The sequence below is a fragment of the Dasypus novemcinctus genome, chromosome 9 (assembly GCF_030445035.2).
Source record: "Dasypus novemcinctus isolate mDasNov1 chromosome 9, mDasNov1.1.hap2, whole genome shotgun sequence".
Classification (NCBI taxonomy): Eukaryota; Metazoa; Chordata; class Mammalia; order Cingulata; family Dasypodidae; genus Dasypus; species Dasypus novemcinctus.
The window spans coordinates 48,344,062-48,416,150 of record NC_080681.1 but is presented as its reverse complement, the minus strand read 5'-3'; positions in this window follow the sequence as shown (position 1 = coordinate 48,416,150).

Sequence of the window (72,089 nt, the reverse complement as noted above, 5' to 3'; positions counted from 1 at the left end):
CAAACTGCTACACTATCCAATTAGATACTCTTAGAAATTACACTCCTAGTTTCTGCATGCTTTTCTCTTAAAGGCTGAAATGTGCACTAATTTCGGAGGATTATTCCTGGTGTGTTGAAGGCACTTGTCCCAGAAAAGAGTGCTTGGGGATGAGGGTCCCACAGGACAAGCATTAGCCAATGAGGGAGTTGATGGATGCCATCCTTTAAGGGCTCAGCTACCTTATGTCAACAGGGGCACTCTGCAATGTAATTTACACTCCAGAGCTCTCTGCACCTTGCTTAGTTTCTTGACCTTCCCTATCCTGCTTTCTTCACTCCCTTACTGGTTTCTTTTAAGGACTCTTGTATGCAAGTTCTCCACTCAATATCCTCTTCTGGGAACCTAGAATCATCTTCCAAACCTGCAGGACTACACCAGCAACTCAATTATAATTACAGCCATAATTCATAGGCAGATATTACCTGCTCACCATCCAGAGGATGTTCACTATACAATTATGCTTTTCATGAGTTCTAGGTGGGTGTTTCTCTTAATATGGCCTGAGAATCACCTGCATCAGAATCTCTTGGGATATTTATTAAAATGCAGGGTTTTCAGGCCCTGCCATATATCTACTGAGTCACTGGGGCTAAAACATGCATGTTGGCATCTTTAAGAAGGCCTCTCAGTGTTGCCTATCTACATAGGAATTTGGAAAACTTAATATAGGGCATGTATGAAAAATAGATTTTTTCCCCTGCTTCCAGATGGTTGGAGCTGCTATTTGTATCAGAGTCTAGCCTGGCTATAGTAGAGAAACTAGACAGATCTGATGTATCTGAAAGTATACACAACGTCTGCCAGGAATGAGTCAATTTCTTAGAGATAATATACTTATTTAAGATTCTCTTCTAGGCTGAGAAATCCAAGATCTAGAGAGGTTAAGAAATTTGCCCAATAGAGAAAGCTTTCTTTAGAGGAACAAAGGCCCAGGTATCCTAATTCCCAAACCCTAGTGCTCCTCTTATCCATGTTACCTCCTATGACTATTTGTATCAAATTAAAACATAATAATAAAAATCACAATATTTGTAATGACAGGTGAGTCACAGTTTTGCCTATGAATATTTCTGTACTTAAAACACATGCACATATAGACACACACTTAAATGAGAAAGGATGATTTGTTTCATGGATATTTCTAGAATTTTCCCTCCATTATGTTAAATCTGTCATATAAATGTAATTCTTAAGACCATAGAGACCATTGGCTAGACACAGAGGAGGTGAATATGCTGACATTGTTATTGGTATATCCCTTCGTCCAGAATATATTAAAAGGTTTAGTGGTTTAAATCAATTAAGCAGTAACAGTTTCAACATTATATTAAGCACACATTGGCTAACTAAATTGTTCACTGTTTAACCAGCTGATTTGTTTTAATGTGGACAGAATCTGAGTGTTTGTAATTGAAATGTGATCAGATATTCAATTGTATAAACACAAATGTTCTGGTGATTATCTGTTATTTTTTAATTCCAATGATTTGACCTCTCATTAACACACATAATCATGTGTTGAGTGTACAGTTTCAAATTATGTACATTCATTTATTTCATTTTTTAGTTTGATATAGAAATGGAAAAATCAAAACAAAACAAAAAAAAATTACATTTAATTCCTTGATGGTTTTGCAAAACTTTTTTTTTAATTTTTTAAAAGATTTATTTATTTATTTAATTTCCCCCCCTCCCCTGGTTGTCCGTTCTTGGTGTCTATTTGCTGCGTCTTGTTTCTTTGTCCGCTTCTGTTGTCGTCAGCGGCTCAGCGGCACGGGAAGTGTGGGCGGCGCCATTCCTGGGCAGGCTGCTCTTTCTTTTCACGCTGGGCGGCTCTCCTTACGGGGCGCACTCCTTGCGCGTGGGGCTCCCCCACGCGGGGGACACCCCTGCGTGGCAGGGCACTCCTTGCGCGCATCAGCGCTGCGCATGGCCAGCTCCACACGGGTCAAGGAGGCCCGGGGTTTAAACCGGGGACCTCCCATATGGTAGACGGACGCCCTAACCACTGGGCCAAAGTCCGTTTCCCTTGCAAAACTTTTGTAAGACTTACGTGGAAGAAGTGAATTGGTTGAAATTTTGTTTTATCATTACAATATATATATATATAATTTTGCTTAATCCAAAGTTAACATTTTCAGAGTTTTGTCATTGTAGTCCTAGGTAAGTATTTTTTTTTCAGTTAAGGCCACATTTCTTTTTTCACATGGAGAAATATGATTATTTTATTTGTATTACTCTTTGTGATTCTTTTGGGTTTGAGTTGTAGATAGACACCGAGCTTCTTCAATTGAAATGACCACATTGAAAAAGAATAATTCATGTTTTTTTGTTGTGTGTAGTTCTTAAACTACCTCGTTGGATAGGGCATTGTTAGTGTGCTGATCAGATTTAGCTCTCTTTTTAATGGCAGCAGCAGCAAACTACACACTAGCTGCAAAACACAGCTGTTCGATTTTATAGTTTTATACCCAAGAGGTAAACTGGAAGTTTTAAAGTATTTCAAAAAACTGTCTCTCCACCTCTCCAAAACCAAAGTTTAGTATGACGTAAATTTACTAAGGTATGTAGTTATGCCAAGTCTCCTCATAAACTAAGTAGCTCTGTGAAGTGACCGTTGAAACCACACAGTAGCTCTTGGCAATCCTCTTCCCTTTCCTTAGGCCACAGGGCTTATTTTCCCACTTATTCTTATACTGCTGGTCCTGGGGATAGGACTTTTATCTCTCTTTATATGCTTCACACTGTTCATTGTCTGATGTCAATTTTGCTTTAAGATTAAAGGTTTATGGCCAAACCATGAAGGAAGAGATACAAAATAGCGATTAGTATATATGCTTCTTGCTCCCCTACTTTTTCTTTCTTATTTTTTTCTTTGTCATTTAGAGCAGTTAAAGGTTTACAGAAAAATCATGTAGGAAGACAGAGGTCCCCTAGTCACCAGCACCCCCCCCCCCCCACATACACAGGGTTCACCCTCTTACAAACAGAATCAGTGTGGTAAGTTTGTTGTAATTGATGAACTAATACAATTATAATTATATCATGAATTATAGTCTATAATTTATATTAGGGTTTATTCTTTGTGTTGTACATGTCTATGTCTTTTTAAAAAGTTTTATTCTGGTAACACATATATAACATTGTTTAGTTTGCTAATGGGTTGTCTTTTAGCAATGGTAATTTATGCACTTGCAAACTTAGAGTTTTGAAGCCTGAAAATGTACAAATCAAGGCATCGTCAAGATGATGTTTTCTTATTAGAGAACAGCTTCTGGCATTCCTGGACTCCTCCATCACACTGCAAAGCATGTAGTGGCATCTGCTGGTCTCTCCTTTCTCTTCCAGGTTGGGGTGCTTTCAACTTCTTGCTATTTTGGCTTTCTTGCTCTTTTCTCTGCATTCAACTTGTTCAGGGAGGACTCCAATAAGAGGACTAAGATCTGTATTGGGCCACACGTTAAAAGAAATTACCTTATCAAAAGATCTTACTTACAATAGGTTTAAGCCCACAAGAATGGATTAAATTTACAAACATGATTTTCTGGGATACATACAGTTTCAAACCATGACAAACAAAATCTCCCATTTTAACCACTTTCAGTTATACAATAATTAACATTAATTACATTCTCAACGTTGTGCTAGCATCACCAAAACTCATTATTAATACTTTTCTATCAACTCAAACAGAAATTCTGTACCAATTAAGTATTTATTTCCTATTTGCCACCCTCAACTCTGCCAAAAACGTGTACTCTAATTTCTTGCTCTAGGTGTTTGCATATTCTGATTATTTCATATAAATGAGATCATACAATATTTATTCTTTTGTGTCTACCTTACTTCACACAACATAATGTCTTAATGATTCATCATGTTGTAGCCTGCTGCAAAACTCAATTCCTTTAAATATATATATATATATATAAAAGATATTTAGATTACACAAAATGTTACACAAAAAATATAATGGGGTCCCATATGCCCCACTCTCCACACCTCCTACCCTTCTCCAAATTAACAACTTCTTTCATTAGTATAGTGCATTCATAGCAATTGATGGACACATTTGGAGCATTGCCACTAAGCATGGATTATAGTTTAAATTGTGGTTTACACTCTCTTCCACTTAATTTTGCAGATTTTGGCAGAACATATAATGGCCTGTATCTGTCATTGCAATGTCATTCAGGATAATTCCAGGTTCCGAAAATAATCCATATTAAACCTCTTTTACCTTCTCTCTGCCTTCAGCACCACCAGTGGCCACTGTCTCTACATCAATGATATAATTTCTTCCATTGCTAGAATCATAATAAGTCTATAGTATAATACCAGTAAGTCCTTTCTAGTTCATATTTTATTCCCCAATTCTGAGAATTCTGGGATGGTAATGCCCAATCCACCTTTAATTGAGAGGGGTCTTCAATCCCATATTACTGATGGAAGGGACTCTTGCTTACAGTTATAGACTCTTTTGGTTCTTTGATTTGGTGGTTGTCTATCCTCACCTCCTTGTAAATTGTCCCGGGTCAGTCCAATGAACTGGAGAGTAGGTGTTGCAAGTCTGCTGAGGATCAGGGCCCAGCTATCACATGGACAGCCCAAAGATTCAAGTCTCTTGGACATATACCTTCCAACTCCAGCACCAACTAAAGGTTCAAATAGAATGGACAGAAGAGGCATGTGTAGGGAAGTCACAACTGAATCCAACTCTGTCACACTCAGGAGGACAAACTCCAAAGAAGGGCCCACTGGCAAGGCAGCAAACTGCAGCGCTATCTGCCATGATCATAGGAACTGGATTTCACCAGAGCCCTCAGGAGCTCCATTATTTGGGGTAGTATCTTCTTTGGCAGTCTATGACATCCTGCTGAGATATGCATAAGTGCTACCTCTGGGATGACCTATCGACTCACTTTGAAGTCTCTTAGCCATATATGCACATTTGTCTTTTTAACTTTCCCTCTTTTATTCAAGGTCTTTTTCCAGTTGCATTGCTAGTTGGTACTTGGTAGTAATCCCTCAGTGTCCGGGAAACTCATCCCGGGAGTCATATACCACACTGGGGGGAAGGTAAAGCATTTATATGCTGAGTTTGGCTTAGAGGGTAGCCTCATTTGAGCAACATGGATGCTCTCAAAAGAACTCAAAGCACCCCACAGCACTAGGCTAATTTGCAATTTCGAGAGCAAAGACTCATAAGCATAGTCATCAATATCAAGGGCCCATCAATGGCCCATCTTTCTTTACTAGTCATCGCCCCTGTACTTGGGGGATTGTTGCTGTTCCATTAGGGGATGTAGCAGAGCTCTCCAAGACTGGAATTCGATATTCTTTCAGTTATTGTGTGAATCTCTACCCACTGTGACAATGCCCTGTGAACATTTGAATAGATTTATATATCTTATATGCATGCTCAGGTGAACTTCCTCCCATGTATACCCCATCACTGACACCCCACACAAATGACCCTCCCCTGCCACAGTTTTAACTCTTTTGTGATCCAAAACTTCTTCAAAAATGAAACTAAGAATATTGCGAAATACAATTAATAAGATAATGAAATAATAATGATAGGTTTAAATGTAAGAAATAAAATACACATTAATTTAGAAAAACTAAAACTAAAATAAAATTTAAAAATTGGGATATTAAAAATATAATGAAAAATATTTAAAAATATTTTTTGATGTTTTGCCTTTTATGACTGGAATATCTGATGTCCAGTATGTAAGTGACATTTTCTTCCATTTCTTTCCCAGTGTCTTAGTTTTTTCCATTTTGTCTTCGAAGAAGTTTTAGGTCACAGTAAAATCATGTAGAGAACACAGGGACTCCCATATACCCCAAATCTTTCCCCTTTCCCCCCTTCCCATATCAATAACCTTTCTATATGTGGATATGTGGATAGTACATTTGTTATAACTGATGTACAAATATTGAAACATAGCCACTAACCATGATCAATGGTTTACATTATGGACTATACTCTAAACCCTACAGTTTTATAAATTTTTGAGGAAATTCAACATGGCCTGTATTCATCATTCCAAGAGCATGGAATACACTTCCATTGCCCCCTAAATACCTCCTCTTCCATCTACTCTATTCCTCCTTTCCCCTACCCTTGGAGCCCATGGCAACCACAGGCTGCACTCCTTGAAAAGATCCATATTTACTTGCCGCAATACTGAGGGCTTGACACACTGGTCTGTCCTCCCCTATTAGGAACCACCCATGCTCTCAAGAGACACCCACCTCTCTGTTTGAGAATATATCGGGCTTCCCCAGCATGGGAGTTCAATTCCTTCCCACTCATTATGTGGATCTTCACTCACTGATACAACACATTATGACAATATGATCACTCACACATTTTCTAAAAGACCATCCTAGGTGTGCTCTGTCCTGAATGCTTCTACCCAACACCATAAACCAGTAACCTTTCCTTGTTATATTGCCAAAAAAGCTTTCCAAACATTGTACTTCAACAACAGTTCACCTGCTCCCTCTCCCAACCCTCCCCCTAGGTTCATGGACTGTCCAACCCACCCTCCCCACCCTATCCCCTGTCGAACTTGCACTACCCACCCCAATATTATCACTACACCCTTGTCGTATCCCTTCACTGCACAACTATTCACTTACCTCTTATCATAGATTTTGCCCCCATGGGCATTGGATCACAACTTTCTTCCCCCTTTCTATTTCTTGTAAACCTATCTTCCAGACTCTAGCTCTCTGAGTCTGCTTGATTTACTTAAATCATATCAGTGAGGCCATGTAGTATTTGTCCTTCAATGCCTGGCTTGCTTCACTCAACATAAAGTCCTCAAGAATCATCCATATTATCCTGTGTGCTAGTACTGCATTAATTCTGATAGCTGAGTAATATTCCATTGTATGTATATATCACATTTTGTTTACCCATTCATCTGTTGATGGACATTTGCATTGATTCCAACTTTTGGCAATAGAGTATAATACTGTTGTGAACATTGGTGTACATATATCTGTTCATGCCCTTGCCTTCAGTTCTTCTAGGTATTCCAGCAATTCCAGCGATGGAATTACTGGATCATATGGCAGATCTGTAGTTAGTTTTTTGAGGAACTGCCAAACTGTCCTCCACAATGCCTGGACCATTTTACATTCCCACCAGCAGTGGTGAAGTTTCCCATTCCTCTACATCCTCTCCAAAACTTGTAGTCCTGTTTTTTTAATGGCCACCAGTCTACTGGGTGTAAGACGATAGCTCATTGTAGTTTTGGTTTGCGTTTCCCTAATACCTAGTGATGTCGAGCATATTTTCATGTGCTTTTTTTAGCCATTTGTATTTCTTCTTTGGAGAAGGGTCTGTTTAAATCACTTGTTCTTTTTTAAAATGGGTTGTTTGTCTTTTTATTTTCAAGATATAGTATTCCTTCATATATGCTGGATAGTAGGCTCCTATCAGATATATGGTTACCAAATACTTTCTGCCATTGGTAGGCTATCTTTCACTTGCTTGACAAACTCCTTTGAGGTGCAAAAGTTTTTAATTTTGAGGAGGTCCCATTTATCTGTTTTTTTTTTCTTTTCCTGCTCATGCTTTAGGTGTGAAGTTCATGAAACCATTTCCTATTACAAGTTCCTGCAGATGCTTTCCTACATTATTTTCCAAGGTCTTTATGGGCTTGGCACTTGTATTTAGATCTTTGATCCATCTTGAGTTGATTTTTATATAGAGTGTGAGATGGTGTTCCTCTCTTATTCCTTTGGATATGGATATACAGTTCTCCAAGCACCGTTTGTTGAAGAGGCCATTCTCTCTGAGTTTAGTGCTCTTGGTGGCCTTGGTGAGTATCAGATGACTGTTTATGCAAGGATCTATATTAGAACTTTTAATTCAGCTCCATTGGTTGGTATGTTTATCCTTGTGCCAAAACCATGCAATTTTGACCACTGTAGTTTTGTAGTATGTTTTAAAGTCAGGTGGTGTGATTCCTCCAACTTCAGTTTTCTTTTTCAATACCTTTGGCTATTCTGGGCCTCTTGTCCTTCCAAATAATTTTCATAGTTAGTTTTTCCAATTCGATAAAAGTGCTATGTTGATTTTTATTGATATTGCATTAAATCTGTAGATCAGTTTGGGTAGGATAGATATCTTAAGATGTTTAGTCTTCCCATCATGAACAGGGAATATTCTTCCATGTATTTAGGTCTTCCTTGATTTCCTTTAACAGTATTGTGTAGTTTTCTGTGTATAAGTCATTTACATCTTCAGTTCAATTTATTCCTAAGTATTTGATTCTTTTAGTTGCTATTATAAATGAGATTTTTTTCTTGATTTCCTCCTTAGATTGCTCATTATCAGTGTACAGAAATGCTACTGATTTTTGTGCATTTCTTATAACCTCAGACTTCACTGAACTCATTTATAAGCTCTAGAAGCTTTGCTATAGATTTCTTGGGGCTTTCTATGTATAGGACCATGTCATCTGCAGATGGTGAAATTTTTGTTTCTTCCTTTCCAATTTGGATGCCTTTTATTTCTTTTTCTTGCCTCAGTGTTTGAGCAAGTACTTCTAACACAATGTTAAATAAGAGCAGTGATAGTGGGCATCCTTGTCTTGTTTCTGATTAGAGGGAAAGTCTTGTTCCTGATCTTAGAGGGAAATCTTTTAGGATTTCACCATTGTATATGATGTTAGCTGTGGGTTTCTTATGTATACCCTTTATCATGTTGAGGAAGTTTCATTCTATTCCTCTCCTTTACAGTATTTTTATCAGGAAAGGGTGCTGTATTTTGTTGAATGCTTTTTCTGTGTCTATAGAGATGATCATGTGACTTTTTTTTCTTTCAATCTGTTTATGTGATGTGTAAAATTGATTGATTTTCTTATGTTAAACCATCCTTATATACCAAGGATGAAACCCACTTGGTCATTGTGTATAATTTACTTGATGTGTTGCTGAATATGAGTAACAAGTACTTTTGGTAAGAATTTTAGCATCTAGGTTAATTAGAGAGATTTGTCTGTAATTTTCCTTTCTTGTCACTTCTTTGTTTGGCTTTGGTAGTAGAGTAATGTTTATATCATAGAATTAGTTAAGCAATGTTCCTTCTACTTCTATTTTTTGGAAGAGTTTAAGTAGGGTTTTTTTAGTTCTTTCCAGAATTTTTGATAGAATTCACCTATGAATCCATCTGGTCCTGGGCTCTTCTTAGTTGGGAGGTTTTTGATGACAAATTCAATCTCCTTACTTGTGATTGGTGTGTTGAGTTCCTCAATTTCTTATTTTGTCAATGTATTCTGCTTGTGTGTTTCTAGGAATTTGTCCATTTCCTCTAAATTATCATTCTCATTGGCATATAATTTTTCAAATTATCCTCTTACCATACTCTCTATTTCTGTGGGGTCAGTGGTGATATCCCCTTCCTCATTTCTTATTTGGTGTATTTGCATCTTCTCCCTTTTTTTCCTTTGTTAGCTTAGCTAAGGGATCGTCAATTTTATTGCTCTTTTCAAAGAACCAGGTTTTGGTTTTGTTTATTTTTTCTAGTGCTTTTAAATTTTTTATTTCATTTAGTTCTGCTTTAAATTCTACTTTGGGTTAGTTTGTTATTCTTTTTCTAAATCTGCTAGGTGTACAGTTATGTGTTCAATTTTAGCTCTTTATTCCTTTTTGATCTATTCATTTATGGCTATGAATTTCCCTCTCAGTATGGCTTTTGCTACATCCTGTGGGTTTTGATATGTTGTGTTGTCATTTTCATTCATTTCAAGGTAGCTACTGATTTCTTTTGTAATTTCTTCCTTGATGCACTGATTGTCAAAGAATGTGTTATTTAACTTGCATGTATTTGTGCCTAATCTGGTTCTTTGGCACAGAGAACTGATTTCCAGCTTCATTCCATTGTGATCAGAGAAATTACTTCATATAATTTCACTCTTTCAGAATTCATTGAGAGTGTTCTGTGGCCTAGCATGTGGTCTGTCTTGGAGAATGACCCATGTGCACTTGAGAAGAAATATATACTACTGTATTTGAGTGTAGGGTTCTGTATATGTATATTAGGTCCAGATCCTCTAATGTATTATTCAAAGTTTTTGTTTCTTATTTGATTCTCTGTCAAGATGTTCTGTCTCATGGTGATAATGGTGGATCAATGTCCCTTACTATAATTGTAGAGGCATCTATTTCTCAACTTAGTTTTTCTAGTGTTTGTCTCATGTATTTTGAGGTGCCATGGTTAGGTGCATAAATGTTTATGATCTTCTTGAAAGAGTACTCCCTTTTACTAATATATAGTGTCCATCTTTGTCTCTTAAAGTAGTTTTGCATTTAAAGTCTATTTTGTCCAATATTAGTATAGCTACTCCTGCCCTTTTTTGGTTGGTGTTTGCTTGTAAAATTGTTTTCCAGCCATTCATTTTCAGTCTCCTTGAATCCTTGGGTCTAAGGTCGGTTTCTTGTAGACAGCATATAGATGCGTCATATTTCCTTATCCATTCTGCCAATCTGTGTCTCTTGACTGGTGAGTTTAATCCATTAATATTCTATGTTATTACTGTCAATGAATTACTTACATTACCCATATTTTCTAAGGGTTTATGTATGTCATATGCTGTTTTTATATCTCTTTTTGTTGTTGTCTTTTTTTTTCTTACACTCTTTTCCAACTCTCTATCTTGTGTTTTTTCCTTTCAACCTGCAGCACTCCCTCTAATATTTCTGGAAGGTCAGGTTTCTTATTGGCATACTCTCTATTCTCTTAATTTCTGTTTATCTGTGAATATTTTTAATTCTCCATCATTTTTGAATGCCCCAGCTTTGCTGGATAGAGAATTCTTGGCTGGAAGTTTATTTTTTCTTTTAGTACCTTAATTATGTCATGCCACTGCCTTCTTGCCTCCAATGTTTCAGATGAGAAATCAGCACTTAATCTTATTGAGCTTCCCTTGTATGTGATGTTCTCTTTTCTCTTGCTGCTGTCCATATTCTCATATTGAGCATTGGACAATTTGACAAGTATATGCACTGGAGTAGGCCTGTTGGGATTTATTCTGTTTGGGGTGTGCTGCAATTTCTGGATGTGTACATCCATCTACTTCATTAGGGTTGGGAAGTTTTCAGTTATTATTTCCTCCAATACTCCTTCTGTCCCGTTAGTCTGCCAAAGCAGTGCTGATGCAAAATACCAGAAATATATTGGTTTTTATAAAGGGTATTTATTTGGGGTGGAAGTTTACAGTTACCAAGCCATAAAGCATAAGTTACTTCCCTCACCAAAGTCTTTTGTCACATGTTAGAGTGAGATGGATGCCAACATCTGCCAGGGTTTAGACTTCCTGGGTTCCTCTCTTCCTGGGGCTTGCTTCTCTCCAGGTTCAGGGTTCCTCTTTTCCCAGGGCTTGCTTCTGTTTGGGCTCAAGTTTCCTTTTTTCCCAGAAACTGCTTCTGTTTGGGCTCAAGCTTCCTCTCTCCCTGGGCTTGCTCCTCTTTCCTCACAACCAGGCTCCTCTATGTGCTTACTTCTTGGGGCTACAGCTCAAGATTCCAACTTCCCTTCTCTGCAGTGCAGTTTATCATATTCATTATCTTTTTAAGTATGTTTACAATTTCTTCAGTATGCTCTTCCAGTGTCTTCTTAATATCCTTAATCTCTTCCTTCACTTCATTAAGTTGACTCATGATATTTGTTTGGAGAGCTCTGATTAGTTATTCCATGTTCTGCATCTCTTCCTGGTTTTCAGTTTGTTCATTGGACTGGGCCATGTCTTCCTTTTTCTTAGTATGGTTTATAATTTTTTGTTGGTATTTAGGCATCACTTTATCTTGATGGGTTATTCAGTTGATTAGTTTCTCTCTCTGCTCTAGGGTTTTGTTTAGTTGTTGTTTTTGTGTGCATGGTAAGTTCTCTGACACTTTGTTCCCCTTATTCTATTTCCTTTCTCTTGTCTATGTTCCCTTGAAAAAAATGATTAGACCCAGAGAAAAAGAAAAAAGTAAGAAGATAAAAATTATAATAGTAATATTAATAGTAAAAGAAGAGGAATCATATAATACCAAGGAATATGAATAATTAACTCATGTAAGAAGTACAAAGGAATAAGTAAAAATGTAGGGTACAAACAATGAAATGAAAACTGTATAGAGAAAAATATCTAGAATAAATTAAAAGGCCAGAAAAATAAGAAGAGAGGGCAAGAGAAAAGAAGACACTAAGAAAAAAGCTAAAAAAGAAAGAAAACAGAGAATAGAGGAGATAAAAATAAAAACAAGAAAAACTGGAGACTAAACAAAGAGGAGGAAAGTAAGAAAAAAAAAAAAAAACCAGAAAGCAGAAGATATGAAAGAAAGAAATGAAATAGCTTAGATTGAAAAAATTGACATACAAAAAAAAGGGGGAAACACAGCAAACAAGAAACACAACAGCAGCACCTAAATGAAAAAGGAAGAAAGAGGGGAAGAAAAAGGAACACAAAACAAACTGTCAAGCAAGTAATCAAACAAAAACTTAGGAAAAACAGCCTTCCGTCTTAGGTCCCTGAGGAGCTTCTTAAGCTGCCAGTGTTCATCAATAAATTATCCTGCAGTCTGCCCTCTTCAGGTTTTAAATCTGAATTTTGCAAGTAAACGAAGTTAAATTTTTAAAAAAGGAATGTTTTTTAAAAAAATAATAGACTCAAGAGAAACTAATACAAAAATAATGTCTATGTGTTCCCTGTCCTAAAGTATTGGCTGGGTGTTTGATAACCTGTTGGATCTCTACTCTAAGGAGAGCTGGGAATCAAACTAGGGTCCTCATATATTCAAAGCAGAGACTCCCCCACTGAGCTAAATTTTCTCATTGGGTCTGTTAGCTAGAGAGCTATCCAGTCACTTTTCCTAGGGTGGATTTGATTCTTTGCAGTTGGATAGATTCCTGCTGGGTAGAAGCCAGTCTGTCCCTGCTCCGTTTCCATTCTTATTGCTCTCTCTCCCAAGGCAGCAGCATGCAATAGCCTGTGTGGTCAGATCCCCTCTCACCTCTCTTGGTCAGGTTGAGTACCCTTCTGAAATTCAAATGGGACCCTGGAATCTGAACTCACTGCAGAGAAATAACCCCCAACCCTTTTCCAGACCTCCCCCTCTTCCCAGGGGACCTAAATAGGCCCTTGGAAGGTTATTAAGTACTTCCTACTGCTCAACACCCTTAGTGGAGTTGGAATTTTGATAGTTTTCAGTACCAAACCAGTCAATTGCCTGACTCCACCTCTCCCAGCTAAAGTTCCTCTCTCTCAGGTTGGCTAGGTAAATCAGGCTGCCTTAGCAGATTCTCCTCTCCCTGCTTCCTGGGACTGTCTCTTGCCAGCTTGTATTCTCCCTGAAGTTCAGAGGGGTTCCAGGTAACCAAACCCACTGAAAGGAAACCCCTCTGTAACCTTTTCAGAACCCTCTTACTCCCAGAGAACACTCCCTCCTGCTGGGTGGCTGGTGGGTGTCAGGGTGTTCACAGTGGCTTTTTGCCTTGAGGGTGGAGCTTTGAGACCCATGCTTTCAAGCCACCAGGGTGAGAATCTCAAGGTTTTCCCTTGGGTTTTTTGTCCAGTTCCCTCCAGATCAATGCCCTGAAGCCTCCTGCCCTGTGGGTTTCCAAAATAGCTCACTCAGAAAGGATCTTGGCCTTCTCAGCTGTTTTTGGCAGGAGATCTGGGAGTTCCCCCTTAAAGTGATGCCATCTTGCTACTTCTTCCCTTCATTCCTTTTTATGACTGAAGACAATTCCATTATTTTTATATACCAGATTTCATTTATCCATTCATCTACTGATAGATACTTGGGTTGCTTCCACCTTCCGGCAAATGTCAATGCTCCTATGAGTATCAGTATACAAATATGCATTCAAGTCCCTGCTTGGAAATCTTTTGGATTATACCTGGAAGTAAGATTGCTGGGTGTGATGATTTGAAGTTGTATGGACCACAAAATGTATGATCTTAAAGCTAATCCATTTCTATTGTCATAAACCTATTGTAAGTAGGACCTTCTGATTAGGCTACTTCAATTAAGTCATCACTCAGGGTGGATCTTAATCCTTTTACTGGAGTACAATAGAATGAAATTCAGACAAAGGGAGAGAAAACCAAGGAAGCAAGAAGCTGGAAGCAAAGAAACCTGGAAGAGAAGGGAGATAACAGCAGATATTTCCGTGTGTCTTGCCAAGTGACAGAGGACTCCAGGAACACCAGAAGACGGTCTTGAGAGATAAAGCATCATCTAATGATAACTTGATTTGGACATTTTTCTCAGTCTCTAAAGTATATATATAAGCTTATGAGGTAATAAATTTCTCATATATCAGCATTTCAACAGCCTAGCAGACTAAAACAGTGGGTTATATGGCAATTCTAAATTTAATTTGCTGAGTAACTATCAAACTGTTCCACAGCAGCTGTACCATTTTATATTCCCAAAAACAATGTTTGAGGGTTCCTATTTCCCCAAATCCTCTTCAACACTTTTAATTTTATGTTGCTTTTTAAAAAAATTACAGTTACTCTATTGGGTATGAAATTATATCTCATTGTGGTTTTGAACTACATTTTCCTCATGGTATTGATTTTGAGCATATTTCCATGTGCTTAATGGCCATTTTGATATCTTCTTTGGAGCAATGTCTATCTAAGTCATATGTCCATTTAATTATTTGTCTTTTTGTTGTTAAGTTACAGGAATTCTTTGTATATTCTAGTTCTTTAGATATTATCATATCATATAGTTTCCACATATTTACTCCCATTTTGTAGGTTGTCTTATCACTTTATTGATAGTATCCTTTGAAGCAAAAAGTTGTAATTTTGTTGAAGTCAACATTTATATATATTTTTTCTATTATTGTTTGTGCATTTGGTATCAAGTCTAAGAAGTCATTGCCTAATGCAACGTCCTGCAGTTGTTCCCCTATATTTTATTCTAGGATTGGTATAATTTTTATTTTTATACTTAGGTCTTTGTTCCATTTAGATTTATTTATTTTTAAAAGATTTATTTTTATTTATTTTCCCCACCCCCTTGTCATTTGCACTTACTGTGTCTGTTCATCTTCCTTGTTTCTTTCAGGAGGCACCAGAAGCCAAACCTGGAACCTCTGATGTGTGAGCGAGGTGCCTAATTGCTTGAGCCACCTCTGCTCCCTGCTTTGTTGTGTCTCTCATTGTATTTTTTTTCCTTCTTGTGTCTCTTGTTGCGTCAGCTTGCTGTGCCTGCCCATTGCACCAGGATCTGAACATGGGATCTAAACCAGCCACCTCCCTTGTGGTAGGAAGGAGCCCACTTGCCTGAGTCACATCTGGTTGCCTAGATTTATTTTTCATACAGATATGAGATAGATTCACCTTTATTCTTTTGAATTTGTATATCCAGTTATCCCAGTATCATTTGTTGAAGAGATTGTATTTCCCCATTTAGTGAACCAGGCACCATCTCAAAATCATTGACAATAGATGAGAGGGTTTCTTTCTGAACTCTCAATTGTATTCTATTGATTATATATCTGTCACTGTGCCAGTACCATGCTGTTCCTTATTACTGTAGCTCAATAATAAGTTTTAAAATCAGTAACCATGAATTCTCCAATTTTGTTCTTCTTTTTCAAAGTGGTTTTGACTGTTAAGGGCCCTGCTTTCTCCCATATGAATTTGATAATTGTTTTTCCATTTCTGCAAAGAATGCTGATAGAAATATGATTGGGATTGTGTTGAACCTGTAAATTGCTTTGGGTAGAATTGGTATTCTAACAAATTTAGTCTTCCAAACCATAAATATGGAGTGTCTGTCCATTTATTTATTTAGTTAGGTTTTTCCTTTAATTTCATTCAGCAATGTTTTTTTTAGCTTTATGTATACAAGTCCTTTATATCATTGGGAAATGTATACCTAGATAAATGTTTATTTTAGATACTATTGTAAATGGGATATTTTTCTAATTTCCTTTTCTGATTATTAGTTACTAGTGTGTAGGCATGTTGATCTTGTATTCCACCACTTTGCTGAATCCATTTATTAGCTCTAGTAGCTTTGATTTGGGCTTTTTTGGGATTATTTTTATGTAGGAACATGTCATCTGTAAACAGATAGTTTTAAATTTTTTTTTCAGTTTGGATGCCATTTACTTCTTTTTCTTGCCTAATTGATGATGAAAAAGGACATGCATGACTTCCCTGTTTTAGGGAGAATACTTTTAGTCTTTCATCAAGTATAATGTTAGCAGTGGATTTTTCATCTTTGCCTTTTCTCCTGTTAAAAAAAGTTTCATCTTTTCATAGTTATCTGAGTGTTTTAATAATGAAAATGTGCTGGGTTTTATCAATTGCCTTTTCTGCATCAATTGAGATGATCTGTTTTTTCCTTTGTCCTCTTACTGTGGTGATTTACACTAATTCATCTTCTTATGTTGAATTCCTTGCATTCTTGGGATTAATCCCAGTTAATCATGGTTTATTATCTTTTAATGTGCTGTTGGAATCTGTTGAGGAGTATTTTGCAGAGAATTTTTGCATCTGTATTCATAAGGATATTGGTTTGTAATTTCTTTTCTTTCCTTGTGGTATCCTTATCTATCTTTGGTATTAAGGTGATGTTGGCCTCAATGCTGGCCTCATAAAATGAGTTTGGAAGAGTTCCCTCCTCTTCAACTGTTTGGAAGAATTTGAGTGGAATTAGTATTAATTCCTTTTGAAATGTTTAATAGTCCAAAAGCCCTGGACTATATTTCATCGGGAGTTGTTTTAGTTTGCTAAAGGCTGCCAATGCAAAAATACCAGAAACGGTTTGGCTTTTTATAACGGAAATTTATTAGGATAAAATCCTACAGTTCAAAGACTGTGAAAATGTCCAAATCAAGGCATCATCAAAGATACTCTCTCACCAAAACTTGGCGGTAGTTGGAGTCCTCTCTCAGATGGCAAGGTAAAATGACAGCTCTTTTTCTATCTCCCCTGTTTCTTCCATTTATATAATACTCCAGCAAATGGGCTGAGACCCACACTGGGTCATGCCTCACTGATATACTCTAATCAATGGCCCCCAGTAGAATTCAGTCCAATCAAAGGGCCCTACAATCTAATCCAAGGCCTTTAATTGAAGTGACCTAATCAAGGGTGATCTAATCAAAATGTTCCTTAACTGAGTCTATCCAGACAGTCCTACCACATACAGTAGATTTATAAGGACAGGAGTGGCTAAGCTTTCAAACATAATTTCCTAGGATCCACAAGACTTAAACCAGGACAGGAGGTTTATGACTATTGATTTGATCATTTTACTAGTTATTGGGCTGTTGAGACCTTTTATTTCTTCTTGAGTCAGTGTAGCATGTGTTTGTAAAGGAATTTGTCCATTTCGTCTGGGCTATCTAATTTGTTGGAGTACAGTTGTTCTTAGTACCCTCTTAAGATCCTTTTTATTTCTGTGGGGTCAATAGTAATGTCCTAACTTTTGTTTCTGATTTAATTATGTGTGTACTGCCACTTTTTCAGTCTAGCTAATGATGTGGATTTTATTTACCTTTGCAAAGAACCAAGTTTTGATTTCTTTGATTGTCTATTTGTTTTCCTAATAGTCTATTTCATTTTTCTGTGCTCTACTTTTTGTCATTTCCTTCCAACAACTCACTTTGGGTTTTGTTTGCGCTTCTTTTTCTAATTCCCCCATGTGTGTGATTAGGTCCCTGATTTGTGTTCTTACTTCTTTATTCTGTATTATTTAGAGCTTTAAATTTCCCTCTCAGTGCTGCCTTTTCTGTATTCCATAGGTTTTGGTACATTGTGCTTTCATTTTATTTGCTTTAGTGTATTTCCTAATTTTCCTTGAAGAGTTCTTTCTTTACCTGTTGGTTTTTCAAGAGTATATTGTTTAATTTCCACATAATTGTGAATCTCGCAGTTCTTTTTGTTATTAATTTCTACCTTCGTTACATTTTATTCAGAGGAAATACATTGTATGATTTCAATAATTTTAAATTTATTAAGACTTGTTATTTGACCTGGCAAATGGCCATTTCCAGGCAATAATCCACAGGCACCACAGAAGAATGTATATTTTGCTGCTCTTGAGTTAAGTTTTCTATATACAGACATACCTCAGAGACATTGTGAGTTAAATTCCAAACCACTGAATATCACAATAAAGCAGATCACATGACTTTGTTGGTTTCCCAACATATAAAATTTATGTTTACACTATACTGATACTCTAGTCTATTAAGTGTCCAATAGCATTATGTATTTTAAAACAATGTACATACCTTACTTAAAATGTGACACAAAGGCATGAAGTGAGCACTTGCTTTTAGAAAAATGACATTGATAGACTTAATCAATGCAGGGTTTCCACAAACCGTCAACTTGTAAAATAATGCAATATCTATGTACTGCAATAAAACAAAATGCAATAAAATGGTGTATTACAGTATGTCTGGTAGATCAAGTTGATTTATAGTATTGCTTAAGTCTTCTTTCTTTATTAGACTTGTCTAGATGTTCTATCCGTTATTGAATATAGTGTATTTAAGTTTTCTACTATTAATATAGAACAGTGTATTTCTCCCTTCAAGTCTGTTAATATTTTGCTTCATATATCTTAGAACTATTCTGTCGAATCTATATATGTTTATAATTTTTACATCTTGTTGAATTGACTCCTTTATCAGTCTTTCTTTGTCCATTATAAGTTTTTACTTAAAATCCATTTTATCTGATACTATTATAGTTATGCTGGCTCTGGAATGGAATTTTTTCCCATATTTTTATTTTCAATCAACTTGTGTCTATGAATATAAGGTAATTCTCTTTCAAACAGCATATCCTTAGGTGATGCTTTTTTATCCATTCTGCCAATCTCTGTCTTTTGACTGGAGCACTTAGTCCATTTACATTTAAAGTAACTACTGATAATAAAAGATGTTTTTCTGCTATTTTGCTATTTTGTTTTTGTAAGACATTTTTTTATCCCTCTACTCTTCTATTATGCTTACTCTCATATTTATTTGATATTTTGTAATGAAACATTTTGGATCCTGAGGTGATTTAAAGTTCTGTGTACCCTGGAAAGCATATTCTTCAATTTAATCCATTCCTGTGAGTGTGAATCCATTCTAAGTAGGACCTTTTCATGAGGTTACTTTAGTCAAGGTATAGTCCAGCCCAATCAGGATGGGTCTTAATCCTATTACTGGAGTCATTTATAAGTAGAAAGAAATTCAACAGAAAGAAAGCCACAAGAAATAAAAAAAAACTGAAGTCAACAAAACCCAAAAGAGAAGGAAGAGACCATGATATGCCACCATATACCTTACCATGTGACAGAGGAACCAAGGATTGCCTGAAGTGAGCCCCAGAATGTCACAGTCTTTGGGAAGACAACATTATCTTGATGATGTCTTGGTTTAGACTTTCTTTTAGTCTCAAAACCATATGCTAATAAATTCCCATTATTTAAATCATCTTATTTCATGGTATTTGCTTAAGCAGCCTAGGAAATTAAAACAAGTTTCTTCTCATTTCCTTTGGTGTATGTTTTTAGTATTTTTTTTTAATTTTTTTATTTTTTATTGACTTTGTAATAATATTACATTAAAAATATATATGTGAGGTCCCATTCAACCCCACCCCCCCACCCCCCCTCTCCCCCCCCCCAACAACACTCGTTCCCATCATCATGACACATCCATTGGATTTGGTAAGTACATCTTTGGGCACCTCTGCACCTCATATACATTGGTTCACATCATGGCCCATACTCTCCTCTATTCCATCATGTAGGCCCTGTGAGGATTTACAATGTCCGGTGATTACCTCTGAAGCACCATCCAGGGCAGCTCCATGTCCCGAAGACGCCTCCACCTCTCATCTCTTCCTGCCTTTCCCCATACCCTTTGTCCATTATGTCCACTTTTCCCAATCCAATGCCACCTCTTCTATGTGGACACTGGATTGGTTGTGTCCATTGCACCTTTATGTCAAGAGGAGGCTCAGATTCCACCTGGATGCTGGATGCAATCCTCCCATTTTCAGTTGTAATCACTCTAGGCTCCATGGTGTGGTGGTTGTCCTTCTTCACCTCCATTTAGCTGAGTGTGGTAAGTCCAATAAATCAGATTGTAGGTGCTGGAGTCTGTTGAGGCTCAGGATCTAGCTATCACATTGTCAGTCCAGAGATTCAAATCCCCTAAATATATCTTAAACCCCAACATTAACTGCACCTCCAGCACATTAGCATGAAAGTTTTATGAAGGGAGATCCCATCTGAGTCCAGATTCATCACACATAAACACCATTTCCAAAGAGGGGCCATCTGCCCTGGTAGTTAACCCCATCGGCCATGACCATAACTCCCATGGGTCTCTTTAGCCCTCAAAGGAACCAATATCTGGGGGTTGTATCTGCTTTATCTGTCTCTCTGACTCTGCTCAGTTGTGCATGAGGGCAAACCTTCTGCCAGCCTCCAGACTCTTTTTTAGAAACTCGTAGCCATATAAACTCATTTCTCCTTTCCATTTCCCCCTTACTTTAGGTCAAACAGCATTTTAAAGTCATGGTATTTTATGTAGACATGGATATTCTGCTGATCCGCATTGAACCTTCCGTATAAGGTCATTTTCCAGTTGCATCATCAGTTGGTAGTTGATAGTGGTCCCTCGTTGCCAGGGAGGCTCATCCCCGGGTGTCATGTCCCACGCTGGGGGGAAGGCATTGCATTTACATGCTGAGTTTGGCTTCGAGACTGGCCACATTTGAGTAACATGAAGTCTGACAGAAGGAAATTCCCAGGCACAAAGTTGCTCTAGGCCTTGTTATTGTTTTGGGTTTATCAGCTCACAAGCATAGTCATTAGTATCAGGGGCTCACTGTTGAACCCTCACTCCCTCCCGGTCCCCACCACTGTACCTGGGAGACTGTCGCTGCTCCCCTAGGGACCACGACAGAGCACCACTGGCCAGGAACCCAGTACCCCCCCTACTGTGGTTTTTAATTGTTGCCACTATGAGTATATCCAAACATTACCATGCACCCTGGACATATGTTCTGTACAGCTCCCTGTCAGTCATATATCACCTGTCATTGGTATCCCATACCAGTATCCCTCCATTGCCATTGTTGAAACACTCTGTGATCCAGAACTCCCCGAAATTTGAAGCCCAATATAATGTCATGGTCCCTTACTAGGGAATGGCATATAGCGATGAGTTTAAAGGATAGATAAAGAACTTGGATAAAGTTAGATAAAGAACTTAGATAAAGAATGTTGACTTGAAAAAATTCCACATCCTATTTTTTTCTTTCCCCCCCCCCCCCCCCCCTAATTATTCAGCTTTTCTTCACAGGAGTCCTAGACCACAGCAATGTATATATATAATATACAGCACTCCCACACATCCACCAGAAAACCTTTTCCCTTCCACAGTGATACTCTTACGCCCTATTCATATCATATTTACTTAAAGTGATGTACAGAGTCTGAGACATTAGCTTTCTAACAAGGTGACATCTGTGTTTACATTATGGTGCATACTTTAAGATACACAGTTCTTTACATTTTTAGTTATCCTATGTTTTACATTATGGTTTACATTATCAGTCTGTCATCTCCTATATGTTATGGTGTAATATTACATGTTTTATATCCATCCTTGTGTACTCTCAAGAAACTCCTCTCTTACCCCCCATTTACTTTGGTTCCACACATTTAACGTCCATTTTCCCTTCCACCTTGGTGCCCTCAGTGATAGCCAACCTCCGTTTCCTGAGGAGCCACTTCCAGAGATAGATGGAATAGTGTTCAGGGCCTAACTTGCTCAACTGCCCCAATGCCCTGGGAGCCACCCTTTCTCTCGAGGGATACAGTTCCCTCTATTGGATGGCATTAGTCCTCCCCAGGATGTGGGTCCACCCCCACTCTCACTACTTGGGTTTCTACCCCATGGTGTCACCCACTCTGGCAGAATGAGCATTTAGACATTCCCCAGGAGCCCGTCCTGCATCAGACCCTCCCCTCCGAGCATTCTAAACAGGTAACCCTCTTTATTATATTTTGATATGATTTTCTCGGCATTTTACTCTCCACCAACACCTGACCCTCTCCTGGTTCGTATGCTACCCCTCCCTCCCCCCACTTTTGGGCAACGTTACCCACCCGTCCCTCCCCAGCCACCCTCAAACCCGCAAAGCCCCAAGCAAAGGCAACCCCTTGCCCCCCTTTTATCTCTTCTTTGTGTTCATACTTACCACCATCTCGTCTTAAATTCCACCCCTGCAGACATCGGCTCATATCCTTCCTCCACCCTCCGATTTCCTGCAAGCCTATCGTTCAGTCTCTTGCTATCTAGGGCAGCTTGTTTATTTCATATCATTGAGGTCATGTAGTATTTGTCCTTCAATGTCTGGGTTGCTTCACTCAACATAAGGTTCTCAAGATTCATCCATGTTATCACATGTGTTTGTAGTGTGTTTGTTCTTACAGCCGAGTAGTATTCCATTGTGTGTATATACCACATTTTATTGATCCACTCGTCTGTTGATGGGCATTTGGGTTGATTCCAACTTTTGGCAATAGTGAACAATGCTGCTATGAACATTGGTGTACATATATTGGTTTGTGTTCTTGTTTTCAGTTCTGCTGGGTATATTCCCAGCAGTGGTATTGCTGGGTCATATGGCAAATCTATGGCTAGTTTTTTGAGAAACCGCCATACTGTTCTCCAGAATGGTTGGATCCTTCTGCATTCCCACCAGCAGTGGATGAGTGTTCCCCTTTCTTCACATCCTCTCCAGCACTTGTATTCTTCTGTTTTTTTCATAGCTGCCAATCTTATGGGTGTAAGATGGTATCTCATTGTGGTTTTGATTTGCATTTCCCTGATAGCTAGAGATTTGGAACATTTTTTCATGTGCTTTCTTGCCATTTGTATTTCTTCTTCGGAGAACTGTCTGTTTAAGTCTTTTTCCCATTTTTTAAATGGATTGTTTATCTTTTTATTTTCAAGATGTAGGAGTTCTTTATATATGCAAGTTATAAGTTTCTTATCAGATATATGATTGCCAAATATTTTCTCCCACTGTGTGGGCTCCCTTTTTACTTTCTTGACAAACTCCTTTGAGGTGCAGAAGGCTTTAATTTTGAGGAAGTCCCATTTATCTATTAGTTCTTTTGCTGCTCGTGCTTTTGGTGAGATATTCATAAATCCATTACCTATTACAAGGTCCTGTAGATGTTTCCCTACACTGCTTTCTAAGGTTTTTATGGTCTTGGCTCTTATATTTAGGTCTTTGATCCATCTTGAGTTGATCTTTGTATAAGGTGTGAGATGGTAATCCTCTTTCATTCTTCTACATATGGCTATCCAGTTCTCCAGACACCATTTGTTGAATAGGCCACTCTCTCCCAGTTGAGAGGGTTTGGTGGCTTTATCGAATATTATGTGGTTGTATATGTGAGGTTCTATATCAGAGCTTTCAATTCGATTCCATTGGTCTATATGTCTCTCCTTATGCCAATACCATGCTGTTTTCACCACCGTAGCTTTATAGTATGTTTTGAAGTCAGGTAGTGTGATTCCTCCAATTTCGTTTTTCTTTTTCAGTATGTCTTTGGCTATTCGGGGTCTCTTTCCTTTCCAAATAAATTTCATAGTTAGTTTTTCTAGTTCCTTAAAGAAGGCTGCATTGATTTTTATTGGGATTGCATTGAATGTGTATATCAGTTTTGGTAGGATAGACATCTTAATAATGTTCAGTCTTCCTATCCATGAACAAGGAATAGTCTTCCATTTATTTAGGTCTTCTTTGATTTCCTTGAACAATCTTGTATAGTTCTTGTGTATAAGTTCTTCACCTCTTTAGTTAAATTTATTCCTAAGTATTTGATTTTTTTATTTACTATTGTGAATGGTATTTGTTTCTTGATTTCCTCCTGATCTTGCTCATTATTGGTGTACAGAAATGCTACTGATTTTTGCGCATTGATCTTATAACCTGCGACTTTACTAAACTCATTTATGAGTTCTAGAATCTTCGTTGTAGATCTCTCAGGGTTTTCTATGTATAGGATCATGTCATCTGCAAATAATGAAATTTTGACTTCTTCCTTTCCAATTTGAATGCCTTTTATTTCTGGTTCTTGCCTCAGTGCTCGAGCAAGTACTTCTAAGACAATGTTAAATAGGAGCGGCGACAGTGGGCATCCTTGTCTTGTTCCTGAGTTTAGAGGGAAGGAGTCTAGGATTTCTCCATTGTAAACAATATTGGCTTTAGGTTTTTCATATATACTCTTTATCATGTTCAAAAAATTTCCTTGTATTCCAATCATTTGGAGTGTTTTTATCAAGAAAGGATGCTGTATTTTGTCAAATGCTTTTTCTGCATCAATAGATATAATCATGTGATTTTTTTCCTTCAATCTGTTTATATGGTGTATTACGTTGATTGATTTTCTTATGTTGAACCATCCTTGCATACCTGGGATGAATCCCACTTGGTTGTGGTGTATAATTCGTTTAATGTGTTGTTGAATACGATTAGCAAGTATTTTGTTAAGTATTTTTGCGTCTAGGTTCATTAGAGAAATTGGTCTGTAATTTTCCTTTCTTGTGATGTCTTTGTTTGGCTTTGGTACTAGGGTAATGTTGGCATCATAGAAGGAGTTGGGTAATGTTCTTTCTGTTTCGATGGTTTGGAATAGTTTCAGCAGAATTGGTGTCAGTTCTTTCCGGAATGTTTTATAGAATTCACCTGTGAAGCCATCTGGCCCTGGGCTCTTCTTAGTTGGGAGATTTTTAATAACTGATTCTATCTCTCTGCTTGTGATTGGTTTGTTAAGATCATCAATTTCTTCTTTTGTCAATATGGGCTGTTTATGTGTTTCTAGGAATTTGTCCATTTCCTCTAGATTGTCATTTTTGTTGGAATATAGTTTTTCAAAATATCCTCTTATGATAGTCTTTATTTCTGTGGGGTCAGTGGTGATATCGCCTTTCTCATTTCTTATTTTGTGTATTTGCATCTTCTCTCTTTTTTTCTTTGTTAGTGTTGCTAAAGGTTTGTCAATTTTGTTAATCTTCTCAAAAAACCAGCTCTTGGTCTTGTTTATCTGTTCAAGTGCTTTCTTATTTTCTATTTCATTTAGTTCTGCTCTTATCTTTGTTATTTCCTTCCTTCTTCTTCCTGTTGGGTTACTTTGTTGTTGTTTTTCTAATTCCTTCAAATGTGCAGTTAGTTCTTCAATTTTTGCTCTTTCTTCTTTTTTGATATATGAATTTATGGCTATAAACTTCCCTCTCAGTACTGCTTTTGCTGCATCCCATAAATTTTGGTATGTTGTGTTATCATTATCATTTGTTTCAAGGTAGTCATTGATTTCTTTTGAGATTTCCTCTTTGACCCACTGTTTTTCTAAGAGTGTGTTGTTTAATTTCCAAATCGTGGTGTGAAATCTGGGCTTCTTTCCCTTGCAAATCTCCAGCTTGACTCCACTGTGGTCAGAGATAATGTTTTGTATGATTTCAATCTTTCTGAATTCGTTCAGCCTTTCTTTGTGGCCTAGCATATGATCTATCTTGGAGAATGATCCATGTGCGCTTGAGAAAAATGTATATCCTGCTGTGTTTGGGTGTAGCGATCTATATATGTCTATTAGATCGAGCTCCTCTAATATACTATTCAGATGTTTTGTTTCTTTGGTGATTCTCTTTTGAGATGTTCTGTCCAGAGTTGATAGTGGTGTATTAAAATCCCCCACTATAATTGTAGATGTATCTATTCTTTCACTTAGTTTTTCCAGCGTTTGCCTGACGTATTTAGAGGCACCCTTGTTAGGGGCATAGATATTTATGATTGTTCGATCTTCTTGACAGATTTTCCCTTGGACTAAAATGTAGTATCCTTCTTTGTCTCTCACAATTGTTTCACATTTAAAGTCTATTTTGTCTGATATTAATATAGCTACTCCTGCCTTTTTTTGGTTATTGTTAGCTTGTATGATTGTTTTCCAGCCTTTCGCTTTCAATCTCCATGCGTCTCTGGGTCTAAGATGTGTCTCTTGTAGACAGCATATGGATGGGTCATATTTCCTTATCCAGTGTCCCAGTCTGAATCTTTTGATAGGTGAGTTTAATCCATTGACATTCAGTGTTATTACTATCAAGGAATTATTTGTGTTAGCCATATTTTGATTGGATTTGTGTTTGTCATATTTTGTTTGTATTTTTTTTTGTCTTTTTTGTTGTTGTTGTTGGTCTTATACTCTCCTCCAACTTTGCCTTTCCTGTTTTTTCCTTTCTTCCTGCAGAACTCCCTTTAGAATTTCTTGAAGGGGAGGTTTCTTGTTGGTATACTCTTTCAGTTTCTGTTTGTCTGCGAATATTTTGAACTCTCCATCATGTTTGAATGCTAGTTTAGCTGGATAGAGTATTCTTGGTTGGAAATTTTTTTCCTTTAGTACCTTGACTATATCATACCACTGTCTTCTTGCCTCCATGGTTTCAGAAGAGAAATCAGCACTTAATCTAATTGAGCTTCCCTTGTATGTGATGGTTTTCTTTTCTCTTGCTGCTTTTAGGATTTTCTCTTTGTCTTGAGCATTGGATAATTTGACAAGTATATGTCTTGGGGTGGGCCTGTTGGGGTTTATGACTTGTGGAGTGCGCTGTGCTTCTTGGATATGTACATCTGTCTCTTTCAGTAGATTTGGGAAGTTTTCAGCCATTATTTCCTGCAACACTCTTTCTGACCCCTTTCCCTTCTCTTCACCTTCTGGAATGCCTATAATACGTATGTTTGAGCGTTTTGCATTGTCATTCAGGTCCCTAAATCCTAATTGGATTTTTTCTATCTTCTTATTGACCCCTTCTACTATCTGTTTGATTTCTGATGTACTGTCTTCCACATCACTAATTCTCTGCTCTGTCTCTTCTAGTCTGCTGATATTTGCTGCAAGTGTATTTTTGATTTCTTGAACTGTGGTGTTCATTCCCATCATATCTGTTATGTTTTTGCATATGTCTGCAATTTCCCCTCCAAGTGATGTCTTCATGTTGTTAACCTCTTTCATTACTGCATCAAATTTGTCGGTGATAAATGTTCTGAGATCTTTCATTGCTTGTGCCAAGTTTTGCTCCCCTTCGTGATTATTGGTTTGTTGATTGGATTCAGCCATGTTTTCCTGATTATTGGTTTGGTTCGTAGATTTTTGTTGCTTTCTGGTCATCTCTTTATTTTGACGAATTTAATCAGTTCCTTAGCTTCTTTGTCTGCTCTTGGAGGTTAATTAGTTGTTATTTTTGCACAGGTGTTATATCTTCTCTTTGTCACTTTTTTCTTCTTATTCTAGTTACTTGTTGTTGGTTAAGTTCACTTTAGAGGAAAGTATTAGTGTTGGGGAAAGGCAATTGTGTAAGCAAGGGAAAAGTGTAAAGTTGTATTGGTGATGTATGTTAATAAAGCAGGAATATGAGATCTGGAAGGATGGAGGTTAGATTCATGTAGATTGTATAGAGTTATAGCTGTAGGTAGAGTACCTTTTATGAAGTTGATGACTGAATTTGGGAGGAATATGGTATGAACTACACAGCTATTGTTTTCATGAGAGAGGGAAAAAGAAAAGAAAGGTAATAGTTTCAAGAGTGGCTAATAGACAGAAAACAGAACAAAGGTATTAGAAATTAAGAGTTAGACACTTTGTGGATCAAAGAATGGGAGGTGGGGGGTGGAATATAGGAGAGACAGTAGATGATAGTGGATATCAAGATGCAGGGGAAGGGGGATAGTGTAGGTAGCCTAAATCAGTTCACACAGAAATGAGGCAGTGGAGGATGGGAAAACCCAGCAAATGTGAGGTGTTCCCTGTAGCACCTATTGTATACTTGAATTAAAGTAAAAATAAGTGGAAGATGAGGGACAAGAGGGAAAGAGAAAACCGAAAAAAAAAAAAAAACAACAAACTAATTATAATAAAGAAAAAAGAAAGGCAAGAAGAAAGGAAGAAAGAAAAAGAGGATGGGCAAACGGTGGGGAACGGATAGGGAGAAGAGAGATACAGGTACACACGTGTCACAATTGCAACACTTTCTAAAACAACAACTTCCCCCCGCTTTGCCCTAAAACCCCCCCGTCTGTCTGCCCAAATGGGTCTGCAAGCACCTCCCTTCCCACAAACCCCCAATAGGCCGCCCAGGGCCCACGAACTCCCCAGTACTGCAGATGCTCAAAAAAAAAAAAAAAAAAATTAAGTAAAATTAAAAAAAAAACAAACAAAAAACAAAAAACAAAAAACAAACAAACAAACAAACAAACAAACAAAAAAAAACAGAAACCCCTCCACAGGCCCGGCTCCGCCCGCCGCGGAGGCTTGGACCGGCTCTGCCCGGCTCCTCACGCCGCCTTGGCCTGGCCTGGCTCCGCCCAGCTCCGCTCGCTACAGCGGCCCAGCCGGCTCCGGCGTCCACCTCCCGCCACCGCGGCCTGGACCGGCCCTGCCCGGCTCCATACCCGCCGCGGCCTGACCCGGGCCCGCCCGGCTCCAAACGCTACCGCGGCCCGCAGCCGGGGCCTGCACCGGCCCCGCCCGGCTCCAAGCGCTACCGCGGCCCGCCGCCGGGGCCTGCACCGGCCCCGCCCGGCTCCAAGCGCTACCGCGGCCCGCCGCCGGGGCCTGCACCGGCCCCGCCCGGCTCCAAGCGCTACCGCGGCCCGCCGCCGGGGCCTGCACCGGCCCCGCCCGGCTCCAAGCGCTACCGCGGCCCGCAGCCGGGGCCTGCACCGGCCCTGCCCGGCTCCAAACGCTACCGCGGCCCGGCTCGGCCTGGCTCGGCCCCGCCCGGCCCCGCTCACCGCCGGCGCAGCGCGGCCCGGCTCCGGCGTCCGCCGCTGCGGCCCGGCCTGGCTCAGCCCCACCGAGCGGGGCTAGATGCCTCGTCTCCGCCTACCCAAGAAGGGAATCCTCTACAGGTAGCTGGGATCTCCGTGTATATTTCACAGACGAATCCTCTCTGTTACCTTCCCTCCAAATCGATGTCCAGACACCTCCGGACCAGCAAAAATCCCGAAACAATCCGGTCCCAAAGAGTCTCCAACGCCGCCCAGCCGATTCCCTGCAGAAGACTCTAACAGGGATGTTCACTCAGCTGCCATCTTGCCCCCTCTCTCCAAGTCTCTGACTTTATACATCCATCATAGGGCCCTCAATTCCTCCTACCCCTCACATAAACACCATCTCAACTGGTACTCCCACCCACTCTGTTCAGTATTTTTCTTTATGGTGCCTATGAGTTTAAATTTAACATCATAAACTTTTAACAATCTAATAATAACTTAACTTGAATAGCATATGCAAACTATGTTCTTAAACTCTGTCACTATCCCCACCTTTTTCTTGTTCTTGTCACATACTAGATCTTTTTGCATTTTCTGTCCAAAACCATACAATCTTTTCTTTTTATGCATTTGCATTTTACATCCTGTAAAAATTTTAAAAAACTAATCACATACTAAAAATATGATACAATATTACTGTCATTTATAATTACCGACAGGTTATCTAACAAGACATCTTATTTCTTTATCTTGCTTCAATCTATTGTCTAGTGTCCTTTCCTTTCAGTCTGAGGATATTTCTTTTGCATTGCTTGTTGGGTAGACATAACAGGTTTAAACTCACTTGACTTCTGTTTTTCCTGGAATGTCTTAATCCCTCCCTCATTTTTCAAAGACAGTTTTACTGAATATAAAATATTTGGTTGACAATTATTTTCCTTCATCACTTTAAATATCTGTCCCACTGATGTCTTGTCTCCATGATTTCTGATGAGAAATCAGCACTTAATCTTATTGAGTCTCCCTTGTACATGGCACATTGCTTATCTCTTGTAACAAAAGATCCTTTTGTCTTTGGTATTTGTCAGTTTGAATGTAATTTGTCTGACCATGGATCTCTCTGTGTTAATCCTATTAGGGACTCGTTGAGTTTTTTTGAATGTGAGTATTCATCTTTTGTTAAATTTGAAAAGTTCTCTGCCATTATTTCTTTGACTATAACTTCTGTCCCTTTTTCTCTTTTTCTCCTTCTAGGACTCCTATATTGCATATATTGATGATGTTCCTAAATCTTTTAGGCACTGTTCCTTTTCTTCATTCATATATTTTACTGCTCCTCACAATAATTTCAATTGTCATCTTCACATTCATTTGCTTTCTTCTGCTAGCTCCAATTTGCTATTGAAATCCCCTAAAGAATTTTTAATTTTGGTTGTGGTGGACTTCAGTATTTCTGTTTGGTTTCTGTGATGGTTTGAATCTTTGTAAACCCCAGAAAATCCTGTTCTTAAAGCAAACCCATTCATGTGCCTGTAAACCCTTTGTAAATGGGAACTTTTGATTAAATTGCAGGATTACTGGAGTGCTATATGAATGGAGAAGAGAGGAGAGGAAGAGCTTCACTTTACTCTGCCATTAGAGAGAGGACTCCAGAATTGCCTGCAGCTGTAGAAACACAGAAATCCCAAGAGGCTGAGAAAGAGGCTGGCGGTGGGAATTAATGGAGCATAGAGTCTTCAGAGAAGGAATGAGGTCCCCAAGATGCTAGGCCCATTCATCAACTTGAAACTGAAAGAGACAGGCCTGCAGGGGAGGGGAAAGATGAGCCATATGCCTGATCATCCACAGCTGAGTTTGGGAAGAAAGTGAGCCCTGAAAAGGCAGAGACTGACCACCATTCTGCCTTGCCATGTGGCAGGAGTCCAGAATTGCCATCAACTGACCTTTGTTGATCCCTTGATTTGGACATTTTCACAGGCTTGGAACTGTGAGACTTTACACTAATAAATTCCCATTATAAAAGCCAGCTCATTTCTGGTATTTTGCATTGGCAGCCTTTAACAAATGAAAACAACTTCTTCTATAATAGCGACATCTTTATGAAATTCTCATTTGTGTGTGTATATATACATATATATATACATATGTGTATATATAATTTCCCTGATATCTGTCATTTTTGTCCATGTTTTCCTTTAGCTCTTTTAGCATTTTTAAGACCATTTTTCAAAAACTTGGTCTGATGTGTTCAGTCTAGTCTTCTTTATTGAAGGTTTCTGATGTTTTATCTTATTCCTCAGATGGGCCTCAGTAGCAATTTGATATGGTTCATGAATTCCAAAAATAGATATTGGATTATGTTTATAAACTGGTCTGTACCTGGACATGATTAAATTATGATTAGGGCTTTGATTGGGCCACATCAGTAGGATGTTGAGTTCCTGCCCTTTGGGGGATGGGGACTCACAGATAAAAGACATGGCAAAGGGCAGAGTTGGAGTTTTACACCAAATCCCAGGCTGCCCACATAAGAAGTTGGAGTTTTGATATTGGAGTTTTCATGTTGGAGTCTTGATGCTAGAGTTTTGAGCTAGAGCCCAGGAAGTGAACACAGGAGAAGAAAACAGAGGAATAGAGACAGCTCTTTAGACATGGCAGAAACTCTGGGGAGAGAGAGCCATTCACCTGATAGTCTACAACTGAGCTTGTGGAGAAACCAGAGGAACTGAACCTGGAGAGAAGTGAACCCTGGGAAGAGAGAAATGCAGGAAGCCTGAACCCTGGCAGAAGTCAGCAGCCATCTTGCTCCAACATGTGGCAGAAGACTTTGGTGAGGGAAGTAACTTATGCTTCATGGCCTGGTAACTGTAAGCTCCTATGCCCAATAAATACCCTTCATACAAACCAACCAATTTCTGGTATTTTACTTCAGCAGTCCTTTGGCTGACTACTACAGCCTCCATTTCCTGTTGCTTTGTTTGTCTTAAAAGCTTTTGTTGCACAGAGTACATTTCAATATTTTAATGCATTATTCCTGGAATTTAGCCATTGTGCTCTCTATTCTTTAAATTCATATGCTATTAATGATATGACAGAGATTTCCTTGAATACCAGGATCTAACAAAACTAAACAAACCAGTACAAAAATCACATTTCAGAGTCTTTGAAAAGTTGGTTCTCTGTTGGCTGGTGCTCTAATTCAGAGCTTAGCCCTCCTATGAAGGAACCTAAAGATCCATCCAAGGTAATAGCACAGGGTACTCTGGTTGTTTCAGATCATGCAACTTTTTATGCATATGCTCATTGACTTGGAATTCCCCATTTACAGGGATCCAAATGCCTCCTCTTCTTCCTATGAAATAGTCTTTTCCCCATCCTGGGCACTCTATTGTGTATTTTAAAGCCAGTAGAGTTTTGTGTCAGGCCATTCTAATTGGAGTATTTCTTTTACTGATTTAACCATCACAGGCTGCTTCTGTATGCAGGGAACTTCTGGGATGGCAAAGCTAGAGACACATGTCCTGATTCAGTCATTTTGGCTGTCACCAAATAGATGACCACAGACATTTGTGCATATGAGTTATTCTACTTCCTCCTGAACAGTACAGGTACCCACTCTGAGAGTACAAGCTGGTCCCACCCTAAGTTATAGAAGAGGCTGAGGAGGACTTAGCAAGGGTCCCACAAGCTGTTCTTGCAAATTTTAAGTTGCAACCCTTTATCTCTTTTCCAGAAATCTGAGGAAGATGGCTTTGTCAGTTTTTGCTAGCTGTTCAAAGATTCCTTTGAAAATGAAACCCCTGGGACATTTATACTTCCCTTTTAGTTGACTGGACCTGTTTTTCTTTGTAGTTTATTATTCATCTCAGTTTGAAATATATGTATATATTTATTTGTTCATTATTTATTATTCACAATATATATATAATTTTAAACTCATCTTAAAAGCTACAACAGACCTTGTGTTTTGCTTTAAACTTGATGACTCTAACTACAATGCTAGGTCTCCTAACCCTTAATTTAGGAAGTAAAATGATGATTTTATACAGTGGAAAGACCCAACATTAATGGCAGTTGGTCTAATTGGAATTAAAGGTTTTTGATTAACATGTGCAAATTGTGGCAGACCTCATCATTCTCTTTCCAAAGTTTCTTCATCTGTAAAATGGAGACAATTATGATTGTTTTCCTTGTGTGCCGCAGGGTGGGTAATGGCCCGCCAAATTCTTGGAATTTTGAATATATTACCGTACATGACAAAGGGGACTTTGTAGATTAAATTAAAAGTGTGGGCCTTAAAATAGGGAGGTTATTTTAGATTTCATGGGTGAGGCTAATATAATCACATGAGCATTTTTAAATTGAAGAGGTAGGTAGAAGGGCTAGGCAGATGTGATGAAGAGGCAGTAGAGATTCAAAGAGTGAGAGGGACTCAACACACCATTGCTAGTTTTGGAGAAGGAGGAAGGGAACCATCAGTCAATGAATGCAGGCAACCCCTAGAAAGTTAGGATGACCTTCAGCTGACTGCCAACAAGGTAATAGGGCCCCCATTCTTATAGTCACAGGGAGTTGAATTCTGCCAACATCTAAATGGACAAGGAAATGGATTCTCCCCTATAGCCTCCAGAAAATAACAGTATGCCAACACATAAAGGTCGGAATTTTGGGTTGTTTTAAGTTGCAGCTTGTTATGACAGAAATAGAAACTTAATACAATATGGCTGGAGAAAATGTTTCCTGTATTTGAAAACATTTTTCAAATTTCAAAGTGTGTTTTCAATCCAATAAACATTTGAAGTCTGACTGGGCACTCTGACATGTGCCAAGGATATAAAATGGAGCAAGATATCATTCTTGGTTTCAAAAAATTAATATTTTAGCAAAAGAGCCTAAAATATAAGTGATTAAATCAAGGTTTAACTGTGTGTAATGTTTTATGTTAGAGGTATAGTGCAAAGAACAGGAAGGACATAAAGGAAGAAGCTTAGTTTCTGCAGGGATGTATTATCTTTCAATTTTAGCTATTGAAAAGAACCTTAAGTTTTTTTTTAACAAAGCAGAAAGCTGCTTTTTAATTTCTTCCTCTGAAACTGTGTATAAATATATTTGTGTATGAAATTCCTTTGTGAAATAGCTGCTTTTAGTTGTTGTTATGGTTTGAATTATGTCCTTCAAAAAGGTATGTTGAAGTCCTATTCACAAGTACCTAATGTGAACTTGTATGGGAACAGAGTCTTTACAGAAGGAACTAGGCAAGCGTAATGATGTCATGCTGGAGATGTGTGGGTCCTTAATCCAATATGACTCATGTTCTTATAAGAAGAGGAAATTGGATATGGACAGAGAAAAAGAGGTGTTAATGTCATGTGACAACTGAAGCAGAGAACACCATAGAATATCAAAAACTACTGGGAGAGAAGTACGGAACAGATTCTTCCCTACAGACTTCAGAAGAAGCATAGCTCTGCTAACACCTTGGTTTTGGACTTCTAGCCCCCAGAACTGTAAGAGAATAAATTTCTGTTGTTCTAACCCAAGGTCTGTGGTTCTTTGTTATGGCAGCTCCAGGAGACTATGGCAGTCGGTTACAAAATGATTTTGCTACTTTTAGTTTCACAAATGTGAACAATTTCAAAGAGAGCATGCTCAGACTGGTTTGATCTTCTAGGATGATATCTTAACTGTCTTTGTGTCAAGAAAGTAAATAATTTATTACCAAAGAATAGACTTACTTTGTGTATCCAGAATTCACGTGCAGTAATAGTTCTCATGTTCATTGATGACAACCTTTTCTATAAAACATAATCACTCTTTTGGTATCTGCACACAACCTCTTGGAATAGATATAAATATTTCTCTATAAATTTCTCTATAATTAAAATATAAAAAAGTTTATTTCCTCAATAATAAGGAATCAAAATAAAACTCTGCTTATCAGTTGTGATTGTTAAAAATGTAAAAGTATATATATTATTGATTTCTTCACTGCTACATATTTGAAATAACTATTCATTAAATACATAAGGGTATGGGTGACTTAGAATCTCTGAAAAATAATATGGGAGTGAAATATAATTTAAAAACAGAAATCAAATTTTCTGATTCTTATTGTACATATACTCCATATCTGGATGTTCCTAACTTCTACTATGATGGTTATTCACTAAAAATAGTACCATTTACTTAGCATTCATAATTGTGTATATTATGCTTACAGTTCAATCTATTATTTTGTTTAATCTATAAAATATAACTATATGGTATTATTTTCCCTAATACCTATATTAGAAAGCTAATTCCCAAAGACAATACATGGTCTTATATTTAGTTAAGAAAAAGGGTCAAAAATCAAACTTTGTATGTCCAATTCAAGTCCTATGTTTTTAACCACTAATTTTTTCAGAGAATTAATACTATAAAAGTCAGAGGTGCTACTTATCTAAGCAAACTTGTAAACTTGACATATAGCTATTCTGAATCAAGGGTTGTTGAATATATATCATGTTTTCAATGGATTGATATATCATTATTCATAAGAAGTGGAAAAATACCATAAAATTTTAATAATAGAATTTGATGTTACAAAAAAAACCACTGATACTCTTTATTTTTTTTCTTAGTTGTAATTTATTGTTACATTTTTAAAATATTGAGGAGGACTTACAGGAAGATGGCATCAACATAGGTAGGCAGAAATCAGCTCTTTTGCAAAATCAACAGAGAAAGGGCAGAACCATAACTGAGGAAGCTGCCTTGGGATCTGCAGACCAGGAGAATGCTGCACATCATCCAGGAGGGAGAAGAACAGAGATACAAAAAGGCCAAATGAAAACTGAATTACTCACCTCAATCTGAATAGATAGGCCAGTAAAACCCCTGGCTTATTGCAACCAGCTGAGTGGGAAAGAATGTTCTCCTCCCTTTGAGGAAGAGGGTTCTGATGGAAGGCAGACAGTGGCTTCTCTTTGGTGAATTTGGCCAGCTGAGCCTTCTTTGAATCTCATAAAAGATCCCATCCAGCATGGAGGTGGGCCCAGGGAGAGGGAAGGGGGCATCAGATCAGGCAGGCTGTCACACTCAACCATCATGGAAGAGAGAGGAACTAGGTCAGTGTGGGGTAGGCTGAGACAGGTACATAATCTGCCTCGGAGAGAAGGAAGCCAGGAGAGACAGCAAACCATTGGAAGCTTAACTTACCAGATGGAAAGGGGTCAGGAGACCAGATGAGCTCTCAGAAGCCAACCTAACCTGTTCGGTGGGAGTAGTTCAGTATGGAAATGCCTGCCTTGCATATACAAGGTCCCTGGTTTGATTCCCCATACTTTATAAGAGAAGGGAACTGGAGGGTTACCCATTTGATTGTCAGACACCCAGACAGAAAGTTATCACATTGAATTTAGAGGCTGTGATTTTTTGTTTTAGGTTTTTTAATCTGTTATTTTTTATTCTTCATCATTAAAATTTTTTTTTTATTTGCTAAAACCGGGTACCTTACTTGTGGAGGGCAGGCTGAAGGGTGACTTCTAAGATAGTTCTGAGGAGCCTAAAAGGGAAGACTTTTTTCCCCTAGGTTGTTTTGTTTGCTTGCTTTTTGTTTCTTATCTCTTTCTCTGTTTTTTTTTTTTTTTCCTTCTCCTTATTTTTTCTCCTTATTTTAAAAATTTCTTTTCTTTCTTTCATTTCCCACTCTTCTGTTCCTTTTCTTTCATTCCCTCTTTTCTTTTTGGTCTACATTTTCTTCTTCTTTTTTCATCTTTCTGGTTTTTATTTTGTTCTTTTTTTTTTTACATCATTGTTTATTCCACCTTTTTATTCATAATCCTTTGTACTTTTTAATGATTTTTCACTGACTACTTATTTTCCTGATTTTTGTATGGTTTTTCTATATTTTTAAAATTATTATTACTATTATTTTTTTTTCTCTTCTCTCTTCCCTTTTCTATTGTCTTAATATTATTTCAGTGGAACACAGACAACCACAAGGATATAGAATAAGAGGAGTCAAGTGCCAAAAAGGAAACTTACTATAACAAAAAAACAAAACAAAACAAAACAAAACAAAACCCTAGAGTAGAAAGAGAATATGCCTGTCTGAATAAGCCCATCAAGATAAACAATGCCTAGACATGAACAAAAAATTATAAGCCATACTACCAAATAGGAAGACATGGCCTAGTCTAATGAACAAACTCAAAAACAGGAGGAGATGCAGAACATGGAACAACTAATCAAGGATGTCCAAACTTCATGAATCAACTTAATGAAGTGAATGAAGAGATAAAGGATATGAAAAAAAACAAGGGTGAATATCCTGAAGAAATTGTAAACATACCTGAAAAGATAATGGTTCTGATGGTGATGAATGGCATAATGCAAGAAATCAAAAATTCACTGGAAGCACATAACAGAACTGAACAGGCAGAGGAAAGAGTTAGTGACATTGAAAATAGTATATCTAAAATCAGACAGATAAAAAGTTAGAAAAAATTCAGCAAGGCCTCAGGGAATTGAATGATAATATGAAGCATGCAAACATATGCATTATAGGCATCCAAAAGGGAGAAGAGAAGGGAAAGAGGGCAGAAGGAGTGTTGGAGGAAACAATGGCTGAAAATTTCCAAACTCTGTACATGTCCAGGAAGCATAGTTTTGTGCCCCAAACAGTATAAATCCTAACAGGCCTACCCCAAAACATATATTATCAAATTGGCAAATGCTCAAGACAAAGAGAGAATTCTGAAAGCCTCAAAAGAAAAGAGATCCATCACATACAAGGGAATCACAATAAAATTGAGTGCTGATTTGTCATCTGAAACCATAGAGATGAAAAGGCAGTGGTATGACATAGTTAAGCAAACAAACAAACAAAAACCAACCAAACAAACAAAAGCCTGTCAGCCAAGAATTCTGTATCTAACAAAGCCGATATTCAAAAATGAGGGAGAGTTCAAAATATTCACAGATAAACAAAAGTTAAGAGAAGTTGTCAACAAGGAACCAGCCCTTCAAGAAATACTAAAGGGAGTTCTACAGGTTGAAAAGAAAAACAGGAGAGAGAGGGTTGGAGGACAGTGCAGAAAGGGATTGTTAGTTAGAATAACTAAAAAGATAAGAAGAGAAATGAAAACAAAAATTGACATATATAAACCTAAAGAAAATATAGCTAATGTAAGTAATGCCTTGAGAGTAATAACATTGAATGCTAGTGAATTAAACTCCCAACCAAAAGACAAAGATTGCCAGAATAGATAAGGAAATATGACTCATGTATATGCTGTCAGCAAGAAACTCATCTTAGACCCAGGGATGCAAGGAGTTTGCTAGTGAATGGTTGGAAAATATTTTACAAGCAAACTATAACCAAAAAAAAAAAAAAAAAAAAAAAAGGACAAATACTAATATAGGAAAAAATAGACTTTAAATGCAAAACTATTGTAAGAGACAAAGAAGGACACATATATTAACAAAAGGGGTAATATATCAGGAAGAAAAAACAACCATAAACATTTTTGCAACTAACCAGGGTGCCCCAAAATACATGAGGCAAATATTGGATAAACTGTGTGGAGAAATAGATGCCTCTACAATTACAGTGGGGGACTTTAATACACCATTATTGCCATTAGACAGAACATCTCAACAGAGGGTCAGTAAAGAAATAGAGACTTGAATAATACATTAGGGAATCTAGACCTAATAGATATACACAGAACATTACACCCAAATACAGCAGAACATACATTCTTCCCCAGTGCCCCTGGGTCATTTCCCAGGATAGAATACATACTATACTGGGGAAAGTTGTCAAAGAATAATTCTCAATTAATTCAGAAAGTTTGGAATTATACAAGGTAACTTCTCTGAACACAATGGAATGAAGCTGGAAATCAGTAAGGAGCAGGGAGCCAGAATAAGCACAAAGATATGAAAGTTATACAACACACACTTAGACAATCAGTTAGTCATGGAGGAAATTGCAAAAGAAATCAGTAACTACCCTGAATGAGTGAAAAATAGATCACAAGTATCAAAACCTATGGGGTATGGCAAAAGCAGGGCTGAGAGGGGAAACTGATAGCCATAAATGCCTATATTAAAATAGAAGAAAGAGCTAAAATCAATGACCTAACTGCACACCTAGAGGATTAGAAAAAGAACAACAAACTAATCCCAAGGCAAGTAGAAAGGAGGAAATAGCAAAGATTAGAGCAGGATTAAATGACATTGAAAGTAAGAAAGCAGTAGAAAAATTTAAGAAAACCACAAACTGGTTCTTTGAGAAAATTAATAAAATTGACAAACCCTTAGCTAGACTAATAAAGAAAAAAAGAGAGAAGATACAAATACATAAAATATGAAATGAGGAGGGGGATATCACCACTGACCCCACAGAAATAAAGAGTATCATAAAAGGATACTTTGAAAAGTTGTATGCCAACAAGATGGATAACTTAGATAAAATGGACAAGTTTCTAGAAACACAGAAGCTTCCTACACTGATGAAAGAAGAAATTAATGAACTCAACAGACCAATCACAAGTAATGAGATTGAATTTGTTATCAAAGACCTCCCAATTAAGAAGAGCCCAGGACCAGATGGCTTCAGCGGTAAATTCCACCAAACATTACGGAAAGAACTAATACCAATCCTGTTCAAATTCTTCCAAAAATAGAAGTGGAGGGAACATTGCCTAATTCATTCTGTGATTCTAACATTGCCCTAATACCAAAGCATCATAAAGATGCCACCAGAGGGAGGCAGACTTGGCCCAGTGATTGGGGTGTTCGTCTGCCTCATGGAAGGTCTGTGGTTCGAGCCCCAGGTCTCCTTGACCCATGTGGAGCTGGCCCACGTGCAGTGCTGATGTGCAAGGGGCGGGGGTTGTGGGGGGGTTTTGCCTTGCCACGCGGGGGTGTCCCCCTGTGGGAGAGCCCCACGTGCAGGGAGTACACCCCGTAGGGGGAGCCGCCTAGCACAAAGGAGGTTTCAGCCTGCTCAGGAATGGCTCTGCTCGCACGGAGAGCTGACGCAGCAAGATGACACAACAAAAAGAAACACAGATTCCCATGCTGCTGACAACAGAAGCAAACAAAGAAGAACACACAGCAAATAGACACAGAGAACAGACAACTGGTGGGGGAAGGGAAGGGGAGAGAAATTAAAAAAAAAAAGATGCCACCAGAGAGGAAAATTACAAACCAATCTCTCTAATCAACCTAGAAGCTAAAATCTTCAACAAAATACTTGCTAATTGTATTCAACAGCATATCAAATGAATTATACACCATGACCAAGTGAGTTTCATCCCTGGTATGTGAGAATGTTTCAACATAAGATAATCAATCAATGTAATATACCACATTAGCAGATTGAAAGAAAACAAGTCATGTGATCATCTCTATTGATGCAGAAAAAGCATTTGGCAAAATAGAGCACATTTCTTGACAAAAACCCTTCAAAAAGATAGGAATAGAAGGAAACTTCCTCAATGTGATAAAGGGTATATATTAAAAAAACACATTTAACACCATATCAATGGTGAAATGCTAAAGGTTTTCCGTTGAAGATCCAGAACAAGACAAGGATTCCCACTGTCACTGCTTTTGTTTAACATGGTATTCAAAGTACTTCTTTGAGTATAGGTAAGAAAAAGGTATACACAGCATCCAAATTGGAGAAGTAAAAATTTCACTATTTGCAGCTGACATGATCCTATGCATAGAAAGCCCCGAGAAATATACAACAACACTTCTAGAGCTGATACATGAATTCAGTAAAGTGTTAGGTTGTAAGATCAACATGCAAATATTAGTAGCATTTCTTTACACACATAATGAGCAATCTGAGGAGGAAACCAAGAAAAAATTCCATTTACAACAGCAACTAGAAGACTCAAATACCTAGGAATAAATCCAACAAAAATGTGAAAGACTTGTACTCTGATACTATGCAACATTATTAAAGGAAATCAAAGAAGACCTAAATAAAAGTAAGAATATTCCATGTTCATGCAATGAAAGACTAAACATCATTAAAATAGCTGTCCTACCCAAATTGATTAACAGAATTAATACAATCCCAGTGAAAATTGCAACAGCATTTTTTACTGAATTAGAAAAGTTAATTATGAAATTTATCTGTAACAGCAAGGGGTCCCCAAATAGTTAAAAACATACTGAAAGAGAAAAATAAAATTGGAGGAATCATGCTACATGACATTAAAACATACAACAAAGCTACAGTGGTCAAAATTGCACGGTATTAGCACAAGGATAGACATACTTATCAATAGAACAGAATTTAAAGTTCTGATGTAGATCCTCACATGTACAGTTAACTGATATGCAAAAAGGCCACCAATTCCACTCAACTGGGACAGAGTGGCCTCTTCAACAAAGAGTACCTGAAGAACTGGATATCCATATCCAAAAAATTGAAAGATCAGCATTTCATGCCCTATACAAAAATTAAATCAAGATGGCTCAAATACCTAAATATAAGTGCCAAGACCATAAAGCTCCTATAACACAATATAGCAAAGCATCTAAGAGATCTTGTAGTAGGAAATGTATTAACAAACTTTACACCCAAAGCATGAGCAATGAAAGATAAAATAGATAAGTAGGACCTCCTCAAAATTAAAAACTTTTGTGCTTTAAAGGTTTAAAGGTGTTTGTCAAGAAAATGAAAAGGCAGCCTACTCAATGGGAGAAAATATTTGGTAACCATATATACATTATGGGCCTGATATCTAGCATATATAAAGAAATCCTACATTTTAAAAATAAAAATACAAACAACACATTTTAAAAATGGGCAAGAGATTTGACTAGATACTTCTCCAAAGAAGAAATACAAATGACTAAAAGCACATGAAAAGGTGCTCAAAATCACTAGCTATTAGATAATTACAAACCAAAAGTGCAATGAGATATCATCTTACACCTATTAGACTGGTGACTATTAAAAAAAACAGAGCACTACAAGTTTTGGAGAGGATGTGGAGGAAAGGGAACACTCATCCAGTGCTGGTGGGACTACATAATGGTGCAGCCATTATGGAGGATAGTGTATTAGTCGGTCAAAGGGGTGCTGATGCAAAGTACCAGAAAGTTGTTGTTCTTTATAAAGGATATTTACTTGGGGGAAAAGCCTAGCTACAAGGCCCTAAAGAGTCCAACTAAAAGTTGATTTCTCACTCAGTTATTTGCCATGTGTAGAAGCAAGAGGGTGGGTGATGTCTGTGAGGGTCCAACCTTTCTCTTTTCTCTTGAGAGTCCATGGGCCCAGCTTCTTCCAATCTTAGCTATAGGCTGGCATAAGCCTCTACAGCTTGGTTCTCTTCAGCTACAAACTATCAGGCAAATGGCTTATACTCTTCCTGGGTTCTCAGGACCCAAGTTTCTGGGCACAGAGAAACCAGAAACTGGTTCTTCCATGTCTATGGAGTTCTCTCAATTCCTCTGTGTGTCTTTTTTCTATGTTATCCTTGAGTGAGCGTCCATTTATATAGCTCCCCAAGTGAGCAGGGACTCAACTTTGTATGCCCTAATGACATGGTCAAACCAAAGCCCTAATCTTGATTTAGTCAAGTAAACATAAAGCCTGTGAATTTAAATCAATCAAAGGATATCACAACCACAGTAACTGACCAGTTTACAAACATAATCAATATCTCTTTTTGGAATTCACAAATAATATTATCAAACTGCCACACTCCACCCTCTGAATTCCAAAAAGACATTACAATATTCAAAAAACCTTATTTCAGTAGCAATGCTAAGTACAAAATCACATCACAATTAGTTTATAGAAATGCAGTTTGTCTTGGGGCAGAACCCCCTCTGGCTGTAGACCTATGAAACCCACAAAACAATTTATCTGATTCAAATATAGAAAGGGACAGGCAAAGGGTAAACATTTGCATTACCATAAGGAGAATTTGGGAGGGAAATATGAGTCTCTGGTTCCCAACAATCCTGAAAATCTGCAGGGCATACTCCATTAGATATCAAAGTCTAAGTGTCATTCTTAAGATGATGGTTTCTTCTCTGTGGAGCCTCATGGGGGCCCACCCTTTCCATGGACTTGCCCAATGGCCATTTTCTGGGCTCTACCCTCATCAAGTATCTGGGTGGTGATTAAGCTCCAGACCTCACCTTCCAAGAACTGGGGTGATGGCCACTCTTTCCCCAATCTCTGAGGTATAGTTTTGAGACCCTTAGTACTGTGATGTGGCAGCAATCTTCTCCCTAATCTCTGGAGTACAGGCTGAACCCTCTCAGAACAGTTGATTTGTGACCTGGCCTTCCCTAATCTATGAGGACTAGGCCCACCCCCGAGTCCTATAGGGTGTCAACTTCACTCTCCTCAAGCTATGGGGAATAAGTCCATCTCTCTCAGAGCTTGGCGTGTAGACCTCACATTTCCCAACCCTTGGGGAATATGCTCCACCCTCTCTGTATCTTGGAGTGACAAACTCTCCCTCAATAGTGGGTTGGAGCATCCACCCTCTTCAACTGCCAGGACAAACTCATTTTCTCTGTACAAATGGGTGAGGTTCTTCTCTTGGCCCAAGGTAATGTCTTAATTCAAGATCTCATCTTCCATGGTTTTCCTCTTAAAGTCATTTTCCCTTCCATCTCTACTCTCCATGTTCTTTTTTACTGTAGGCTGACAGTGGTTTTGTTCATACAGATCTTGCAAAAAGCTTGTTGGTTTACTTAAAGTTCTAAATTTATTTAATTTCCCAAATGGGGTTCTATCATCTGGGGGCTTGATTTCCAGAGGTTTGGAAGTTCCAGAACCAGTTTCTGGTTTCTTTGTGCCAAATAATTTTGTTATCAGCTTATCCTTTTCTTCTAACATTTTGCTATAAGCTGCAAGGAGAAGCCAGGTTGCATCCAAATTCTTATCAAAAGTCTTTTCAAAGCAATCTAGGTCTTTTCTATCAAGCATCTCATAATTCCTCCAAAAAATACCCCTTACCCATTTATAAATCCATTCTAGCATGTTTGGTAATTGCAAAAGCACCACCTCACTTCTGGTACCAAATTTTATTAGACAGCCAAAGGGGTGCTGATGCAAAGTACCAGATATCTATTGGCTTTTAGAAAGGGTGTTTTTGGAAGAAGATACAAAGAGGAATACAGAGAGCTTCATAGACCCTCAAGGAGAGAACATGTCAGCTTTGATTCTGCAGCCCAAGAAGAAAGATGAATCATTTGCCTGATAGTTTACAGCTGACCTTGTGAAAAGAACAAAGCAGCTGATGCCAGAAAGAAACAATCTCTCCAGCCTACAGATTATATCAGAAGAGACTGGACCCATGGAGCCTTAAGAGGAAAGAGGAAGGCTGAACACTTGCAAATATTGGTAGTCATCTTGCATCAACATGCGGCAATAGGCGGCGGACTTGGCCCAGTGGTTAGGGCATCCGTCTACCACATGGGAGGTCCGTGGTTCAAACCCCAGGTCTCCTTGACCCCTGTGGAACTGGCCCATGTGTAGTGCGGATGTGCGCAAGGAGTGCCCTGCCACGCAGGGGTGTCCCCCGCGTAGGGGAGCCCCACACACAAGGAGTGCGCCCCTAAGGAGAGCAGCCCAGTGCAAAAGAAAGTGCAGCCTGCACAAGAATGGCGTCGCACACACGGAGAGCTGACATGACAAGATGACACAACAAAAAGAAACACAGATTCCCAGTGCCGCTGATAAGGATAAAAGCGGTCATAGAAGAACACATAGCGAATGGACACAGAGAGCAGACAACTGGTGGGAGTGGGAAGGGGAGAGAAATAAATAAATAAATAAATCTTAAAAATAAAATAAAAATAAAAATAATAAAATAAAATGCAGCAATAGACATTTGGTTAGAAAGAACCTCTTGTGGTACCTTGAGTTGGACACTTTAGGGCATTGTAACTGTAAGCTTTTGCCCCAAATAAATACCCTTTACAAAAGCTAACAGATTTATGGTACTTTGAATCAGCATCCCTTTGGCTGACTAATACAGAGTTTGGTGAATCCTCAAGAAGCTAACTATAGAACTGCCATATGTTCCAACAATCCCACTTCTGGGTATATACCCAGAAGAATTGAAAGCAGGGACATGAACAAATATATGCACACCAATGTTTATAGTGACATTATTCATGATTGCCAAAAGTTGGGAGCAACCCAAGTGTCCGTCAATGGATGAACTGATAAGCAAATACAGTGGAATATTACTCAGTTGTAGAAAGGAATGTAGTACACACAGGACAGCATGGATAAATCTTGAAGACCTTATGTTGAGTGAAGTAAGCCAGGCAGTGAATGACAAATATTGCATGAATTCACTGATATGACTTAAGCAAATTGAGCAGACTCACAGAGCTAGCGAAGATGAACAGACCATTACACCAGGTCTTTGATATTGATGGTTGTACTACAAACCTTTTCAGTGAAATTGAAACTTAGTTTAGTATTGTATATTGTCTAAGAGTTACCTCCTGAAAGCCTCCTTGTTGTTCAAATGTTGCCTCTTTCTAAGCCAAACTCAGCAAATAAACTCACTACCTTACCCCAGCATGGGACCTGATTCTCGATGATGAGCCTCCCTGGTACTAAGGGATTATTACCAAGCACCAACGAGTGATGAATCTATAAAAAGACCTTTACCAAAAGGGGGAAATATTAAATACAAATGAGTTTTAATGACTAAGAGACATCAAAGCAAGTCGGGAGGTTATTCCAAAGATTAAACTTATTCATGTCTCAGCAGGTTCTCATTGACTGCCACAGTAAACTATGCCTTGAACAGTGTGGCTCCTGATGGCTCTAGGGACATCTAGACACTACAGGCAAGGCAGACTATCTCAGGAATTCGGCACCCTGTCAATGGGCCTTCTTTGGAATATATGCTCCCCAATGTAACAGGTTAAACTCATTTATAATTTCATTTTACTTGACTCTTCTGGCCCTTTTATTTTGAACCTATAATTGGTACTATACTTGTTAAATATATTCCCCAGAGACTTAGATCTTTTGTCTGTTTATATGGCAGTTGATCCCTGAATTTCAGCAAAGTTTTAACACCTGCTCAACAGTTCGTTTGACTCACCTAGGACAACTAACAAAAGGATGATGATGAACAATGCCCATCCTAGGAAGCAGAGAGTGTCTGCAACTGCAAGCAATACAGTTCTATCCATCTGCTCCATGGGATCTAAGTTCCCTCTCAGTCAGAAGTACAGTGGGCTTCATCATCCCCTAATCTTCAAGCTTGAGGATTGAACAAACTGAGGGGGGAATGCAACTATAGACTAAAGTAGACTTACAATTATTCTAGCAATGGAAGGAGTTGTATCACTATATAAAGGCAGTGGCCACCAGAGGCTCTGAGGGGAAGAAGAATAAGTGCAACATGGGGGCTTTTTTGGGACATTGGAATTGTCCTGCATGACATTGAAATGACAGATACAGGCTATTATACATTTTGTCAAACCCTATAAAATTGTGCAGGGGAAAGTGTAAACTGTAATGTAAGCTATAGTCCTTGGTTAGTACAATGCTTTGATATGTGTTCATCAATTTCAATAAATGCACCATACTAATGAAAAATGTTGTTAATGTGCAGAAGTGTGGGAGGTGGAAGAGGGTGGGGAATATGGGAATCCCCTATATATATGTCGGATGTACCATTTATATAATCTAAAGTTTCTTTTAAAATAAAAAAATAAAAATACTGACATTATTATTAAACATTTCACTGAGTTCTTTAACATCAGGATAGACGAGTTATCCTGTAATAACAACAACAACAAAATAAAACCCTCCATTTTTCAGTAAGCTAAAAGGATGAAGTTTTATTTTATGCTCCTGTCACATACCCTTCATTAGTCATCAGGGAAGCTCTACTCATCCCAGTCACTCAGGGACTCAGACAAGTAGAGCATTTACCTTCTCAGATGTTGCTGCTAAGTGTGGTAAACTGAGAAAAAAAATCCTTTGCAGAATCTCAAGCTAATTATTAAATTCTTCAAGTTGAGTTGAAAACTATCACTTTCACTCAGAAATAAAAGCTTTTTCATTGATTCCACAGGGTAGCCAGAAAGTAAAATCCTACTATGTTCCTGGTAAGTGAAGAGCAGGGACTCTTTGGTAAACATCCTTTTGGATAACAGAGTCCTAGAAAGACTCTTTCCAGGAAAAAACTTTATCATAAGAAGAAATAATTTAAATCAACATCCCCAAGTGGTGTTTGGTGTTTGAAGCTGTATGTACCCCAGGAAAATATGTTCTAAACCTTAGCCATTCCAGTGGGTTTGAAACAATTTGTAAGTAGGATATATTGATGGGGATAGGCCTTTATTCTATTACCGGAGTCCTTTATGAATGGAATTAAATTAAGACACAAAGGGAAAGCCAGAGGGAGCAGTGAGAAGCTGAACATCATTGGAACCCAGAAGAGAAGGGAGAGACCAGGAGATGCCACCATATTCCCTGCCATGTGACAAACTGAGGACCAAGGATTGCCAGCAGCTAGCCCCAGAACAATAGTCTTTGGGAAGAAAGCACTGCCTTGATGACACCTTGATTTGGACTTTCTTTTAGCTTCAAACCCGTGAGCAAATACATTCCATGGCATTTGCTTGAGCATTCCAGACACAACCCAGAACAGCTCAGAAACAACTAAGCAACTATCTGAGCTCAGAAACTCTCCCAAAGAATTTTGGTATTTTATAAAATGTTGTAAGTTGTCCTTTAAAAAATAAATGCATGAATGGTCAAATAAGTTGGGGAAATCATGTGTACTAAGTTCAATAGCATATTACAAATTCTGAGAAATCCTGTAATGTAAAATTTCTTTAATTTTGTTTAGCCCAATATATTCCACTGTTATTTGAAAATATACCTTACTCTCTTTATTAGATATATATAATCTTAGAAAAATTAATATTCCACAAGACAGTTTTTAGAAATTCTAATTGATAGAATCCTGATTAATATTCTGAAAGTTTGCTATCGAAACTTTTTACATGGATCATTGTCCAATTATTTTGGATGTTTTCATGAGAGCATATTCTCTGGGAGTGGAATACAAGAATGCAGGAAAAGGAACTCTTTCATACTGATTTTCTTACTCCCCATTCTTGGTTTTTGTTTGTTGATCTGGCTTTATATTAGATTTTTAACTGTTGCCATTAGTTTCAAGTCAATAACTCATGGGCAAGCTGAGAAATATCTTTACAAAATAGTATAAAGCCTTTCATGAATAGTAGACAGCCTTTAATTTGGAGAGATTATTGATAATTTTGTCATACTTTTATGAGGCTACTATTAAATAATGTCATCTAAAACATTTTGTTAATTGCTTTAATTTATCTAAACTAATTGCTGAAATGGGCACTAAATTTCCTGTATTTTAAATAAATGTGTGAAGTGGAAATAAAGGCCAGCTTGCTTAAAAAAATCCAAAGACTTTATAAGTGAAAATTTCTTGCCTGAAATGAGTAAATGTGCTATATTTAGCATTTTTGCCATAAATCCATGGTTTTCACTTATCAACAGTATTGCTTTTTTCCAATTCACCATTAAAGTTGTTTTTTTCTTCTTCTACTCTTCCTTCTCCTTTATGTTTATGCCTTATAAAATGTCAGCTCTCAGCTGAAATCACTTTGTTATAGATAATGTCACTGATCCCTCAGCCCAAATTATATTAGGTTTTATCATATATACCATACAGCTACAGTTTAAAATTACCTGTTTATTCATATGATTTTTATTACCTGTTGTCTCTCCTCTTAATCCCCCAAGACTGTAAAATTTCATGAAGGCCAAACAATCACAGTTGTACAGATTTGCATGCTCAGTGCATGGCATAGAAATTGGTACACAGTAGGGATCCAATAAATATTTGCTGGAAGAAAGAATGAAAATCTTGGTATATTATAATTATGTGCTTAAGGATGTACCTTAGATATTAAGCTACTAGACGCAGGCTCTATGTCTTTTATTTATTTTTCATAGTAAAATAACTTAGTACAGTATACTCACAAAAAGAACTTTAGAGGGATAATTGAAAAAGGAAAAATGAATGAATGGATGAATACTCCTATCTATATATATATTGCATTTATCTTCAACAGTAGTGAAGTAAATTTGAAAACATTCTTTTTTAAATATGGTCAATATTTAATTCAATTTACAAATAGCTTTGACCTTCATGACGGCAAGGGAAGGGCTATTTTCATGGATTTATTAAGAGTATAGTGATAATTATTCAATGTAACTAAGAAAATATAACTGAATATAATGAAGGACGTTTAAGAAATTTGAGGGACTTCTGCATTGATTCACCTTTAGATCCATTCACCAAGTTTATTTATTAGTCAGGTTCCCTAGTGAAAATGAAACTATAGGAGATATCTGTAAATATTAAGAGATTTTATAAAATTGTTTCATGTGTCTGTGGGGATGTACAAGTCCAAATTCCTTAGGGCAGTCAGCAAGCTGAGAAATCTGATAAAGGTTTTTGATGAATTGCCCAAGAGAAGAAACTGGCTGGCTGAAGTAGAGCTGGAAATTTTCTACTGAAATCATAACATCTCCTTTAAAAGCCTCCTACTGATTGTATAAAAGTCTCATTGCTGAAGGCAGTCTCCTCAATTGATTGTAGATGTAATCAGCCATAGATGCTATCAACTTACTAATGACTGCAGTCCATGAAATGCCCTTACAAGAACAATTAGGCCAGTGCTTGCTTGACTAAACAACTGAGCACCATTACCTGGTTAGGTTGGCATATGAGCCTAGTATCACATCAAGTGTATAAAAATAAATGTGAATTAATAGTTTAGATAGTTTGCATCTTAATTTCCTAGAGCTGCAGTAACCAAGTACCTCAAACATTGGGTCAAAACAACAAAAATTTATTCTCTCACAGTTCAGGAGGCTAGAAGTCCAAAATCATGGTGTTAGCAAAGCCAGGCTTCCTTTGGAATCTGTAAGGAAGAATCTGCTCCGTTCCTCTCTTCTGGCTTTGGGTAGTGGCTTATTGGCCATCGGTGGTGTTCTCTGCCACAGTTGTCACATGGCTTTCTTCCCTGTGTCTCCTCTGCTTGTATCCAATCTCCTCTTCTCATAAAATCACCAATCATATAGGATTAGGGCCCACCCTAATTCAATCTGGCCCCATATTAACTAGTAATATCTTCAAAGATTCCATTTCAAAATAGGTTCACATTGACAGGACTGGGGTTTAGGATTTGAACCAATCTTTTTTTGTTTGTTTGTTTTTTGATTTTTGTTTTTTGTTATTTGAACAAATCTTTTGAGGGAACACTTTTCAATCCATAACAGTTTTTTCTCCAATGTTTGTTTGGAAAATATCCAACTGACAAAAATTACACTTTTGAGGCCAACTATCAACAGTCAAATAGTTACTATTTTTTGCTAGGTCATAGAAAATTAGAACAAAGCAAGCATTTATATACAACTGATTCTAAAACTGGCTAGCTTAATTTCCTGGAAATAAAAATGACTTGAAAATAGAGATTATAAAGAGTAAATAAAATGGGCTTAGGAATTAAAGAGTTAGTACATACCATTTACAATGCTGAGGGGCAAAAAAGGTTGGATATTGAATTTAGCAAATAAAATTTGTTTCAGGAGAGGAATAACAATTTTTAGAGGTTAAAAGCATTCTGTAAAATAGCCACTCAGTGTTAATGATTTTGGCAATTGGTTTTAAATTGTAATAAAGCCTGATATTAGTCAGGTTTATTGTTTAGCTAGCCATTTATCACTTAAATGGGTAATTTAGCTATGAATCTGTTTTTCCATTTGCATCGTTCATGGTGTTTATTTTCAAATACAGTATAACAACAATGTGTCAAAAGACTAGTGTATCTTTAACAGACACATTTTTAAATTTAGATTTACAGATGAGTATATGGTGTGTGGAATTATTTGATATTGTTGTTCAAAATCAGTTGTAGCGACACTGTCCAGAAGACATTATCTTGATTTTGTAATCCTTAATTTCCAAGTATTTTGTTAATTCTATTGTGCATAACCTCTTATAGTTCAGGTCACTTTTGTAGAAGGCAAATCCAAGAAAATTGATACCTAAAGTGAAATAGTAAAAGAACATATCTGTATTCTTCCTTATTTAAGAAATCATTAACAATGAAATGTTCTTCCTCTTAAAATCTCTCATTAATTTCTTAAAGTAAATGTTTCAGTTTATGACACAAAACTTGATTTTCTTTTTTATTAAAAATAAATCTATATATTCAAGTTACAAATTCTAGAATTCTGAATTAGTTTAAGATTGCTAAATAAATACGTAGTTAAATGGAAGTCTATATGATGGCATTTTCTGTAATGTCAAGAACATGTCTTAAATCTGAAGAGAATGCACAGAAAGATTCTCAAATCTTCCAAATCAATTAATGATAAAGAATGACATCATTTTTTTCCTATAATGGGCTGCATGTATCATAACTCAATAGTGCAAATCTATATCCCTCGATAAGGAAATTAAAATACTTAATTTTCCAAATATATCTGAGTATTTCCTAGCCAAAGTTTTCCTTATTTGGACCTTGTCTTTCCTTTAGATGTATTTTATTAGTGGTAGATTCTAAACTTTAGAGCATGAAATATTCACCACACCTCACCAAAGAGAATTGAACCTAAAATTGGTCAGCGAAAAATACAATGGTTAAGCACCTGCAATTTAAACACTGTACTAGTGGATGGAGTTTCTTGAGAAATAATCAAATTTCAAATGGTGAAAAATAGAGGCCATTACCACATTGAGAACTCTGTTTTAATGCTTACATTTTGTTGTTTATAGCTATGTTTTACTCACTTCCTAGCAATGTGTATGGCGTCATACACACAAAAGAGTGGAAAATTAAATGAGAACCATAGCAGGATTTAGAGGAAAGGAAGAAAGCAAACAAAAATAACCTGACTGCTTAAGTTTGGCTCTAGTTTAGGATGTGAGTTAAGATGGATAAGATAAAAGGTATTAAAATATGATTCGTATCTTCCTTGTCATTCTGCCAGCAGAAGGGCTGTGAATAACCAGTTTCTTCCCTTCTCCAGAATTCTAAATTCTCAATTCTCCAACTCTGCTTCTTCCCTGAAGCACTTGAGAATGATGCAAAATCTCAGATGAATTTTCTGGTCACACTTGTTTTTTTAAATGTTAATGCTGCCCTGAATGGTCTTACATGATTACCAAGTCACATGCATGTCAGAGGTCAAAAGGTTTTCATGGCTCCTTTACAATGTAGCCTAGTTCACCCTGTTTGAAGGTTATTTGGGTGTTTGGCCAAAGACACAACTAGAAATAAGACTGAATTTGTCTGACATTATATCTGGTCTGAGTGAACTCCCCCAGAAATCTGGTATGTCTTAGTAATGATTTAGGGATTTTAGTACTAGTTATTTTATTTTATTTTCTGTTGAAGCATGATTGATCATTTTCATAAATATTTTGCATTGTTTTTAAAAGATGAGTTTACATTCACACAAACAGTAAGTTGGAAGGGAGGCATATTTTCATTTTAAGTTCTATACAAGGTAAAACAACTCTCTTTGAATTGATTGTGATATTAGGAGAAGTCAAACAAAGATTATTACATTTATTCCAATTTGAGCTTTTTTATTCATTTTCCAATAATTGCACTTTAGAAACCTCAAAGATGTACTCTCAAAATTTAAGAACCTTGGGGAAATCAGTCAGTTTTGTACTAATAAATTAATAATAGTGTTGAAATAACCTTTTTCCAAGGTAACATAAAAGGCTGTAGAAATGTTCTACTTTCTTAGGCATAATGCAAGTTTTTATTTGACATGGAATAAAATTTGTTCATTTTCCTTTCAGAAAAAGCCGTGTTTGTTTAAATTCTCTGAATGGCATTCTATGTGGTACCACAACAACAAAAGTCTAGAGGTATGCACCACATTCTTAAATACCTCTCAAAGACCATGGTAAAGTCCATGAATCTACTGTATTGATCAATGTATTGTTAATTCCTCTTTTGGAAATGGACATCTATTGAGAAATGAGGGTATTCATCTGGGAGATATTGTCAAAATAATACAAGGTTTTAACCTCTGCTACAGCAAATTACAATATAAACTTATATTCCTAGTAACATGCACTTTTAAGGTTACAACTTTATTTTCTTTCTTATTCCTTCATTAATTCATTAAATTAATGTGTGCTTATGGCAACATACATTATAGGATCTTCAAGAGTTTGCTCATGAATTTCAGGGGACTTTGTCTTCAAGGATTTGAAAATTTTATATATTTCTATTTCATTTGTTAATAGAAATAAATGTAATATGCACATAAAATAAGCAAAAAGACATTATAATTTGTTTAATTTTAAAAACTGTGATAAATTTAAGAATTATCAAAAGCTCTAAGTATATAGATTTTTCTTGTTCATTTTCTATATCCATTGTACTGGGTTTGGACAATAAGTCAATTTATTGTGATTAATTAATATTCTTGAAATGAATGGATGAGGTTGAACAAGAGGAAACATGACCTAAATATAGAGGGATGCAATTTTCCATCAATACCTTTTATAGGTGTGTGAAATATCATGGAAGCATAAAACATTTCCTGAAAGATATATAAAATATAGCACTAGTCTTCATAAAGCTTCGAATCTAGTTAAAGTAATACATTTTGTCAGACATTGTAGCATCTTTCTTTTCTCCATATGCTAGAATCACATTTCTAAATTCAATAGGAGATGAAGAAGATGGCCCATATACCTGGCACAAACAGAAAAAATCAGAATGTGGTATTTTTTCTTGTCCTCATTAATTAACATTCTATAATATGTTAACATCAAGTCCTAAAATTGGAATCATTCAGGAGATAAAATATAGAGAACAGTCTCATGTGATATTCAACAATGAAAGTTCAGAAATATATATATATTGCATATACATATTAAAATATGTGTAATACAAATATGTTGGTCTGTTTGGATTAAGTATGATTTCATTATAGAATCATCTATAGTTTATAGGAGTGAAACAGGTTTTGAAAGAAAAAAACATACAGAAAATAAGATTATTCTGAGGCATGCAAAATATTTAAGCATATTGTCATGATAGAGAAATGGGATTATAAATAAATTATTATGTTGATTGCATCCAACTGTGAGAAGGAACCTATGTTCTAGAGCCTCAACAAGGCTTAGGAAACTTGCAGATTTCAGGATTCTCCTCTTTGCTCCTCTAACTCTTAAATTGAGCTCATACCAATGAAAGATTACATAGGATTCTTTCATATTGCAGATTCCATAGTTATAGTCCTAATTCAGATTTCAATTCTGTTATCTTTTAGCAGGATGAATTTGGGAGTGGTTACTTAACTTCTCTCTGCCCCAGGTTTCTTATCTATAAAAAATATGGGTCTTACAAATATGTATCTCCTAAAGTTGTTATGAGGATTAAATGAAATATATAAGCAAAACACATAGAACCTCAGAATTCATTGTGTTATACAGTCCCACGCTTTGTCCAGTTAAGTCACAGTGTACATTCAGTGACTCTCATATTCATCATAGAGTTGTGCTGTCATATTTTGACTATACTCTTCAATAGTTTGTAGTAATTGTTTCACAGCAATGCAAGGTGTTAGTGGTCATGTATGGGAGCCCTATATGATATTTATGGATGTTCATGTACGAATGATAAACTTCAATAAAAAAGTTTAAAAAACACATAGAATCATGACAGGTAAGTTTTAACCACTATATTAATGCTGCTATTTGTTATTATTAACATCACTTGTGTTTCTATCAATATCTATGTTCAGTTAAGGTCACATGCGGCTATGCTGTACAAATCTCCCTCTGAAACTTAGCAAAAGTTGAATTCAGAATAAGAAATGAACAAATTAAGATGGAAGAGACTGATATAAGGCAGAGTCAATAGCCATTTGGTTTTAAGCTTTGTAGTCAAGTATTATGGGATTTTAGACTTAGTAATTAGTAAAGGAGGAAGAGGGAACAATGTTATTGTGGGAACTTGGGAGGGGTGATGAGATGATTCTGACAGAGGTATCTCCTGGTAAGTCAAAAATGTAGTTCTCAAAGATGGGTGTAGAACATTTACTTTTTTCTAAGTGGCATTGCCATCCAAAGGGATTCTAATCCAGTGACTGAGAAACAGTCATTTTTAGAATAAATCATTTAATTCATGTTTAGATTATGTTTTGGTATTTGTTGGGAGATGCCTATTAGATCACTTAGGGTTTAGGTAGGAACAGAAGCTATATTCAAATGGATTGAGAAAAGTTTAATAAGAGACTACTACAAAAGTGTGGATACTTTTAAAGGAAACATACAGGGATGGCAAAGTATCTTAGGGCTTGTAACAGCTCTCTAAAATCCTTCAAGGGCTGTTGTATTGTTTGGTTTACAATTCTAATGGTGGGAGGGGCAGCCTTGAAATGCTAAGGGCTTCACGTAGCCCTTCAAGTCATAATGGTTATACCTCATGGATCAAAGAACCACAGTTTGAATTCAGCTATCTATTAAATCTCACATTGTAACTGAAGAAATAAACATAGAATGATTGTGATCTCATTGCTTCTACCTCAGGCAACCTCAAGAAAATACTGTTATCTATGATCTACTTTCATGTACCTGTACATGGATTAAAGAATGAAAGAAGTACTTGGTATTTCTGTAGATCAGTGTCTCATCATACTATTTGTAATAACCAAACCATTTGATCTTCCAGTGTTCAGCCTTCTACCTGCACATCATTCCATGCAACCACCAGAGGAAATTTGAGTAATTTTCATGCTATTGCATGCTGTACATTATCAATATTCTCTTTTCATTAGGTCCATCCCAGATATTCACTGTGAAGATCTATTTCAAGATCTGTTCATTCCCAACACCAGTTATTGTATCAGGAGCAAGGTAGAGATGGTACACTTAAGTAAGGTCATTGAAGAATGTTTAATGACAGATGAGAAACAAAATTTAGGCAGGGTTAATGGAAATCAACGAAGATTGCTAAAACTCCCCAAGAAAACCAAAGTAAGGAGCTCTTATTATTATAAAACCTGAATATTAGGGAATGAATTGAGAACTGATTTAGACCTACAGTTTAGGAGAGTACTATACTGTAGGGGGCTATAGCTTTTTATAGAAAAATATCGCCACTATAAACTTGAAAACCTACTCCCATTTTACTATCTCTCCCCTGTGTTTTTGTTGGCCAATCCAAACAGAAATCAGAGGGCAAAGTAGCCCAATTGATACTAAAGATAGAAATCAGCTATCCAGGGCACCGAGCAACTTAGAGAAGGGGAGAGGACAGAGATAGCAGGGCAAATGATGAGTATCCAAAACAAGGGAGAATAATATTAAATATTGTTAGAAATGCATTGAAATTTAACACGTGCATCTAATGGCAAATCGTTTGTAACACAAGTAAATGTATACTGTTTTGCATTTTAAGTTACTCTTGTACAAATTTTACTCTATGTATTCTTCCAGTATTTCTGAGGAAGAACCATGTCTTAATTATTTTTTCTATTGAGCATAGCAGACCAGCAATTTGCCTTCATCTTGTGGTAGGTGTACAGAGGGAGAAGAATGAAATGCTTATTAACTGTGTGCCTATTAAATAGCAGATACTGTACCGGCTGCTGTCTTACTTGCATTATCTTATTTAGGCCTCAATAGAACCAGCAAAGGGAAGCATTGTTAATCCATTTAATAAGAAATGAAATTGAGAGAAAAAAACAGTAAATATATTTTAAGTCCCATTACAAATAAATGAGATGAGATTTCAAACTCAGTTTCACCTGGTTTCAAAGCCACTGTTCTTTCTAGTACACCATGTTGCCACTATAGTGGTATCCAGTAAATATATACTTAATCAATACGTGAATTGGTGAAAAAAAAAACAAATGAATCCATTAACATTAGAGAGAGTGTTAAAATAGACTTATTTTGTAGATCATCCTTGGAGAAATTTTAGTTGAAATTCTGAACAACTGGATGTGATCATCCAACGAGATTTTCAAGACAGATAATTTTAAAAGAGAGAGAAAAAAGCAGACTAAGTATCCAGAGAAAAAACAGCCAGCATCAAGTGTGTTAAATATATTATTTCATTTAATTCTAACAACAACCTAGTGCAGTAGAGAATATGATTACTCCTTTATTACAGATGGAAAAATGAAGACTTCTTTAAGTCTGTAAGTGGTAGACTGACATAATTATACTTGTTCTTATTAATTTAAATATATTTCTTACTCCCTCTTTTATTTCTTATTCAACCAGACAGAACTGAATTAATTACGATCTTTAGTAATAAAACACTATAATTTTTGATCCATGTGTATCCTTTATTTATTTATTTGTTTGCTTTGCTTTTTGCAATATATATATATATAACCCCAAAATTTCCATACCAACCACTTTCAAGTTTACATTAAGTGGTGTTAATTATATTCACAATGTTGTGTTAATATCACCTCTATTCATTACCAAAATTTTTCATCATGACACATGGAAACTGTACCATTATGCAATTACAACCCTTCCCACTTCCTCTCAAGCCCTGGTGATCTGTAATCTGCTTTCCATCTCTATCAATTTGTTTATTCAATCTTTTTGTGTCATTTATTTATTTAGGTTAAGTAATATGAGAAATACTCATGAACCATCATCCAATTGTAGGATTAAAGCTTGAATCATACTCTACACAGTTTTCTAGAACTTGCATTTTTCTCTCAATATTATGTTACTAATTTTAGACATGATGATGCATATAGACCTAGCTCATTTTTATTGCCATATTATATATAAAATTTTTCCCTTACCTCTTCGTGGGCATTTGGTTTGTTCACAGTGTTTGGCTTTTAGGAACAGTGTGGCTATAAATATACTTGTGTATGTCTCCTGCTGCTGATGTTATGACTGGGTCATTGGGAATGTGATGCTCAGCTTTACAGGATTGAACCAAATTATTTTTTGATGTGGTTACAACAATATACATTATAACCAAAACATGTAACAGTATAAGAGTTTCTATGCATGTGTGTATGAGTGTGTATTCTGTCCCATATAGGTCTCTCCCAGAGTAATTTTTTTGGCCAATTGGGTATATAGTTCATGATTGTTCTTTGTAGTCTTTATTTGCATTTATTTTAGAGTTAAAAAGAAGTTGTGCACCTCAGTATTGGCCTTTTGTTTTTTTTTTTCCAACACAGGAAAGATATCACTTACTAGTTTTGGGTATATGTTGCTATGCTTGGGGTTGGCCTATACTTTTCTTGGGCTGGTTGTCTTTTTCCTATTTATTGTAATAGTTCTTTATGTATTCCTCACACCAGTCCTTTAGTACTCATGTGTGATGAAAAATCTTTCCCATCTCTTTGGTTTTACTTTCCATTTATTTCAGGTGCCTTTTAATAAAAAGGGGATTTTCATTTTGTCATTGTTGGATTATCAACTCTTTAATGATAGGCATTTTTTCTATCTTGTTTATTAAATCTTTATCTTGAGGTGAGAAAGATTCATCTATATCTATTTTTTGAAGTTTAAAAAATTTGCTTTAGATATTTAAGTACATAATTCACCTATAGTGGATTTTTCTTATTTGTAGTATTAGGTATAGACACAACTTACTTTGCTGCTTCTTTCATGTATCAAATTTCCATATGTATATGTATATATGTTTATCTATACCTTCAGAAAAAATCAAATATCATATCCTTAAAGATTCCACAGGAAGTTCTTTGTTAATTTTGGTTAACCAGTTGCTAATCCATAGGTGGGATATTGAAGGAAATGATGATGATAATAATGATAATGATGATGATGATGATGATGATGATGAAAACAACAACAACGCAAGCAAGACAAGGCTCAGAGGATCAAATGCCACCATTTAACATGAAAAGATAAACATCTTTTTATGGATAAAATAATTTTATCAGAAACAGAAAATAAATTTTGATATGTACAGCACAGATTATGTAACTGGTATGTAGAAGAGAGGTTTTAAGATAAGATTTGAAAATTATCTTCTATAAATACTAGAAAATGTCACTGAAGTTATTATTTAAAATCATATTAGTGTAGGTAATGTTATCTGTATAATAAGCTTAAAAGAAGAGTCACGTAGGTATAAAGGAGCTTATTTAACTAGACATTCAAGATTAATGCACAATTCAGACATATTATTATTCTACATATTTGCAGACTTTAGGTTCATAAACAAGATAGTCTCATATTTTTAACGTATTTGATACAAATAAGTATCAAATAATTTACTATTGAAAACATTATTTGGAATTTGACATCAATAGATTTATTAGAGGAATTGACTCAGGTAAGCATGAGGATTTGCATGTCCAAATTCCACAGGGCAGCCCACAAGCTAGAAATGTCATAAAAGGCAATTCTGAAATCTGAAATGTTCAAACCGTAGAGCAGACCAAGATGGAAACTCTGATAAAGGTGAAGGTGTATTCCCCAGAAGAAGATGGCGGTTGAAGAAAATCCAAAAATTCTTTCTGACTTCTGAAATCTTCAGTACTGACTATAAAACTGATTGGACAAAGACCTTGATCAAGGCAATCTCTTGTGTTGTTTGTAGATAAAATTAGCTGTAGATGCAATCAACTAATGATATAAATCTATCTATCAAATATTCTCACAGAAACAATCAGGTCAGTGCTTGCTTGGCCAAACAACTAGACACTACAATTTAGTCAAGTTGACAGATAAAATTAACCATCATAGTCCACCCCAGGTCAACTTGACATCATACACAGTCCCTTCAACTGTACTTAATCTCCAAATAAAGACATTAACATAGTTATATTTTTTCCTAACATAATGCAATTGTCCTGTGTACAAACTGAAACATACCAACCCTTTCCCCAGAAGAGGATGCAGGTATTTGCATGATATTCACTTGTATCCTTGATACCCGATACCCTGTAACTTAAATATTATGACATAAGGTTAATTCAACTTGAATAATATGAGGGCATAAAAGAAGTAAGAAAACAAAGATATTTGTTTTATGTATATATAAAAACATATTTGTAACAAAGTATGGAAGAAATACTCATAACTATAAGTGTTCTCTTTTCTGTAACTGGCCATGTGGGTTTAGCTCTTATTTATAACTATCTCCATCCATTACCCATTCCATGTTCAATTTACTCTCAGCAAGCACTTCATCAGGTCATGGTTCTTTGCCTGATGGGATGGCCCAAATCTTCATTCCTGAAGCATCTGGGCCATTAGTAGTCCTTCCTTGATTAGGTTGTTGTAGCTTTCCATTGACTTTGTAGTTCTAAGAGACAGCTTAAAGGATCTACTGTAATCCAGTCATCCTGTCCTTTACCTTCACTGTATAGTAGCAGTCCAATTTCCCCTTGTAAATCTGGATCAACCACCCCAACCAGTACAGTAACTCCTTCATTCACTTATTGATTCAGAGGCATGAGGATCCCAAAATTCAGTGGCAGAAGTCTTAACTTCCAGTTGAATGGAATCATTGCTGTGTTTCCTGGAGGAAACCTTTAGACTGGTACAGCATAAAGTCATGGGGATGGGAAGCAAAATTTCTTCAGTGGATCACTAGTTGTAATAATGAGTGGTACAACTCCCAATTCTATCCCTTGTTTGCTGGACTCATATATCCTAGCGATGGGAGAAACAGCATGGTTTGGTGGATGCTGATTTAGATATATACAGCCTCCCAGAGAACATTGTCCCAGTACTGCCAGGCTTTGTCACCCAGTTGGAAATGTAGATGAGTCTTCAAAAAGCCATTCCACCATTCTATTAATTCAACTGCTTCAAGATGATAGAGAACATGGTAACACCAGTGAATTCCATGGACATGGACCCATTGCTACACTTGAATAACTGTGAAGTGTGTTCCTCGATTAGAAGCAATGCTATGTAGACCACCATGATGGTAGATAAGGCATTCTCTAAGTCCACAGATAATAGTTTTGGCAGAAGTATTACATGTAAGGAAGGCAAAAGTATATCCAGAGTTAGTGTCTACCTTAGTAGAACAAAAATTTGCCCCTACCATTAGGGGAATAGTCTAATGTAATCAACATGCTACAAGGTAGCAGGATGATCACTTCAGGGAATGGTGCCTTACTGAGACCTGAGTGTTGTTCTTTGCTGCTGGCAGATGGGACACTAAGTAGTGACTGTAGTAAGGTCAGTCTTAGTGAGTGGAAATCCATTTTGTTGAGTCCATGCATTAGTCCTCCCTACAATAATGTCCACTTTGTTCATGGCCCATTGGGCATTAACAGGAATAGCTGGGGAAAGAGGCTGCGTGTTATTCACTAAAGGAGTTATCCTGTCTAGTTATTTTTTTTAGACTTATTTATTTATTTTTCTCCCCTTCCCCCCCCCCCCAATTATCTACTCTCTGTGTCCATTCACTTTGTGTTCTTCTGTGTCCACTTGTATTCTTGTCGGCAACATGGGAATCTGTGTCTCTTTTTGTTGTGTCATCTTGCTGCATCAGCTCTCTGTGTGTGCCGCACCACTCCTGGGCAGTCTGGACTTTCTTTTGCACTGGGCAACTCTCCTTATGGGGTGCAATCCTTGCATGTGGGGCTCCCCCACATGGGGGACACCCATGTGTGGCACGACACTCCTTGTGTGCATCAGCATTGCGTGTGGGCCAGTTCCACGTGGGTCAAGAAGGTCCTGGGTTTGAACCATGGACCTCCCATGTGGTAAGCAGATGCTCTACCCATTGAGTGAAGTCTGCTTCCCAAAGCTGGACTATTAAAATCTTTTCCTGAGGTCACCTCCTGGTGAATATTCACATGAGTCATAAATATCTTCATTTTTTTTTCTCCATAGAGAAAGGTCTACCCCTATACCTCTGGCTCAGACTTTTTTTTTTTAACCAATTGTCTAATCCTCCTCCTTCCAGTTCCCTGATCAATCAGCCAAATCTTTGACCACAGCCCATGAATGAGTATACAAATGTACCTCTGGCCATTCTCCTTCCAAGAAAAATGAAAAATTAGGGGCTTTGCTCAAAGTTTTCTTCACTGGGAGGTTTTCCTTTCACCACCATATTTCAGGGATGTCCCAAAAAGGGGCTGCAGTGCTGCAGTTGTCCACTTTTGGGTGGTACCTGCATATTCTGTAGAATCACCTGTAAGCTAGGCCCAGGTTTTTTCTTCCTCAGTCTGCTGATCTAGGGAATTCCCCTCAAGGCTTTGGCTGTTTGCTGGAAGAGAAAAGGTATTGGGGCCATTGTCATTTGAGCCTTTTCCACATATAAATTACTTTTGACTTCAGGGCCTACTTGAATCCAATCTCACTCTTGTATATAACACTTTCATTTGATTCTGGAGTGATGCTGAGCAGGCCCAAATTTATGACTTTGTGGTTCAAACAACACCCAGTTCATGATGGTTAGCTCAGGTTTCATGCTAACCTGGTGGCTCATGGTTAAGTATTAAGTCTCTACTAAGGCCCCATAGGAGGCCAAAAGCTATTTCTCAAAAGAATATTTATTTGCAGAGGATGACAGGGCTTTGCTCCAAAATCCTAAGGAGATGCATTGTGATTCTTCTTTTAGGAACCTGCCAAAAGCTCCAAATAGTATCTATTTGCCAGTGGCATGTCAAGCAACATTGGATCTAATAGATCATATGTCCCAAGTGGCAGACAGAGCAACTTGCATGGCAGAGCAAACCTTTTTAACAGCAGACACACAAAACTGATAATTTTTCAGGTCACTATAAATGAGCCAGTCACATTCCCAAACAAAGAATATGTTGCCTCTAAAACCCAAAGATGCCAAAAAGGATATGAATTTCTTTTTTGGTTGCAGGAAGATCCAGATATATAGCTTATTCTTCATTCTAGAAAATGGGATATCTCAACATGTCTCGCATCACTGGAAACCTAGAAATTTCACTGAAGTGGGAGGCTGTTGAATTTTTGTTTCATTTTTCTTCCTCTCTGTAACATTACAAATTCCTTATCAATAAGTATACAGTAGTTGCTACATTTTGCCAACTAGTTCAAGTTATTAAAACACCATCAGTATAATGGACCAGTGTAATATGTTTTGGAAGGGAAAGACAAATCAAATTGCCTGAGAACTAGATTATAAGAGAGGGTTGGAGAGGACTATGAAGGTGTATTGGTGGCCTACCAGCTGAAAGGGAACTATTTCTGGTTGTCTATTCTAACATATATCAAGAAAATAGGTATTTGCCAGCACAATAGCTTCATACTAGATACCACGAGATGTGTTAATTTCTTCATTAATATCCCTTATTGAACAGCAGCTGCAATTGGAGTCACCACCTGGTTAAGTTTATGAAAATCTACTGTTATCATAAAAATTCCATCTTTTTCTTCACAGGAATGCAGTATTGCTTTTGGTTTACTATTTTACTAAACAGTGGCAGTTCTAGGGCTCCTACTTGACTTTTCCTACCATAATAGCTTTAACTCCAAATGTCAGGGAATAAATGTGATGATTCTGCCAGTTGCTGAGTATGTCTATTCCAAACTGGGGTACTAGCCACAGAATGGGTTTTGGGAAACACTGGACCCCGTATGAAACAGACATGAGCTAAAACTATTCATCACCTGACCTCTCTAATATACCACTCAGAGTGGTAGAATATAGTGACGTTTTAGGTTTCCTGCAATGTCAGTTCAGAGTCAGTACCCAGTAATCCCCGAAAGTTTCGTTTACTTTTCTTGAATGCACACACACTGTGGCAAAAGGCTGTAAGTTCCTTTGGGGGAGGCTTGGAGAAATAAATTTGTTAGAGCATGTCCATCAGCTCTGAGCTCTCTGTGGTTGCTCTTTTCTGTAGGTCAGAGGTTAATGTGGGAACAGTTGCCACTGAACTTGGACCTTTAAATGCAATGGGCACGATGAGATTCCAGATTGACAGGAGCCGAGTGATAGCACTTACTCTCCAAAGACAAGGTAGATGTGGCTACTTTAAAGTCAAAATCAGAATAGTCTGACTTATAGAGACTTATGTTGCTGACTAATTGATCATGGGATACCTAGAACTGAAATAAATGGGCAGTCTACTAAATTCTTTGTCTGTACAAGCAGAAGAGTTCTAGGTCAAGTGAACAAAAGTCTAACTTGAATTACAAAAAAATAGAGATTCATGACCCCTTAATCAATTTCCAGACTTGAGACAGTTTTCAGACCCAGAATTCCTTGAATGAAGGGAAGACCAGGTCTGATTGGGCAAGGACCCTATTCACTGCAAAAACTTATAAAAGCTTCATGAATTATGCCAATATAATCTATAATACATGGACTTCTTTACATGGCAATATATGTTAGCTCTATTTTCCAAATGACTTGTTCCTTGATGTTATTAATAGAAATGCAACTTGGTTTTTATTTATCTTCTTTATCCCTGTGGGAGATGTTTAAAATCCAGTTGCTGAATCAGATGATTTAATTAATAAATGCACATATAAATTAAGGAAAAATTCACAAGAGAGACAAATGTACAACTATTCGTTCATTCATTCATTCTCATTAACATATATTCATTCACCAAATATTTTGTTGAGTACAAAAAAAATACAAAACTCTCTGACATCATAATGCTGAATTTATTACAGAAGATAGACAGTAAACAAAGAAAATAAACATATAACAACATGATAAGTATTATGGAGAATTATTTAAAAAGGAAGGAGTAGGTAATACAAACTAGAGTCAGGGTTAATTTTTAAAAAAAAAAAGAAATGATCTCAGAAGGTCTTACTAAGAAGGATATATTTGAATATCACTTTGAAATAAGCAAGTGAGGGAGCCATGAGAATATGTGGGGTAAAAGCATGTAGGGAGGATGACTTTAAGGGAAAACAATAGGGAAAAGAACCTGAAAAGTATGTACTTGGAGTATTCAAAGGGATTATTATCTTAATAGTATAGTTTCTTATATATCCAATGAATTAGTGTGGAATCAATGAAAGATAGGATAAAATTAGTTATTTGTCAGAGGCTACTGGAAGATTATTACTATTGGAAAGAGCAATTGAATTGAATTGAATTTGGTAAAGGAGAGAAATAGGCATATATACATTTCTTAAGGTGTTGTAACAAATTACCACAAACTTCATTGCGAAAGACAATAGAAACGTATTATTCTTTCAGTTTTGGAGGTCAGAAGTTCAAAATCAATATCATAAGAAGTTTGGAGTATAACAGGGAGCAGTGTAAAATGACAGCTTTCCACCAAACTGAGAGGGATATATTAGACCAAAGAAAGATCCATCCAGCTTGGCAAGGAAAGAACGTTTTGTAGGGGACTCATGTGGAGGCTTGCCCTCAATGGGGAGATCATTCCTTTCGAAGGCTCTGAGCCTGGTCATGGCCTAAATCCTCTCTGTATGGGGGGTGGAGACAGTGGCACTTCTGAGGCTCCAGCCACTCTTGCCCAAAGTAAAAAACTGGTTTTATTCATTTATTCCACCCCCACCACATTGTAGCACTTGCTGTCTGTTCTCTGTGTCCATTCACCATGTGCTCTCTGTGTCTACTCATCTTTTCTTTAAGGAGCACTGGGACTGGGACCTCCTGAAACTGGGACCTCCCATGTGGGAGAGAGGTGCTCAGTCACTTGAGACACCTCCATTCCCTGCTCTGATATCGTTCTCATCATGTCCCTCTTTGTGTCTCCTTGTTGTTTCAGCTTGCCATGACAGCCCATTGTACCAGCTTGCTGTCTTGCTTGTCTTCCCCAGGAACACCAGGAACCGAACTTGGGATCTCCCAAATGGTAGGTGGGAGCTCAATCACTTGAGTCACATCCACTTCCCTAAGAGAGATTGTAGCAGTTTGATATGGTTATGAATTCCAAAAATAGATATTGGATTATGCTTGTAATCTAGTCTGTGCCTAGGCAGGATTAAGTTATGATTAGGGCTTTGATTGGGTCACATCAACAGGGTGTTGAGTTCCCACCCTTTGGTGGGTGGGGACTCACAGATAAAAGACATGGCAAAGGACAGAGTTTGAAGGTTTGGTTTTTTTACACACATCACAAATTTAATTCAAACTAGAATTTTAAAATGGCATTGCATTTACTAGGTTCTCACCTTTAGCAAATTGTTAACAGCTTGTGACTCTAGGGTAGTGTTAACAGAAAAGGTTTGAATTTTATCTGCATATTAATCTGCATAAGGTTGTTTCATTATCCATTTACAAAATTAAAAATCAATGTCTTAATAAAAACGGATCACATACTTATGTTTCCTTTCCATGTCTGCAAAATGAAGGTTTTTTTTCTGGTTGATTTTCATCACCAGTTTTTCAAAATTTACCTCATAGCCTGAGATCGCAGGAGGAAACTTCATAGCTAATGGGCCTGTCAAAAGACAGCTATGCCTCATTCAAAATGAGGCTACTGTTTTAGAACATCAATATCCTCATTAGACTTCAATCAACCCCAAGGATGCTTTCAAAAAGTCACGTCTTTACTAATTTTCATCAAATATTCTTCTGCGTTCTGCAACTTTGTTTTGCATCTACAAATTGAAGCAAATTTCAAAAGATGCACCATTTTCTATTCTGAAAAATCAACAGGATTCCTCTTTTAATAAAAACAGAAACAAAAATTCTCAATAGCCTGTCAAAACCTAACCTTAGTAATTCCATACAACAGCTTTGGCATAGCATTGATACATATGGCCGTTGTGCCTATAATGTTAGCCACCAACTTTCAAGTCCCTGCATAAAAACAGTTTGAGGGTTTTGATGTTGGAGTTTTGATGTTAGAGTTTGATGCTGAATCCTTAAGCTGGAGCCCCAGGAAGTAAGCACACAGAGGAAAGAGAAGCAAGCCGCAGGAAGAGAGGAACACTGAGCCCAGGAAGAAGCAAGACCTGGGAAGAGAGGAATCCTGAACCCAGAGAGAAGTAAGACCCTGGAAGAGAGGAACCCAGGAAGCCTGAACCCTCACAGACGTTGGCAGCCATCTTGCTCCAACACATGAAAATAGACTTTGGTGAAGGAAGTAACTTAGGCCTTATGGACTGTTATCTGTAAGCTCCTACACCAAATAACTATCCTTTATAAAAACCAACCAATTTCTGGTATTTTGCATCAGCACCCCTTTGGCTGACTGCTACAGAGATCTTTTATACTATTTGACTACATGTAGTTGGGGAGGGCATATGATGGGGAAGCATGATAAAAAAGTGCAGTGCTCAGGACAGATAACCAACGACCAGACATTCACAGTGTTTTCCAACAGGGCAGAAGTTATACTTCACCAATAATTACATATGGATCAATTGATACAAAGTGGTTAAGCAGTTTACAGATCAGATTGTTCTTAGTGTTTCCTGGGAAAGAAGTCTAAGCATACTTTATCAGTCACAAGCTCACAAACAGTTCTTTCTCAAGACTTGCTGTGTAAGTATTAAGAAATGAAATGCTAACTAAAAGGCGAAAGAACTGGAAGGGTTGTGGGAAAAATGGAAAGCCATATATAATACACAAGTTAAAAATCAAGATGTCAGCAGGACCATTTTCCTCCCAGAAGTTCTATGGGAGAATCCATTCTTTGCTTCTCCCAGTTTCTGATGACTGCCCACCTTCTTTGACTTGTGACCACATCACTCCAATCTTCAAAACAATTGTCTTTAAATCTTTCTCTACTCCATTTTCACGTAACTTTGTCTCCTGTGTGTGGTCAAATTTCTCTCTACCACCCTCTTTATAATGATACATGTGCCTGCATATAGGGTCTACCCGAATAATCCAGGATAATTTCCCCATCTCAAAATCCTGAATTTTAATCATATCCAAAAAGACCCCTTTTTTTGTATAAGGCAACATTTACAGGATGCAGAGATGATGACCTGAAATTTTTAGGAGGCCAGTTTTCAGCCAACCACAGTACATATAATCTGGATAGAAGTAGCCATTTCCCCCTTATTTCTGCTTCCTTGCTTGTGATGGCAAGACTCATGAATCAATATGGTGAAGTTGTTGGGCCATTCTGTTCAGTTTTTCTTCCATTCGAATCTAATAAGCTGCTTGTTTATATTATAGATCTTTTTCATGTTGTATTTCCTTTAAAAATACCTTCAACATAGAATGAAAAAAAGAATTTTCAGGAAGCAGATTTGGCTCAACTGATAGAGCATCCACCTACCATATGGGAGGCCCAACGTTCAAACCCAGGGCCCCCTGATCTATGTGGTGAGCTGGCTCAGGCACAGTGCTGATGCACACAAGTAGTGCCGTGCCGTGCAGGGGTGTCCCTAGCATAGGGGAGCCCCACACATAAGGAGTGCACCCTGCAAGGAGAGCCACCCTGCGCAAAAAAAACACAGCTTGCTCAGGAGTGACGCCACACACACACAGAGCTGACACAGCAAGATGACGTAACAAAAAGAGACACAGATTCCTGGTGCCACTGACAAAAATGAAAGTGGACACAGAAGAACACACAGCGAATGGACACAGAGAGCAGACAATGGGGGGGGGAGAGAAATAAATAAATAATAAAAATCTTAAAAAAATTTTTTTCAGAGGTCCTCAGAGTATGTGCTGTAAAGGGGAACACATTTTTAATTTATTGTTGAAGCATCATCTTTAGTTTGTATCATATTTGTCAGGGTTTCCACCATGCTGCAAAATGTGCCTTACACTTAGTAAGTGATCAACATGTATGTTTTTAATGGTGAGAGCTGATTTGGAGCTAGAAACATTCAAACTAACTTCACAACTTTATACATATGTGAGTATATGTGTGTACACCCATGCACACATATATATACTGCACTGATAAATGTGTATTTACATGTCAAAATAAGTATCTTTGTGTATTTTCATATTTCATATAGTTAGAATAAAATGCTACAATAATTTATCATAGTGAAACCTGTCAATTTTTTTTGTAAATTAATAATAAAGAATGCTCAAATAATTAAATAAAGAAGAAAGTTGAGTCAGTATAAATAACACCAGAAAGTACATTAGGTAAATAGATTTAGAAAGATTATTATATCCTTTATGAATCAACATAGTTTATAAAGCTTAAATGATAATCCAAGGCAGAATAATGGAAATCATATTATATTATAACCTTAATCTTGTAAAATCATTTGTAATATATGCGTTTATAAAATTAAACAAAACCTACTTTTTAAAAGTATTTGTGCACTATTTAATTCCAATTAAGTCATGTGTTTTCTGCTTTTTTTTTTTTTGTCTTAAAATGTCCTTTTGGAAATGTTTAGACCTTATGAGGTTGAAATAAAAATCAGAATATCTGTGTGACAACTCAAGATTTCACAATAAATCTATACAATCATGTACAACAGCACAGCATCCATGAAAATCATCTTAGACAGGTACTATAATATATAAAGAACAAGAACAAAAGCAGGAAGCTTTGGAGAAAATCGAGGTACTCAAAACATGCATTGTTCTCACTAATCAAATTTCAAAACAACAGACTTTACAAGAATGCTCTAAGGAGACAATCTCTTAGTTTTGAATCTATGGAGGCTAAGAATTTAAACAAAAACTTGTTAACATGATTTTTATAAGCTACCAACTGTTTACATTAGTTGAAGGCAAAAAATTTTGAGAATTGCTCAAGCTATGAATCCTGTGTATGAAGTTCCTTTTTAAAAAGCATGTTACTGAATAATTTTTCTGAATTTTATTTGACTGTGTAAAAAATAATGAATGATATTATTACCAGAATATGAAAATAAGTGCATATCCATTATTGCAATGAACAGAATAATGATCATTGAGGAAACTAGCAGTTGACAATGCTGAGACTTAACTGGTCTATACAATGTTTCCAAACTTTTAAATTTTGACTGATAAATTTTTAAAAATGAAATAGGATTTATAGTTAACATTAAACATAATTTATTATTATATAACTATTATAGAAGTTATATATTATCATTGTTATATTATTGTAACTATTATAAAAGTCCATTATATAAGGGTGATATTTGGTTTCAACCTCAGCTTTAGTCCAATACTAACATGGTTTTTTAGAATTCAGCAAAATGTGTATGCAAGATGTTTGTACTTAATAATCATATTTTGTTTATGTGTGTGCTGAACAAACTTCTAAAAATCATCAAAATCTTTTCTGAAAAATCATTTCTTATCAGCATCCAGATAGGTTTTAATATCTCTGGGAATTGGGAGTTGGCTGAGGAGTGAATTTATTTATTTATTTTTCTATTTATTTTTTAAATGTTACATTAAAAAAATATGAGCTCCTCATATCCCCCCACCCCCCTCACCCCACTCCTCCACCCATAACAACAACCTCCTCCATCATCATGAGACATTCATTGCATTTGGTGAATACATCTCTGAGCACCACTGCATTCATGGTCAATGGTCCACATCATAGCCCACACTCTCCCACAGTCCACCCAGTGGGCCATGGGAGGACATACAATGTCTGGTAACTGTCCCTGCAGCTCCACCCAGGACAACTTCAACCCCCAAAAATGCCCCCTTGTCACATCTCTTCCTCCCACTCCCTACCACCGGCAGCTACTATGGCCACTTTCTCCATACCAATGCCACATTTTCTTTGATTACTAATCACAGTAGTTCATGAATAGAATATCAGTAAGTCCACTCTAATCCTTTCTCTATTCCTCCATCCTGTGGACCCTAGAATGGCCGTGTCCTCTCCACATCTATATCAAGAGGGGGCTTAGATTCCACATAGATGCTGGATGCAACTCTCCTGCTTTCAGTTGTAGGCACTCTTGGCTCCCTGGTGTGGTGGCTGACCTTCTTCACCTCCATGTTAGATGAGTGGGGTAAGTCCAATAAACCAGAGTATAGGCGCTGCAAGTCTGTTGAGGCCCAGGGCTTGGCTATCACATGATCAGTCCAGAGATTCAGATCCCCTGGGTATACATTAAACCCCAGCACCAACTATAGCTGGAACTGAGGTGTGAATTTAGTTTGTGTCCAGCTACTGACTCATTTTTCCAAAAATCTCGGTAAACCTCTTAATCTCCCACTTGTTTATAATTTATTAAAATTTTTGCCTCCGATTCTCTTCTTTGCCTTCATTTAGGTTTGGTGCCTACTAGTTTGCCAAAATAACAATTATCAAGTCAAAATGACTTCTGTCTTACCAAATTCAAAGGTCAATTTTGTGTCTTATCTTTCTTGAATTGTTAGCACTATATGATGTTGTTGAGTTGGATTCTAATCTTCTTGAATCATTTTGCATAAGTGTTCTTGCAATCCTTGTTCTTGTCTAGTTTTCCTTCAACTGCCTGGAAACGTTTATATTTTTCTTTGCTAGCTCTTTTTTCATTGTCCTAAGAGTTTGTGCTTGAGCATTCTGTTCTTAAAAGCCTCTTCTAGCTATTCTCCAGTTCCTTGAAATTAAATACTAGTTACATGCTGATGACTTCCAGAATAACATCAACTGCCTTGATCACTCCTTCTCCCTAACACCAGCAAACTCAAAGCTCCAACTGTCTACTTGAAATCACTGGTTGGATGCATAAGAGACTACTCAAAATTAACATTCCCAAAATATAACTAATTCATTCTCCCAACCATCTACAGCCCCTAAATGTATCTCATCTTAGTAAAGAGGGTCACCATTATCACCATTATCAAGTAAAAAAATCTAGTAGTGATGTTCATTGTATCTTTTTTCCTACTACCTCTATGGGCAATATACCAGAAATTTTTGATGATATTCTTGAAGTATATTCTGAATATGTTCACTTTCCTCTACTTCTTTAATTCAAGCCACTATCATCTTTCCCTTGGTCTACTGCAAAAGTCCATTACTTAGTTTCCTCACTTTCACTCCATTTTCACACAGGAGCTAAAGTAGTGGTCATTTTAGAATATAAATCAAAGTTGCTGCAGTTTAGTTTCCACCAAAGAAACACTAAGACAAGGATTCAAGTTTGAGAATTTTATTTTGGAAGTAAAAATAATACATGAGAGAGAAGTGGGGAAGTGAGAAGTGGAAGAAAGATAGCCTGTAAAGTATGTATTTATGCCAGCTACCTCTATGGACTTAACTTAATTCCCAGATAAAGTCTATATATGGCCTCTTGGAGTTTTCCTGCCAAAAGAGTGCTGGAGCTTGGATATTAAATACAACATTCATTG